The 72,089-nt window shown below is 38.1% G+C and overlaps 1 long non-coding RNA gene across 1 annotated transcript; it reads left to right on the top strand.

The window, feature by feature from the left end:
• The first annotated feature begins 15,653 nt into the window (after positions 1-15,653).
• Positions 15,654-69,693, top strand: LOC127021086 (uncharacterized). Its single transcript, XR_007767159.1, has 4 exons — positions 15,654-15,872; positions 65,651-65,843; positions 67,615-67,722; positions 68,982-69,693. It is a non-coding gene; the product is annotated as an uncharacterized LOC127021086 (long non-coding RNA).
• Positions 69,694-72,089: the final 2,396 nt, after the last annotated feature.

The raw sequence follows: 72,089 nt of genomic DNA, 5'->3' as shown, positions 1-72,089 counted from the left end.
CCAAATTACCAAAGCTGGGGATAGAAGTGGTTCAGAGAAGAATGTGAGGAAAATGTCTTCCTCGTTGCCTAAGCAGAGATCATCTTAGTACCATTTTCTTTTTCCATCCTGTGAGAAGTTGTCAACAGGCCTAATCCTCTGCTGTGTACATACTTCATCTGGTTGACCAAAAGGATGCTAATTCCTGCAAATCTCTAAAAGCCTTCACTACTGCAGAACTTTGGGAAATACAAGACTGTGGCTCTCTTTCTTTTGTTTTCTCATTCTCTGTTAAAATAGGCATCTCCTCAGGAGACATGTCATGGAGTCCTGCTTCTTATGTAGCTTCTGGCACACATCAAGGCAGGATGGAGACAGGATATTGGACTCCATTTGAACTAGAACTATTAAAAAATGGTCTGTATTCTTCAGATCTGTGTAAGATCACTGTACGTGACCATCAAACACGGCATTTTAGAAACTCTAGTAAACCAGGAAATTATTCGGAGATCATAGTCTGTACTTAGCTAGAGTTTGGCAATCTGTAGATATTTAATTTTATTCAGATAACTTGATCACAATTAAAATGACAGATTTTTAGGGAATGGTGCTTGGTTTAACTGTGAATTGTCGCAATACTCAGTGTGTGGGAAGTCAATATAAATCAGCTGCCATCTCCACACATTGAACTCAGGTCACATCAGAACACACTAAGAATCCCTGACCTGTCTCTGTTTTCCTTTAAGACATATTGGTGGGTCTCGATGATTACCAATGAAAGCATCTTAAGTCTACAATACGACAACTAGAAATCCATGTGGGCCTTGTATCCAAAGACTGCAAAATATTGATCAGCAAAGATAATTGCTAAGGAATAGCAGTCATGTAGAAAGGCATGATATTTTTGCATTTTATGCATGCAATTTATATTGTCATGAGAAAATTCATGATCACGCTTGCCCCAACACTGCCCAACTCAAAACTGAGCACTAAGAATACTGCAAAGCCCCAAGCATGTGAAGTATAAGAGGGCAGGTATTTGAAAAAGAACAGATTTTCCTTGCCACCGCTCTGTTTTATTCTTTGCAAACTAATAAAAGAGAAAATCAGACAAGCTGTGTAAAAATAATGCTCCCTATTGTAACCATGGCTCTTACAGCATAGGAGGAAGAAAAGGTACGTAACTTAGAAATACTGAATAGCTTTGTAAAGACAGGTTAGTCAAGGGCTACTGTGGGAAGGAGTAAGGTAAAACTCTTTCTTTCCGTGACCATCTCATGCCAAGAGCTATGCAGAGAGAAAACTGTGGTGCAGATTTTTTAGGATAAGAGCAGTGGTTATTTGTCAGTATGGGACTGGTCCAGCTCTCAAAATGTAGGTTAAATCCACAATAGGTCCAACAATGGCTGTGTCTTCATGTACAGATGAGAGAAAAAAGGCATTATTTCTACCTTTGTTAGCATAAAAATGATGACTTTCTTCTGTCCTTTTTCTAGAAAAAGCTGGACACTTTGAAGTCTGAACCCTGCCTTTTCATTTTCTAACTGAAGACAGAATTTCAGTTTGGTTTCTTTGGAAATGGACACTATAAAAGAACTCCCATCATGTTGGTGTCTACCATTTTCTTCTCATCACCTTACTAGTGGAGCAAATTGGAGTGAATTACTCATGTTAGGTGGATATATTTAAGTGAAGTCCAAGGCCTACTGGTTTTCTTTCACCAAATTTGCTTTAAGTTAGTCTAACCAATCCATTATTTACAAACTTCTGAGTATTATATATGTACTGACATACTGCATTTATGGGCGATTTTGTAAGCAAGCTGCTTTATCAGAGGTTGACTGTATGGTGTGGTAGTTGCTTTTGCTTCTAGCTCAATACAATAAATTCCTTCTCTCCAAAGCTTTTGCAAAGTAGAAACCCAAGGTGATCTTTTTTTATTTTGAGATAGACTTTTTCTTCAAATTAATTTTACTGTAGGGAAAACAGATTTCTTTTAAAAGCTGGTATTTATGAACATGCCTGACCTAGACCCCTTCTGCCAGCTGGGGCAGGCAAAAGCCCGGGTTAAGTTCTTAAGGATTTCCTAAACAGTCTGCTCTTTTTGTTTGGTTTCTTTTTGTTTAGATGTTCTGCTACTAACGGATGTATGTAATTTCTGATGAATTACTGACCGGAACCATCTCCAAAGGCAATGTAGTATTTGTGTGTTACATGTATGAAAGAGAAATTTGCCAACTCACTGCTTTCAAACTAATGTAGGGCGCTGGTACTCGGCGGTGGAATGACTCGGTGGAAAATCCAACAAAAGAAATATTCATTATTTCTTTAAGTTTCTTTAAGTTCTTAATTCTTTAAGAATTTAAGTAGGTTAAGGCCTGATTTTCAAAAGCGCTGAAATCTCACGTAAAGCTGCCGTATCTGTCAGAAGTGAACTCCTGATACCGAGTGCTTGAAAATCTAGCCCTGAGCTTTTGAGTACTTAGAGTTCAGTGCAAATAATAAGGTAAAATGTGTCTAGAAAAACCAAGTATTTTCTCAATTAAACAATTTTTTATTCTTTCAACTAAGACAATACAGGAACATGACCAAGTTTGCAAAAAGCAAGCTACTGAGCTAGCAACTCCAAGCTCTTCTATTATTCTTGGTTTACATTACATTAATTACTGAAATATCCTAGTATCTTACACATATGATCATGCAATTATACCAAATAATAAAAGCTAGAAAATTATATGCAAAGTCTACGTAAAGAAAAACTTTATACTTGTGCCTAATGTAATTTTATATTTCTTTTTTTCCCGGTTTTTATCCCTAGAAATATTTATTTAAAATAATGTGAAAAATATACCACTTCTACTTGATTCTTTTCTTAGGACCATGCATTATTAATGTCTTATGGAATTTCCACTGTATTTTCTCAATACAAGAGCTAATGTAGCCTATCTCATGACAGTATATTCTGTCAATGGATGTCTGTTTATCTGTGAATCTTCTAGCAAGACAGATTTGCTCAATCGCTATATCTGATAAACAGATGAATAAATTAATGGTTGTGACTGTGGTGATACTTGTTCACATGTATGTATTAAATGTTAAACTGATTTAATTTTTAATATTTTTCTGATGATCTATAAGAAAGCAAATAATGATTTTCAATGTCCTTAGAGACATCTGTTAAAAAGTACCCTCATCTTCAGAAGGGATCTGGAGCATTACTAGTCCTCCTGCCTTGAGAACTATTGATTATTACATGGTAGTAAAATATATACTAAGATTTAGAGTCCCAAAGGCACTTAGGCCCATAAATCCCATTGATTTCAATTGGAATTAAATCTCCATGAGTTCAGAGAACTAGGTTTTATTGGATTTTTTTTTAATATAATTTCACTTGTCAAAGTATCTTTCATTAGAAGACAATGAACAAGTAACAGCAACAGCCTCTGAGTCTCCTTCAGATGGAGTTAATTCTGTAGCCAGGCTTAGTGCTGTTGAAGAATAGTGGGAGAGGCATGTTTTTGGTCTTAATCTTTTGTTTGGGGATGGTGAGAGCCTCAGAAGTTTCACCATTATTACAACTATTTTTGGAATATGCTGCTGCATTTTCCACGAGAACACTCTTCCTCTGGCCTTCCTCAAGAGCTTTCCAAGCAGTCCCTGGAGATTAATACAATAAAAAGGTACCACTGTGGATCTGCTCCTTCTTTAGGTAGGAAAACAGGTGTCGTGTTTGGCTGGGGTTGACCTTCTGCAGTTTATGTACTTAAACAACAGAGAGCTTTGATGCTGGTAATTAGAATCAGTTTAAACTTTTTGATTGAGTGATACTTGATTTGACTAACTTTCTTCTCCTTGGCAATGCATTAGTTATTTCAGACTGCAAAAGTGTCAGTTCACCTAGAGATCAGAGTTCGAGAACTTTCATAAATCATTGGCTTGTTAAGATTAATACGGAAGGGATGTAGTTCCTTGAATATAATTTGTTTTTTATTAACATGCTAGAATGTGAAATAGATTACAGCATGCAGTGAGAACACCTAACTACACTATTCCCTGAAAAATCTGTTTATTGAAAGCAAATTTACTCGTCTGGTTAGTCTGATACTTGTAATCTCTATTTAGCCATAACTGGCAACACAGAACAAAATGTCCTGGGCATAGGCCTTGTATGTGTTTTCCGTGTGATGTGAACTTCTTCTCTTGTGAATATTATGCATGCCTCTGCAGACTGACCACCGTAACAACACTCTTTTGCACCTTTTGAACAAGCGTTTCACAGAATGGAAGAGCAGGGGAGAGAGGGATACGTGAGGACAAATGGTGAGAGGGAAAAGTTTTTGTAAGAAAGGGGAGAGAGCGCTGCACACCAACAAGGCAAAGCGTCTTGTAGAATACAATACTTCCCATAGGAAAAAATATTGTGAGAAAATTTAAAGCTCTTAATGCATATTACCAAATGCAAATGCTTTAAATTATTTCACTCATTTAGTTGTGAATTTTGAATATGTTCCCTAATGTGATAGATGAAAGCCAAAAAGATATGAAATCTTCTTGACCTCAATTCCCCTACTGTTTTTATCTACTTTTTGGGAAAGGATCAGTGGTCCTGGGATATGACTGTTAGGTTAAAGGAAGCCCTGCCTAGCAGCATCTGTTTTACTCCAAACATTTCTAATCCCTGGTGGAGAAAGCAATAAAGTTCTGTGCTTCAGGTCACGTACCTGAGTACTGGCAGTTCTTTTCAATATCTTAGATTAAATGAACTGTGAAATATTTGTTTTATTAGAAGAGCTTTAGTTTACTTGTGAGTTGTTTTCTAAATCATTTCTGTCCAGAGTAGCTTTGGAAATCAAGTAGTGTGTATTGAACACAGTGTTTAGAAACATTTTTAACAGTCTGGTGCACAATGCCTCATTGTTCTGATTGTTAAAACATTCATAGAGGGCTATTCTCCTCTTTGGATGCATGCATAAATCTCAGGAAGGCTAATGGGAAATTGTGCACGTGTAAGGAGAGCACAGCTCCTCTAGCATTGTTCGTAAAGGTGTACATATGACACAGAATTTCCTGATGAAAAGTAGGCAACAGGAATAAAGGTTTCTGCTCAAGGGGGTGGATTAAGATTCACAGGGCCCACGTAAACTTTTGGTTCTGCTACATGTTTGCGTATGTCCCCAACACACAAATCACACAGGACATTTATGGTAGGGATGCAGGTACCAACACGAACTCTGTTCACGCTAACCTCAGCAGGGACCTCCTGCTCTGGGTGAGAGCGGGACACAGGGAATCTAGGAAGGTGCTCAGCTTTGGACCTGAGATAGTAAATCCCCCACAGGAGGCATCAGTTTGGATGGTGGCTGTCTCAAGAAGCTTCACATCACGTTTCAACCCTACTGCAGACATCCACAAAGACATTTATGTGTAGGAACTGTATGAAAACATTGCTACCAGAATGCTTTTGCTGCAGTAGAGTTTTGCACGTATGCATTCACATCTGGAACCACACAGTTTTATCTCTGTGCATCTGGAAAGGCACTCAGCTATTTCTGCTCTGTAGTGAGTTTCTCGGATGTTTTTCACATAAGATCACTCTGAGCAGTATTCTTGTAGAGGAGTTGTACCTGGAGGGTATGAATGCCCAGGCTTTGCCACAATTTCAGCCAGTGCTGAGAAATTCTGTAGCTGATGAGCTGTGAACTTGGGGTATGAGCTTCTTATCTGGTGATGGCCAGCCTGGGTGCGTGATGCTCTCACTGGCAAAGTGCAAGCCAGCTCCTTAGCACAGACAGCAGCTAGAGCTTCCCTCTAAAAAACATCAATTTTGGAGTAGTGCCGAGTACTTTTTTTCCGGTTATTGATCTCTAGGCTTGCATATGGGATCCTAAGAGAAGGAAGGATTTTAGTGAGGTGCTCAGTTAGAGACATGTTATACCTAGCCTTCTACCTTCACCTTATCTGACGTGCCGGTAGAGTTGAGAAACTTATCTAATATTTAATGGGTGTTAGGTCTAAAATGGAATGTAGATTTGAGAAAAGGCTGAAATAACATTTATAGTGCAGCTAAAGCAATTAGAGAAGCCAGCAGAGACTTTATCTGTCCTCTTAATCAAGAAGGATTACCTGTCTGTCCTTTGTCTATCCCTTTCTAAGAACTGTCAGAAGAAGAATACACTAAAATTGTCACCTCTCTTCACCTCCCAGTAAAACTGCAGTAGGCAAAGAAACTGAAACGGGTGGGGATTGGCCAAATAATTGTTACTGTCACAATTCTACTGCGTGCTTGAAATAAATGGGTTTAAAGAATATGGTCTGTGAAAGAATTAGGATGGAGTGAATAATGGAAAAATATTCAGAAATATGTTATTCAGAACACTTCATGTATTCATAAATTATTCAGCCCCCCAGAACTGCAGGTGCCTCAGGATTTTTCTATGTAATGTCAGATCCTCAGCTGGCACAAGCTGGCACTGCTGCATTTGTTTCCACGGAGTGATGCCAGTTTCCAAGGATCTGGCCCATGTTATTCTTTTTTTTTATTTGTTTCCTTATTCTTTTTCTGTTCTCAAACATTCAAATACATGTAACTCTACACAGGAAGCTATGCTGAGTCTGGAGATGGACCTTGGGGCACTATGATAGTGCAATCTCTTTAAGCTTTACTTTCACAGTTTCCATGATAACATCAGTTCTTTTTAATATGTGTTGATAGTGTTGCTGCTTACAGTTACCGGCATGTGCTTTCTCTCTCTCCTGCACCTGTTTGGTGTGTGTATGTTAAATGGTCAAGTTCCATTATCCATCTATCTTCAGTTGTTATCAAGTTAATTCATGGATGAATGTAGTTAGCTTCGTACGTATTTTCAAAACTGAGAGTAAACAAAATTGTTTTCCCTTATTTAAAATCCCATTATAGCAGCTGCACTATAAAGTGTATTTTTCTGCTGTTAAATATTTTATCTTGACCACAGCTTGCATATCAGCACACTTGTAGCAGTATGTTGACTGTTATCTTTTGTGTACCAAAGCACAAGATAGTTTGGAATAATTAAATAACATCGCTTCTCCATTATCCTTGGAGGGCTGATACTCTTCTTCTAAGAAGATAAAAGGTAAACATAAATTATAGCAAATCAAACTGTAGGATGATAAATACTGTTGTAAGCCAGCATAATAATACAACAAAAAATAAGATGAAATCCACCCTTTCCCACTTGTATCCATCTTCTATATTTATTTTTGCTGATACAGCTATTGAAAAGGAAGACAATGTCTGTGGCAGTGCTTTTGCAAGGCCATTACACATTCCTGAACGACAGAGTCGTCATTACTCTGAGCCTTATTTGCTCAAGGTTTTATAAATATAGATTGGTGTATGCGTTTAGGTGGGAAAAGGAACAAATCTAAGACAGACACATTTCAAACCTTTTTTGAGATTCAGATGCTTTTTCTTTATAGGATTTCCAGGATGGTTTCTGCAGCAAAGAGTTGTGATCATGTGTTATCTGTGTATTCCCCACGTTTTCATTAGCATGACTGACAGTTACAGTGTCTAATTCTTCAAGTGAAATGAAGGCATTCCCAGGTACTACTGAAATTAAGATTTCATAGGATCAGAGCAGAAAATATTTTTCATGATAGATTTGTATCTAGTATTTTTTTCATGCCATAGATGTTTATCCCAAGAACACGATTTCATTGACTTCTGGTCATTACTCAAGTGAACTACTCAGATGAAACCCATTTTTAATTTGAGAAAAGCTTGAACATTTATTTAATAGAATAACGGGGAGAGATACAGATATGAAATAGTTTTAGGTGTAAAGGGTGAAGTAGTAGTAACAGATGGGAAGTCTTGAGGGAGTTAGGACTAGGATGGAAAAGTCCTTATGGCACAGATTCAGGGGAAAAAAATAATAAATTGAGCATAACAAAAGGGTGTGATGAGGATCAGGAGGTATCAGAGGATGAAATTATAATTCAATCTGCTAATCTTTGCTGCAGAACTTCACGACAATAATAATTAATAAGACATATTGCTACAGCTTAATTAAAAAAAAAAAAAGACAAAAGCACAGAAAATCCCCAAATTTTTTTCAAAAAAAATTCTTGAAAATTCCTGTTGGTCAGCTGTCACGCTATTCAAGAAAATAGGCTTTTAAATGTTATATATACTCTTTTTTCCACTTTATGTTGATTATTTGAAGAGTCTGAATTAAAAGGAGTCTTCAGTTACCAAAAGTTCCTTTTCCCTTTATTGTCCATTGGTGAAACTGTCACTAGCACAAAACCTTCTACCCCACTGCTATGATTGGCTAAACTCCACTTAAAATGGACAGATAATTTCATAATTTTCAGTAAAAAATGGTGACTTACATCACCTACAGATGAGCTCAAATATTTGTAAATACTCAGTTTTCTACAGAGCACAAAGTCCTCTAAAAATGAAGTTGCCATTAATTACTTTTATTGTGTTTTGTCATTATTCTGCTGTTCTCTAAAGGTGCCTTTACCCATTTTTGTTTACATATAGCTATTATTAGAGTTTGTGCTAGGAAGTATATAATTTACATAATCATAAAATAAAGAATGCACATAAAGATGTGAAGTAAACCAGTAAACGTTTTTATCCATGAAATGTTATTGCCTGACCTGATGTAAATTAAGACCAACTGCCATTTGAATAGTAATTTTTTGTTATTTTGAAATGCTGACACTGAAAATAAATGAGGAATTTTTTGGACATACTATGTGTTGAAATAGTAATCTTTTGTTCAGTTTAGTTTAAGTCTTTGGATTTTATAGAACTATATCTGACACTTAATTGTAGCAGAGATGAACAATAGATACTTGTATTCATTTTGGCAGATATAAACAAGTAAATAGAGTGGCCAGCACATATTTTCAAGTGCTACAGTCATAGGGAAAACTTTATGAAACATTTAGTTGTTCAACAGAGTAGCAATGCTTAGAGGTTGACCTTGAAGTTTTTGAAATGTGAATTGATCCACTGGAACAAGTACAAAGCCAGCTTTGGTGCTAAATGTAAATTGTTAAAAATGGTGCTGCATAACATCTGCCTTGTAGTACGCCTTAATCAGCACTGTGAAAAATGAAAGTTTAATGATCTACTATAGTGGCTTCTAAGTGAAGGATAAACAAAGGATGAAAGAGTTTCCTTGCATGGTTTGTAACTGATGGCATGAAAAATGTCAAGAACCATCTGCCTCAAACTTATCCAAACTGTCATCAAGTATTCTAATCCAGTCAAAGGAGATACAACTAGAACAACCTATGTAACTTGCTGAAGGCTTATCAAAAGAGTTGTAAATAAGGAAAAAAAAGAAAAAGGAAAAAAAAAACCCTATCAACTGCATAACCACAGATTTCTGCCAGCTTGCCTGTGGCTTTGAAATTCAATCCCATTTCTCTAGTCTGACAAACTGTACTAAATGGTAAAATGGATTTTTATTGCTTTCAGCCATTTTCATTCCAGCTGCTATCACTAGGTAAGTACTCAGTTTTCTAATATGAGAATTATATTTTTTTATTTCGCTTTTCTCTTTTGTGTGTGTATATTGACTGCAATATGCACGAAAACCTATTTTTGCAGAGCTAGGGTGTACATGGGGACATTCACACATCTCAGCTTAAAAAGCTGCTACTCCTTCTAACCTAGCACACAAAAGAATCCCAAATATAAATATGTCACTGCAGAAAGCTACATTCGAGCGAACAGACATCTTTTTTGCATTGGCTTTCACAACAGATAAGAAAACACGATTTTCCCAAGGAAAGAAACAAACACATTTAAAGCTGATCTTCCTTAATTACGCTAAGAAATAATCAAATGACCATACATTTGCTAGTTTGATTTTCAGTAAGTTATGCAATTTTCAGTAAGTTAGGCCATTCTGTATTTTAGGCATAGATTTACCTTTTTGAAATGTCCCTTGACAACTAAAGAGTACAAGTCTCATTGAAAGTCAATGAAAAGTCTGTTGCTAAGTTAATGAATTACTTGAAGCGCCATGTCTCATCTACTGGCATATGATACTGCACTTTACCAGAGTACATTGTTTTTTTACTGCGAGTAGTCTTGCTCCTTGTGCCTAAGTGATTTCAAGGGCTGGGAGATAAAACCCAAGGCTTACTCTTGCACTTTGTATTCCTATGGAGTCCCCTTGGTTTTGACTGGTTTCCAAAATGGGTGAGTTGGGGGCTTTTTGTTTGTACTAGTGTTGTGAAATCGGGCTTAATCTGGGCTGAAGCATGTACGATCCCTTTGTTAAAACTTCCTCCAAAAGCATTTGTTGAGAATTGAAACTTTGGGGATGTTGGATAATGACTTAGATGAGCAACAGAAAACATAAAAACAAAAGCAACGGACACAGAAGGAAAAGTGAAAGGATAATGAATTCCAAATGTACTTAGTATTTTCACTTGTATTTAAGTACCACTGTTTTTGGAATATGTAGCATAACGCAAACTATCTTAGAGCTGGAAACTGAATTTTGGGCACGGAATGGGAAACATGCAATTTCATAAGGTTCCGGTTAAGGTTCCACATTGGCAGTCTATATTGATGTATTTAATTTTCACTCAAAATTCAGAAGTCTTAGAATGCATACAAACATCCACATATTGTGTTGTTTGAAGTTGTAATTTTTTATTTGCTACCAAGCTATGATATCTTCTAATAGCTGTGTAGCGTTTAAGGGAAAAAGAAATCTTTCTATTAAATGTATCCATACTTTTCATTGGCTCTTGAGTGAATTTATACAATTGATGTTGATACATTTGTCATGGAATATTCTAGTGTACAGGTGGAAACAGATGATACAGTATTACTTTTTTTGGTGACAAAATGGTATGCAATGCATTGGAAGATTAGTTATCCATAGCAGTTATATGAAATGCAAATGTCATAACACAGATTACATTTCCATAAAACCAAAATAACACTTCAATGTATGTGATTTAGTTTTACTGTGCACATTTTTATTTAGCAGAACTGACACATTGCTTCATATTGCATCATTTTTTTGCCTTTCACATTGAGCAAAAAGGTGAAGAACTATTTCAATGTACAGTAACCATTTCAGTGCTGGCAAAGTCTCTCAAAAGGCATTCCCAGCTTAATAAAATAACCTCCAACTTTTTTATCTCTAGTGCTAAAAGCAAAACGGGGTACATAGGCCAAATATTGAATCTTCTCCCTGCAGTTTCACTGTGGAAATCTTGTCCATCTGAAACCCCACTTTGAGGCAGCTTTTACAGACAAAGAACTAGGGAGAGGGAACAGGGAAGGATGTGGTAAAGGGACAATCTTTTTTGGCATTGTCTATTCTTTATTATTCATCTGAATCAACTAATTAGGCTTACTAGGTATCTATAAAGACAAACGGTTTCTTGTCCAATTCTTGGGACTGGCCTACTTCAGCTAGAGCAATTCCCAGCCCATCTAAGTTTCAAGCATACAGGAAAGAACTGGGAAGAGCAGGTTTCGTAGGTACTTAAGCATCCATCAGAGTCTGAACTTCTCTCTTTCTTTGTATTGTTTAGTCAGCTGGCTGCTTACTAAAAAAATAGATGTTAAATGGGACCACTCATCCTCCAGAGAGCTCTGGTAGTCTACTTATTTGATTTTGCATTTTTTTGTTCATTAATTATTATCATGTGCTTACATATGTGGATAATGAACTCATTTAGCTAGGATGTCAACCGGGTACAAAAAGCACTTTTAACAAAGTTAAAACAAGCTAAGCGGAAGATGAGAGGTAGCACTTAGACAGAAGAAGCTGTTCCAGGAATGAGAAAATTCCCAGTTTGGTAGGCAGAGATCTCATCATGCTGCAGACTTCATCATACTGGTTGTAGGATGTCGCAGCCTGTAAAGCACCATGTGTAGTTGTGGGGATTACTAATATGCCATTGCTATGTTCTTGTCCATCTGTAAGATAAGCAACTACCATAAATTATTATTTAATTTCTCTCTATAATCAATGCAGAGGTATAAATACCTCTGGGTTGTTAGCATCTATCTTCAGACATCCCTAGAAGGGGATGCATTTCCACTGATGAGTGGGGGGAATAACTAACTTTATACAGCTAAAATGTGAAGAGACAAGTCCCATCCTCTGCGTGCTCTCTCAAAGAGCTAGCAGTCATTTCCTGTGTGGGTTGTGGTGGTGTGGGGTTTTTTCCTTTTTTTTAAAAAATTTCTACACCTGCGTAACTTCATCCTGTTAGTATTCATATCCAGAACACTTGGCATGCACTGGCATTTAAAACTAAATTACTGTTAATAGTCTGTAACACATCAGTAGTACCATGAAGTGCTACTTTGTGAGATAACAATGGATGCTGTAAATGGAACTTGATTTTTCACAATATCTGACTGTGGCATGAGAAAAGTGGAATCTAAATGGTCATGATACAATAAAGCATCTGTGGACTAGCTGAGACACTAAATTAGCATTTTTTGATAAAGAATAGTGTGGTGCATAGCCTGTAAACCATGCTAATAGCTGTATCTTTGTAATTCATAAGGCATATACAGCACATGCAGGTGGTTTCTTATTTTTGTATGGGCAGAATTGTTTGAGTCTTGTATCCAGGTATGTATCCCATGAATTCCTGGCTTTCTCATGAACCAGATTACTCGTTTACTGTTACTCTTTAATTGCTTTCACTGTTTGATCATATCTGTGTTTCGCTATAAACAGCATGTGATTTAAAGAAAAAAGCCCTGAGTTCATTGCGTATTACTGTTGCTGTTATTTTGTACAGATGTTAAACAAAAATTGCATGTTATTACTATTCACCTTTTTATGGCAATTTCACTTCCAGTAGTCAAAGATATGTCAGTGATGGTAAAACATGTGATTGTGCTAAAGTAAACTACTAGATGTGTATTTGTATTTTTGTTGTGGGTTAAGCAGTCTGGAGCAACTACAAAAACTAAGGCTTTCCAAACAGTGATGTTCAGGTGGGTAGCATCTAAACAGAAGCTTACTGCAACAAGTTATAAATGGCAAGAGAAAAAAACCCTTCTCCGTGCTCTGTGGTTTGCTGTAGGAGATCCTCAGAGGTGTGCTGGTTGTGCAGTCATTTCCATTGAGATACATGTGAATTTTAATAAAAACAGACAGGCCTCTCCAGCTGGGGTTTGCAGGCAAACTATATAAAAACATTGGATGGAAATCAGCAAAAGAGCTGGACACTTGTGCTCAGCATGTCTGGAAATATGTTAATACACTCTTATGTAAATGGACTTAATGGAGAGAATGGAAAGTGTCCAGCTACAATAGCTAACTTGATAAACCTCAGCACGCTGAGCACGCTGTTCAGCCTGGCTGACTGAAAAGAAGATAAATCCAGTCAGTAACTAGGAATAACACTACCTGGTTTTCCAAAGTAAGGCCCAGCATTTGGGCTGTGCCTGCCACGCTGTGCACACCCCACGCTGAGAGAAAAAGGTGGTTGTTTTTTTTTTTTTTTTTTTAAAAGCTATGGGGCTGCTCCGATTTTGTGTTCTTCTCTGGTATTTTGTAGCGGGGCAAAATACCCTCAGAGGCTGCTGGACTCAGGTTGACAGCGGACGAGCGTGAGGCCGCAGGCAGCACCACAAAATGAAGCACCCACCAGCTGGTGGACGCTGTCTACCTCAGCGTGGGCAGGCCCTGGCCGACGCGGGAGGGACCCACGGCAGCAGGGCGAGCCCCGCTGCAGGGCCTGTGTCCTGTCAGCTGGTGCTGGGGAAGTACAGCGGGTCAGCCCCACCACAGGGCCGGCGCCCTGTGCTGGGGAGGGCGCTGAGCGGGAGCGTGCCAGGCCCTGGCACCCGCCAGGGGTCTGTCAGGGCCCAGCCGTCACCGGGCTGCGGTGTCCGTGGGGAGGACGCGGCGCCCTCCCACACCCTCCGGCGGCTCGGTGCGCGCACGGGCGGAGCGGTGTCCCGCCTCGCCGCCGGGGCGGGCGGGCGGCGAGGGGCGTGTTTCGGGTGAGCGGCAGAGGGAGCCCGCGGGAGCGGCCGCCCTGCCACCTGCTGCCGATCGCCCGCCCACAGCCGTGTGCCCCCAGCCCCGGCTCGCCCCGCGTGGAGGTTTCGGGCGGGATTTGTCCCCGAATCCCGAGCTGGAGTGCGAGCGCTCCTCACAGAGACGGGGCGGCGGCACCGGGCTCTAACCAAACGCACCGACACCCCCCCCCCCGCCATCTTCAGCTGGCCACGGTTCACAAGTGATCCTTCTTTGCTCGTTTGTTCTGCATCAGTGCAAAGTGGTTGCCAGGGATGTAAACGGGAGAATCAAAGAGCTGGCATTTGTGCCATGTGCGAAGGTGTTTCGTGTGCTCCCCTCTCCGCACAGAGCCGAACTGTTAATTTGAGGATGGGGCAGGAGAGCGAACCCTGAAGCCTGAGGGTGACAGGAGCGCGTGGAGCTGCCCGTGACCGGCACGTGTTCCCCCTTTTGCCTCAGAAAAGACTGGACATGTTTACCTTGACTTAGATAAGCAGTTGAGGTAGCGCGGGGGGAAGAGTTACTATGGTGGCGAGGGAGAAATGAAGTGCGTGAATTAGGGATTTCTAAGTAAATATCTGTTTCTTCAGTTTTATATAAAATGGGTTTCTGTCAGTAGTTGCAGAGGGCAGGGAAGAAAAACATGAATATTGATTACTTTCTTAGGAGAAAAGGGTCATTTGTTAGATGTAACCTAACATTTCATTGCAGGGGAATAGGTTAATTTCAAAGAGTGTTTTTCCACATTTTGTATATTGAACATATTCAAAGAAAGAAGAAAGTAATTGACCGTGTTTCATTAAATCTTTCTTCCAGCCCTCAATACTGGTGCTTAATTGACAAGGACTTGGACAAAAACAAGCAATAAAAGGTTAAAAAGCTTTTAATTGTGTCTTAGACACCGTTGCCTTACTGCAGCTCGAAAGGTTCAGCTTAGCATGGGTTTGGAAACTGGGCTTATTTTGCAGGGGGTAGAGAAGAAGTTGTTACTACTGTGAGGAGCATCTACCGTAGTGTAACTTTTGTTTCCCAACTAAATTAGGGTTTGATGGCAACATTTAGTTATATCACAGAAGGAAATTAGGAATATGGTTCCATATTCATTGTTAGTGACTTTGCTGTTGACTCATTTTGCAGTGCACATTTCATCTATAAGCTCAGGCTCTTGCTTGTTTGAAGCCCCCACAGTGAGCAGTGAGGTGTTCATGGCAGCTTTTGGGCTTTATGCTGCAGACTGGATCTGATTCAGCATGTTAGAGCCATTTGATCAGCTGATCCTGGAATAAAGATCTATTGGAATAAAGGTCTATTGGAATAAGGCCTTGGAAAAAAATTTGGCTGTGTGATCTTAGCCAATTTCAGGAATTTGAATCATGTGAGACTGATGATCAGACACTAAACCAGAGGTGACTACTGCATGGAACCACCAGCTGAAGAGTTGACCACAGCTGCATCAGATCTACTCTGCTCCCTGCTCTCCTTTCCCCTTGCAGGTGTATGTTATTAAGGGCAGAATCTGTAATGATGACTGAGCCAGTCAGGCTGTTAGTGCTGAGTACTGCAGTCTTCCAGGTGATGTGGGACACATGCAGTTTGGTGGTGGGGTTTTTTTGCCAGCTGATCAAAGAAGTAGTGATTTCCCACCGTGCTGCAATTTCCTGTAGAAGCTGTAGTGTGGTCTTCCCGGCAGAGTCCTTGTGAGAGACTTCGCAAGCCTAGCATCAATGGATTTATACTTGTTGAAGAGTTGGCCTGTGTGCAAGTGTCTGCTGTACAAGTTATTGCAGTATTGGAGTACCTCATCAGGACTGAGTTTCCTATTCTTCCAGCCTTTTAGTGCATCAACAGAGGTGTGGAGGAAAGATACAGGTAACTTTTAGAAACTCTTGAATTTCTATAATATATAAGCCTATATATGAAATATTAGAAACAAATGTTAATTGGTAGCTGGTTTAAGTGTGGTTATAACTTAATTTTTTTTTTCTTTTTAGTTTCTGTTTTCTCAATTATGTACAATGAGTTCTGCATTCTGATGTTGTGTGGTATGTTATCTAAAAATAACTATGGCTTGATCTGCAATAGAGTTTGTGGACTTTTACATGTTTTGCCTGAGATGATGCACATCTAGAGATGGGTATTTTTTGAATCGCTCTTTGAAGGAAAAAAAAGTGTAGTATTTTAATGATTGTTAAGTGTAATAAAACTAATTGAAGTCTGAAATGTTTAATATCAGGAAAGTTTTTGGGGGTGGTTTTTTTTGTTGGCTTTTTTTCCTTTGAGAATTTGGAGGTTTTTAAAATGCACTTGGAGCCTTGATTGTCTTTTTTTCTCAAGTGTTTGTGGATACCTTTATCATTTCCCAGGAAATCTCTAGCAACTATGCTGTTTGCTATGATGATGTAAGTTGCATCTAGGGATGAATTATCACCTACGGTGACTTTGTTATCCACATGACTGTAATAACATCATCTTTGGTTTCAAGTTCACTTTTCGTTTTCTCTTCAGAGGTGTAGAGATAAGGAAGGATGATGTTCTTTCTTGCCTGTGTTTCCACCAGTGGTGTGCCAAGTGGTTAGTTTCTATGGTCTTGAAGTTACCAATAAGATTCCTAACAGTTAAGGTGAGGATAATATCCAGTCATCTTCTGAAGTCTTTGATGCAGGAAACTGGCAAATGTCTGAAGTTTGTTCTAAATGGTGATGCAGACATTCAATAGCTCTGTGGATTTTTGTTTCAGAAATTAGTAACAAGTTACCAACTTGACATTCATACCCTCTGGCTTTACTTGCCTGACATTTAATATAGACTGTTAAGATTCCCAAAATTCAAGACTGTAAAAAATGCATGGAGGGGACACGACCACATGGAACACACCTCCCAAATCCAAAACCCAACAAACTCCACCCAAAAAAACCCAACAACTCTGCCTTCAGATTTTTTGTGAAACTTGAGATTTACTATCTGGCAATAATTCTTGCTGTGTGGGACATTACACCTGGCCTGAAATAATTTGTGAGAGAATGTTGCTGATGAGCTCATTGGTGCTGTGATGTACGACTTCCTTATTTTGATAGTTCACTTCATGGTTTCCATACGGAGGTCTTCCTTTAGCATAGCCACTTCCCCATTAAAAACTTTCAGTCAGCCTTCCTTCTTTTCCAAATGTCATCAACTGCACAAAGAATACTTAATGACCCAAGATTATTCCAAACTTCTTTGTAGCCATAGGAACAGAGCTCTGATCCTATGACAAAAAAAAAACCAATCATGAGCCTGCACTATTTGTGGTGATGGAGACCTTGTAGGAGAGTGTAGATATGCAACAGTTATTGTACACAGCTGAACTCTTCCCCTTCTATTTAGCTGGATTGCTGATGTTTGGGGTTTGGGTTCTTTTAGCCGCTTCTGGGTGTTGTTTTTTTTTTTTTTAATTACCCAAACCTTTAAATGTGTTTTGAGCGGTGATATGCTTAACTTCTAAGCCTCTGTACTATATTCCTAAATTCTCTATCTTTGAATTTAAGGGTTTTTATTTCTTGCTATTACAGTATTATATGTCAACACTGTTGACTGGTGTGACTAATACTATTAATGCTGTTTATCAGTAGAACTGTATTTCTCAAAAGAACTTTCAGGTTTGTCTATTTGTTCATGACTTTAGATAAATAATTGTTCAATGGCATGACAAATTTGGCAGAAGTTCCAGCAGTGAAGTGTTGAATTGAGTGTTTTTAGAATGTGTGACAAAGCTGGTGTGTGATCAACCTGTCCTCTGATATTTCATTATCAAGCTAATATAATGCTGTTTGTAGTTCAGAAGGCATTTTCTTTCTGATGATATGTATTTCTGTGACATGGTATTTTGAACAAAACCTTTCATTGGTTGAGAGTACAGCATTTAGAATTGGGTTTGGTTTTGTTGGTTTTTTTTTGTTTGGGGTTTGGGGTTTTGTGGGTTGTTTTTTTTTTTTTTTTGTAAAATTTAAGGATACTTCAGCAGATCAGTTGCTGAAAACCTGATTCAACATAGGGAAAAGAAATCCTTCCATTAACTCAGATTATGGGATTTGGACAATAGCAGGGGAGGCTGACAGACAGGCTCCAAAGTGGCAGAAGCTTTTGTACATCACATCAAAATATGTCAAATATTAATTGCTATGTTGGGAATACTATAATGCTAAGCAGGTTCCAGGTGTATGCTAACGAGATTGTGAAGTGAACAAGATGCCAGGAAAACCTGTGGTGTATATTAGACATGCAATAGAAGACATACTTAACTCCTAATCTATCAAAGTATTTCACCTGGAGGTAAAAACAGGTGACTTAGAGTTTAGTTTTATCTTGTAGCTTAGTTAATGAAGTAGAGCAAGTAATTTCTTCAACACTTCTTCACTTCTGTTGTTTTAATGGAAGTTAATGAGTGGAGTTCTTGCACCTGCTGATGGCTGACACAGAAAAGACTCTTCTCTTCCTGGTGCAATATTTGAAGTTGTTCTAGTGCTCTGCTAATTTTCTATAACTTATTGAGCTCACACTGGTCAGAAAAATCAATCATAATGTATTATGATTCATAAAACTCAAACCAGATCAGTCTAGAGTAGTATGCAATCTTTTGTCACATAGTATTTCTCATCTTGGTACTTCAGGAAATCTGCTAAAGAGAGGATTGGATTCTCCCTCTCAGATGAGCTTATCCATTCAGCCTGCTGAAGAACCACTCAGTAAGGAGTGATGGAGAACATAATTTGCCTTTACAGTGATGGAGGTCTGCATCTCTGAAGAAGAAAGCCTAGAGGAGTTAAAGCCTTAGTTTTACATTTAGTGATTTCTTTTTATGTTGTTATGTTAAAAGATGCATGAAAGAAATTATCTTTTTTTTTTTTTTTTTTTATCTGGGATGGATATGAATAGCAGTCTTCCATCTAAGAGTCCTGCTGTCCTGGAGGAAGAAAAATCCTGACCACTTCTAAGGAAATCAGAATTTGGTCCACTTGAGACAAAATAAATTACTTGTTTGTAAGCACAAGCTTCAGGTTTTCTCTGAGTGACTATGAGAAGGTCACAAGGATGAATCACTATTTTTCTGAATCACATTAGTTCTTACACTAGTGCAAACTAGATATCAATTACTATGAAGTTAGAAAGATAGCACTTTGCATACACCCATTTTACATTGTTGAGACTGATTACAAAAGGCACTTGAAAAAGTAAGATAAATTAAAGTCTCTAAGCTCTTTAACTGGCACTAGTGAGTTCTAGGAAGAGAGTAAAAAGGAAGAGCCTGAGATGATCCCTAAGCACGTTTTGGGGATAGGTGGCATTTGATCTAAAAATGTCACGTTTCACTGTGAACACAAGTCTTTCGCTATAAATTTATATTGGTCCCCATGCTTTTATTTCTAGGCTGTGTTATACTGACTTTCAATTCAATAAGCATATGAAAAAACTTAGCAGATTTTCTGTCTGCTTTTGGGAAGCTTTGTATGCTTACTACTTAATCTATTGGATACTGGTTTCTTGTTTTGCACTTGCTTTTCTTTCTCTTTCTGATTTAGAAAGAAATGGTCTTAACCAGTTTACGAGCCTTACTTTCTCCTAAGTCTATAACCATGATGATTTCCCCCGCAGAATAAAGTCTTTGAGTTTTCTGAACTACGCTATATGGCTTGCAAAATTGCATGTAGTATTCTTATGAGTACATGGTAAATTTTTTCTCTCAGTCATTGTTCCTTTCTTATTTTTCTATGTGTTTGTCTAAGTCTTTGTTCTTATCCAAGCTGTAGCTGTGGCTTACTCCTTTTCTTTTTTTTTTCCTTGTGTGAAAGTCTTACAGACAGTGTCAGTTCTAAGAGTCTGTGCTTGGTTTTACTTGTCAGTCCAGGCTGATGAAGGAACATGGTGTATCTCAAAATTTAAAGTAGGCCTCGGTGAGCTGGTTCAAATAGATGGAAGCCCAATGGAGTGGCCTTCTCTTTTTTTTGTAACGAGGATAAGATCATATTCTGCCGAGCACATTTTTTTTTTTTCTTGTAATTTATAAAACCCTAGTTCAATCTCTCTTTTTCTAATTTTGGGTAAAAAGCATCATCCACTTCTCAACTTAGCACGAAAGCATAAAATACTTAAAATGCTGACAGAAAGGCTATGTATCACAGTACTTCTAGCCAACTAGAAATTCTCTAGGAGTTGAGAATTGCTGACTAGAAATTTCAAATTTTAATGCTTATCTGAACAGAGCTGTAGCTACAGATCTTTTGTGGTTCACCCTTCATTGCTTTTAGAGGTACTGTAATTACTAAGGTTCAAGAAGGCCATGACGTAGAGAAACTGAATTTGATTTTCAAACGTTGTCTGAAATGCACGAAAGGGAGATTAGAATTTGACTTGGTGCACTCCTTGATCTATTTAACATATCACTCATTTTACCAAGAAGCGACTTGTCTATTTTGTCACAGAGACTTTTTCCTTTGTCAAAAGAATGTGACTGTAGAAATAACGATGCTCGAATTGTACATGCTTTGTAGAATCGTCCAAAGGAAGGCAGAGGAGAGGGTGCTCAGGAGATCTTAAAATAGTTTTATATCAAAAGTATGAATTAAAAAAAAAAATTACATCAGTTTATACTTTTCATTGCTCTTCAAATGAGTGAGTGATAGTAGGCTCTATTGTCCTTCCATGAGCAAAGCACACAGGATTCCAGAGTTGTTTGTGTGCTTTGTAGTGTCAATATATCTATACAGTATTTATGACAATAGAGTCTTACGTTCTTTTATTGCTGGAAAAATGAGGACAAATGAATAGATGATACAAGGTCTCATTCCCATATTGTATGGGTTTTGAAGTCAAAATACTTTTTTATGAAAGTTAGTGAATGTTTGAAAAGCTGTCTTTATAATACCATTTTTTAAGATTGTGTCTTACAAATAAGTTTGTGCAATATTGGTTTTTTTTGTTTCTTTCTGGCAGTTTTTTCTTGCTGGCATTTAACATTGACTAAAATAGAACTCTGATGTTCTGAATATTCGGTATTTTCAGGGGATTCATAATAGGCAGGATAATGTGTATGTATAGACACATTAGTAGGACTTGCAAAATGTATTTTAACTTGGGGAGAATTTAAAAAACAGGGAAGTTTAGTTCAGAAACTCTTGGGTTTTCTACTTATTTGTGCAGTCCTTGGAACATTCATCATGTTAGCTTATCAGATAGTGGGTTTTCTTTCAGCTGAAACAGAAAAGTCTGGATGATACGCACTTGGCACAGTACTATAAACTAGCTTACACAATGTCTGTTGGCAAAGGTGAAATGTGCTGTTGTGGTTTTGTGAAGTCAGTTTTGACTCAGAGCTTCTGAAGTTCCTATCAGCTGGAGTGCAATAGGTATCCTGGAATCTCAGTATCCGTTTAGATAACTGCCATGTCAATCTCAGTCTGTATTAACTGCTCTGCATTACATATATATCTGGAGTATGTGTCTTGGGGTAAGGAAGGTTGAAAGAGAGAAAGAAAAATTGGAATGCATCTTGATCTGCTCAAGTGTTGTTCCCTGAGTCGTCTTAACACTTTGGGCTGCATGTTGATCTCTTCTATGAAGGCATGCGTTTCTGCGTAACATGAAAAATGCATATGCTGCTTGGGTACACCGGTGACAGCAGTTTTCTAAGAGCTATGGTGATGTTTGAGCAGATCTTGTGCTGATTCTAGGAATATTCTATGAATACAATGGGGAACCAAACTCTTGTGACAGAACAGAGGTCCAGACTGTTTGTGGTTATTAAAAAAAATAAATAAAAATTTGTGGTATAAATGTATTTAGCTATAACAGCTGAACTAAACTGAACTATGTTGCTTTAGATTTTGATTTCCATCTAACTCAGTAGAATAAGACTGTATTCCTTTTCTCCAGTGAATATTTGCTGAATGAACAGCTTTATTTCTTCCAGAACAAAACAATTAGTTGACAGCAAACACTGGTACTAAGTGAATTTAGTGGGGCTACCCTTGCTTTGTCCCAACATAAGTGAGTGGAAAATGAGGCTGATGGATTCTTTAGTGGTGACCCCATTAACCTCAAAAGCTACACTGTGGTCTCTAAAGGTGTGTAGATTTCGGCAAGCCTTCCTCCCAGCCTTCGTGCCCAAGTGGTGCAGAGATCATGGGAAGAATTGTAGAAGTCCACCAGAGAGGACTGCAAAAAGTGAAAATGACTTATATAGTTTGGTCTAGTTTGTTTTTAAAAAACGAAAGATTTAGAACCGAATACTGGAAAAGAGCCAAATAGGAAGGCATTATTCAAACTGAGGTATATAATGCTCCAGGTGAAAATCCCAAGGGATCTCTGAGGAAATGGGTGCTCTTCCAGGCTACCTTTGAATGTGCCCAGACCCTGTTATAAGGGAGTCTTCAACTGCACAACATCAAGTGTCTCAGCAAATCAAGAAAAAACAGCTGACTATAGAATGCATAATTGTCTCACCAGGACAGGCTTCATAAGTACCTGAAGCAGGAGCAGCTAGAGAGCAGGATGAGTAAAATGTAAAATAATCAGAGCAAGATGGGGCACTGAGAGGAAGAATGCTCTCTGGTTGAGAACCAGCCACTTCAGGCAACACAGTTCTCGGTTTTCAGTTCTATCATATAATTATTTTTCTGTGGTCCAGAGTGCAGATCCTGCACACTGATGTGCTCGTAAGGGATATTTTTAGAATTTAATACTGATATTTCTTGATTATGAGGTAAATGTAGTTGTCATTGTGAGGTGCTCACAGTGTTAAAGGGTATACGTGTATGGGAACCAGTCCTTGCTTTGAATTCCTGGGGAGTTAAGAGGGCTTTAATCTTCATTCCTAGGAGTCTAGTAGTTCATCCTGTAAACTGAAAGTCAAAAAGGTAGAGGAATAAATAACTTGCACCAATGATGACTAGAACAATTTTTTCTGAAGGATATAAACAAGAGTCCTGCAGAAATGACAAACTACATTTGTCTACTGAACCATGTTGGTCTAGTGAGTAAGCAAAATGCCTTGTGGAATTATCTGAAGAAAACTTAATGCGCCCTGAAAAGTGGGGTGGAAATAGAAGGGGGCTTCTTCATCAGTGTCTTTGTACTGATGTCCTGTAGAGCTTACATCATCCTAAGAACTACACTGCTCCTTTTACTTAGGAGCTACAGCAATAGCTGCTTGGTGGTTTTTTTGGTCATCTTTTTCAGTAAGAGGAGGACTTGAAGGTGTTGAGAAATCGTAGAACCTTGTAACACTTTAACATCTACCGTTCACAGATCTTGGAGTCTTTAATGAATATCAAATAAGCCACTCCTGTTACACAGCTAAATGTCACTGGCCCCACTTCATGGATAGGTAAATTGAGACTGAGAAAGGTTAAGGGACTCGTCAAACATTGTTCAGAAAGTCTGTGTCAAAGCCATACTTTCCTGACTCTGCTTCCTAGCCAGCAATTTCATTTCTCTGATGTTTAATTAAAAATCATAATGGAAATATATGCTTAACAGATAACAAAGATCTGCTGCTATTATGTTTTTCTACGTGTGTTTTTATAATGCTTCCAGATGACAAAACACTTTTCAAATATTCTCGGATGCCTAAAGATGAAAAAGTCCTCTTAACCTGTCCCAACCCACCTTTTTTCCTGATGCCACGGAGAGGTGAATGGAGAGGTCAGGTTTTGTTTCTGAATCATTGTGGCTTATTCGGAGTGTGTTGCTGCTTCTCTCTGCCCACTGCCCCCCCTTCGGTTGCCACAGTTGTGTGTTTGTGTGTGCTGTTTTTTAACACCTAAGTGGAGATATAAAATGACTCAATCTACAATGACACATTTAATTTCAGATGTTATACTGGCCGATATGTTCATAGTTAAGCTGTCTTTGTAAAGTGTACTTTTTTTATTACTGGTGAAAGTGGTTTCACACTTGCTGTGAGGAGCTGTGGTAAAATCCAGTTAGATTTATCATAGGTATATTCCCTATAGACATTGAAAAAGATACAGTATCTCAGAACTTATTTTATGTTTTGAAATGATTCTTAATATTTGTTGTAGGGCACACAGAATGAAAATATCACAGTTTAACCTATCACACCTCTAACTTCACATCACTGTGATTTTTTTTTTTGCAAGGAAGTGTGGTCAGCTTACTTTTCAGAATAATGTTCTAAATGATTTCTAAGGGGGCTACTTGTAAACAGGCCAGACTATATCAGAATGGTCATTTCTGATGCCATTAGGTATTTCTGTCACTATCAGGCTCAGGTGATCCTCTATCACAATGAAATGTAAAATCATTAAATATCAGTAATACAAATGATCAATAAAAATAACTGAAGATTTTTCTTGAGGATGTGTTTGTGCACAAAACTTGCAGAAAGGCACGTAATAACGTAAGCAACTGAGTTCAGAGCATGTTGTTAAGGTCTCAAGGTTAAGAACTTATGAAGAGAGCTGCCCCCCCCCCCCCAAATTTCTGTACTTTAGCTTCCCATTTGTGGACTGTAGGAAACTAAGCTTTCTTTCCTTATATGCTTTTTACCATGAACTCTTTTGGGGTACTGATTCCTTTGTTCTACTGTGTATAGCCCAGTAGATCTGTCGTGGTTTAACCCCAGCCGGCAGCTAAGCACCACGCAGCCGCTCGCTCACTGCCCCCCCACCCCTGGGATGGGGGAGAGAATCAGGAAAAAAAACAACCTTGTGAGTTGAGATAAAGACAGTTTAATAGGACAGAAAGGAATGAAAAACAATGATAATGATAATAATAATATGACAATAGTAATACTAAAAGAATTAAACTATACAAAGCAAGTGGTGCACAATGCAATTGCTCACCACTCATTGACCGATGCCCAGTTACTTCCCGAGCTGTGATCTGCCCCTCCCAGCCAGCTGCCCCAGTTTATATACTGGGCATGATGTCATATGGTATGAAATAGCTCTTTGGCCAGTCTGGGTCAGCTGTCCTGGCGGTGTCCCCTCCCAGCTTCTTGTGCCCCTCCAGCCTTCTTGCTGGCTGGGCATGAGAAGCTGAAAAATCCTTGACTTAGTATAAACACTACTTAGCAACAACTAAAACCATCAGTGTGTTATCAACATTCTTTTCCTACTAAATCCAAAACACAGCACTATACCAGCTACTAGGAAGAAAATTAACTCTGTCCTAGCCGAAACCAGGACAAGATCTTTGGTCTTATTTGTGGTGTTCCTTTTGACAAAAGTACCAATATATTTATTCGGGTATTACCTGATCCTATCAGTTGAGAGACATTGCTCTCTTGAGAAACCGAAAGTCTTATTTTCCTCTGGTGCAGAAGAGGGTGACTCAATCCAAAGCCCACTCAAATCGGGGAATTGACTCTAACCTGTATCAGCTGAAATCAGATCTCCTTTCCTCAAAAGCCAAATCTGTATCAGACTTGAAAACCTGAAGTCTTCTGAATAATGTACTTATCCCTTAATCATGCCTCTTTAATAAAGAGAAAGGGTTTGTGAAATCTAGTGTGATAACGTGTTCTGAACTTCCATGAAAACTTTATTTAGGTTGAGGCTATGTGTCAGAAGTTAAGGTAGCCAAATAGCATGTAATTTTATTTTGTGGAAAATGTCATTAACACTTGTAACATGTGACTGTTGTACTTTTATTTGCTTCATATTTTCTGTTTGATATCTAATTGCTCTGGTAACAAGGCATTAAATCATAAAAGCGTAAAGAGGCATTACATGCAACTGTAGGTTTTTGGTGGGGGGGAAAAACAGGAAAAAAACAAGGATGAGTAAATAATATGTTAATCTGAGTAAATGGATCTTTCCCTGGAGATCTTCAGTTTTAGTGTTTTGCTGGGGTGCTGAACAGAGAGCACTGCTTTGCTAGAAATGACTGCCAGATGTAGCTTTGCACCATAAACAGGACAATGCTTGTACTTCTGAGGCAGCAGCAAGCAAATGTTTCAGTGTGGATCTCAGCTTGTTACAAAGACTTAGATCTCTCAGATATCTGGTTCCTGGGTTGCTATGACACGTGAAAAGTGTTTTCATTCATTTGTCCGCAGGAAAAAAATAGGAAGAGAGCAGATGCTTTAGAAGGCAGGTTAGTACTGCCTTGATCCACTCCCAAGCTGTGTACATGTGCCCTGGGGCTAGCTCCAGGTGCAGGCCTATGGAGAAAGTCCCCAGGTGACATATGTTGGTTTTGTTGTGGGTTTTTTTATTTGTTTCTTTTTTTTTTTTTTTTTTAAAGTCATTATGGGGTTTATTTGTTAGGGAAACCTGGCTGGAGTCTCTGATCCAGGTACAGGCAGAAAGAAACATCACAGTATGCTTCAGGAGCTGCAGTGGATTGTAGAAGACCTTGTTAAGAGATGGTGAAAGGGCTGTTCTTGCCTTTGCATGCTTTACATGCTTCATCTGGCAAATGGCTGCTATCTTATCCTGAATGAGTGAGCGAGAGTTAATATTCATTCAGGTTTATCTGTCAGACAACATGAAAGCAATCAGATGGTAGAAACCAGGCTTAATATAGAGGAGATGGAGTATCATCAGCAAAACATTTTGCAGTCTCCTCTGCTGACTTAAACATGCTGAAAGGCAGTGGATAGGCAAACCTGTGTAGTTATCAACGTGGAAGCGTCCTTAGGTAAGAAAATGAAGCCTAGTGTTACTTTTTGGGATAATGCTGAGGGTAGGAGAAAGTTGCCATTTCTGCTTTTTCCTGTCAGATCTCAGGGCAGCAAATTTAGCACCATTAGTGGTGTAAAAGTCTCTTGGAAGGTGAATCATTTTAGTAACATTAGCAACTGACTCAAGGTTTCAGCATTTTTTTTTTCCAGAAGTGGTGAAAAACTAATTAAATCAGAGTGGATGTTTTATCACTTCATCTTCATGTTTTTCATACCTATCAATATACACTCAGTTTGGTATTGGATTCCAGAGAGAGATACAGGAAATCTGTGAAACCAAGTCTGTTTACAGTTTGATATTGGCATTTTTCCATTAAAAAAGCAATTTGAGGTTTAAAAAGAAAAACATGCTGCTTGGGGAGCAAGTCAAGTCTTCAGAAATGCAGATATGATTCCTTGTTTTTGCCATGAGCTGCTTCTGCCCTTGCAGAAGTTGGTCAGTCTCTGTCTCTCAGTTATGCAAAGTGGGAATCACAGCACATCCCTATTTCCTAGTGACTGTGGTAGAACATATCTGCCAAAGAGTGTGAGGCAACGTTTTGGCAACGGAAGCTGTGCTGGGATCCCTTTTGATGGGATGGCAGTTACTGCATCCATCTTGAGAAAGGGCTAAAACCCATTTATTTAGGTGGGGCTGACAGGTTACCACTGGAATGGACCTTCCATAGCTTTAGCAAACTTGTCCTAGGCTTTACACGTTGTGCTGTTTTGTTACTGTCTGGGGCCACTTCTTGGGGTTGGGATAAGAACGATTTAATAACTAAAGTAAAATATAATACTAACAGTAAGAATAATGAAATATAATAATAGTAATGAAAAGGCATATAACAAAAAAAAGAGAGAAATAACACCCAAGAAAAGACAAGTGATGCACAATGCAATTGCTCACCACCCGCAGACCGATGCCCCAGCAGCGATCTGCCCCTCCTGGCCAACTCCCCCCCATTTATCTACTGGGCATGATGTTCTGTGGTATGGAATACCCTTTGGCTAGTTCGGGTCAGCTGCCCTGGCTCTGCTCCCTCCCAGCTTCTTGTGCACCTGCTTGCTGGCAGAGCATGGGAAACTGAAAAGGATAAGCGCTACTTAGCAACAACTAAAACATCAGCGTGTTATCAACATTATTCTCACACTAAATCCAAGACACAGCACTGTACCAGCTACTAGGAAGAAAATTAACTCTATCCCAGCCAAAACTAGGACAAATGAAATTCGTCCAAACTACAGTGTTTGCCCCCTTTTGTGCTAAAGTAGACCTATGACTACTATTACACGCTATAATGAGAATAACTTTTTACTCAGACTGAAGAATTTGTAACCCTTTTTTGTGTAGCTTTTTTTTGCTGCCAAAAAATTTCCTAATTTTAAAAAATTCTTTGTTGCGTCTTTCTCTTCTAATGAGGATAGAGAAGGAAAATATCCTACTGATTTGTTTTCCCTTCATTCTGTGACTAGTACATTTCTTGAAAAAGAATGGCAAGGTCTCTTGTCTCTTCTGTGCTGTCTCACTGCCTTCTAGTGCCCAAGTAAAGCACTTATAAGAAACAAGACCTGGCCAATGCAGTTGATGGGTCTAAAACATTCAGCCTCTTCCTGTCCTGCAGGACTGCTTTTGTAAAGTAACGCTGCGTTCCTAATTTAGGGATACTTGACTTCCTGCAAGAAGGATACAAACTGATGGTTCCAGGCTTGTAGCTGTCACTAAAAGTTAAGGACCCTCTTCTGGTCTCAGATTTGTGATGTGATAAATATTTTACTACCAGCCAGGCTGCTTCTTAGTGGTCCTATGACAAAGAAAGTGGTAGCTTTTTTTGGGGCTGTAGTATTAGAAACACAGTCTGGCTGATTTTGGGGAGTGTTCTTGCAAGATCTGGCAAGAACTAGGACACATACTTTCCTTTCCATTGGGATGGGGTTTTTTAAATGAGTTTATTATCCCGATGCCAGTATTATCCCATTGGACATGAGAGCTCTAGCCATGAGCCTTCTCTGAAAATCCTTGTTTGGTGAATTCTGATTAAAGTGTTCTGCACAGTCAATTTTTTTATAATTAACAATTATTTCGTGTTAGGAGGCCTATGTATTTAGACCTGGATGAAAGAAAATGTGGAAGTACTTAAATATTTAAATCACAATCCCCTGTTCAGTAGTACACCCCCCCCCCCCCCCCCCCCGTTTCTTTTCCAGTTCCCATGGGAAGTCCTGCATATTTCTTAGATAGTCATCTACCTCATATGGAGTTATAGCATATTGAAGATCTGGTTCTGTGGGGTCTGGAGTGTTTCCATGTGGTTTAAATAAGGAATACATTTGAGAAAAACAATCTGCTTGTGGACATGCTGGAAGCAGAAAAAAAGGCAAATTTTGTTTTGTTAATTATTCGCTGATAATTATTTACTCAGCTCTACAAATTGATGGAAACTTGTAATCATGTTGCTATGGCACCTGATGTCATTTATAAATGCTGAGTGAAGCAGCTCTAATTGTGAAACTGGACACAACTACTGAACAAGTGAAATCTGTCAAACTGAATTTTGTGAGGGAAATCTTACCAGCAGAGTTTGCAAGTTAAGCAACTAGCTGTAAATAAATTCTTCCCTGTGAACCTGGAGAACAGTTGCTCAGTTTTCTGACTCAAGCCTGCATATTATTACCTTGTTAGAGTAAGCAACATCTGAATAACAAATTCTGTTATCTGAAACTGCTGAAGGCCTTTCTGAACTCTTCCTTCACTGTGAAACTATAGCTATTTTCTGTAATGGTCTTAGTCTTGCAAAACAGCCTTCCAGAGAAGACCGCTATACAAGGCTTTGATGCAAAGACTTTCTAAATCTAATTTCCCAAGCAGTTCAGAAAGCAGCTGATAATACTCACATTTTAATGCTTGGAGGATCATCAGGCCTACAACATTTAAATGTTTAATCCGCAAGCTGCAAATAAAGCTTTAATTTCCTAAATGTAAGTGGACCTTCATTATTAATTCATTTGCTATATGTTTAATTGAGATAAACGAATATAGTACTAAATTCAGCTATATATTTCCATATCCTTTTCTTTGTAATCTGGCCATGTATAATGCATCGTTATTTTAACAGCCCTACCAGCAAATTATTCTGCATGTACTTCTTTTCTAAGTTCTTTAAACATTTTTCTATATTGTGTGATTTCAATTGTTTCTGCTCCTTTCTTGGTAAATAGTTGAGGAGTAAGCACATTTTCAAGAGCTGTAGGGAGGCTAAGATGCCAGTTGCATTTTAACGATATGGTGCATTATCATTCTTACTGTAGCCAATTCTCTTTTAAATCATTGCAGTTTCTGCTTTAGCCTCCAGCTATAGAATTCTTTTCAAACCGACAGTGAACTTGGCAGATCGCCAAGAGAAAAATAAAGGTGTTTTGGTCCACCAAAGTATTTTGAGTGGTTCTTAGTGATACAGTTTTCTTCTCTACATCTGCAAAACATTTTTTTCTGAAGTGAATTTTCATGTGAAAAGCCTCCTTAATAATCACCAGTATTGTTTGTTTCAATGCAGTTATTTAACTGCACCCCTGGGTGCTTACAAAATAATCAAGAGAGTCTTCTGAAGAGTTTTAAAAGTGGCAGGTGCTTAGTCTGTGCCCTATTCACTTAGTTTGCAATGACATTTTTGTGCTAATCTACAGACAAACAAGAGACAGGTGACACACAGCATCAAGTACAATGTGCTAAGTCGACAAACTTTGGTCTAGATAAGATGTTTGTGCTGCACATGTCCACAGTGGCAACACGGATTTATACTGTTTATATTTAAGTTGTGCTCCTCAGCACTGGTAATATCACAAGCTTAAATGCTTATAAATTGACAGAGCATGAAGTATTTGGGGAGTTAGAGATTTCAAAGAATCTCCCACAAAAAAAAAAATTGCTAATTCCTGTAAGCAAAGCGTAGTTCTCATTTTTAGCATTGTTGAAATATGAATATTAACTAAACCAGATTGTTAAATGTAGCTGAAATAGAAAAATTGTATCTCTGAGACTCTGGCTATGAATACAGTTCATTCATTATAAAATACCATGTCCATGGCACTCTTAGGCTAACAGTATTGTACACTCTAAAGTGGTATAGATATTACTAAATGTTATATTGTAAAATATGGCCAACAGAGAGTAGTACTAACTGAATTTAGCAGCAAATGGAAGCAGGGATATTCATCATCCCTCCCCTGTTTTACAGTCTAATCCATCGAGATACCAGATGAGCAACTGGCTCAAAGCTTTTTAATGATCTTGTTTGTAAGGAGGAACTCTATTTAGAGAGGATGAGATTGGAGGACCAAGGGAAGATGAGACAGGAGGACAGAAGATTGACCGCTTTTTTTACTAAAGCAGTTATTAATCATCTCTCCAAGGGGAGAGGTTAGGAAAAGCAGTATATGTATGTGTAGAGACACTGGAGTGGCTACGTGAACCTACCACGCTATTTAAAAATACCATTAATCCAGGCAGATCTCTTACTTTAAGGCCTGTATTCCCTGCAACTGGTAGTTGTAGGAGACTTCCTATTCCTATATTCACATTCCTATATTCACTTCCATTTATATACTACTTGTCCCTCACATCAGAAGAAACAGAATAACCTATTACATTATCAGTGTCACTGCTTTTGCATGTGAGGCCATGTATCGAATTGCTTTCCCTTACAAAATAAGAGGGGAGCTGCAGTGTGTGCACACAGCTGTGTAGCTTTTGTAGTGCCTCACATTCCTCCTTATCATTCTCAGTGGGAGGTGTAGTTGATGATAGAAAGGAATGGGCAGGGGGCTTGTTGCTGCAATAGAAGAGAATGGCAGAGCTTTTTCCTACTGATTCATCCAAGCACAACAAATGGGGCCGGTTTTGGGAACCAGAAGCTGGTTCTATGTAAATAGTTTGTGCAACTTGGCGCACAGCATGAGTGAAAAGTATCATCAGTTCACATCAGAATATTGTCCTTGGGCAAGGACAGTTGTCCTTGGGAGATTTATGCATGTGTTCTCAACTATCCTTTGCACGTTTGTCTATTAAAAATCCTTCCATCTCAGAAGTTCAGAGAGTCATCAAAAAGGAAAATAACATTGGAAAAGAATCAATTTTATTAATAATTGAATTGGTGGTTGTGGCATATGCTTTTTTTCTTCCCCAGACTGAAATTTGGCCTGGACTTTGGGAAATGTTTGAGTGAGTAAAATTCTATTATATTTAACCAAAACCCAGCCCAGGCTTTGATGTGGCTATTGATGCAATTCTTGATCAGCAGGTACATAATTATCACCAGTATTCCTTGAAGTACGTTGTTTTTCATTATGGATAACGTAGATGTAAAACCCTGCTTTCTTTATGAGCACTGATAAAATCACATTCCCTAAATGGAATGAGAGAGGGGCTGCTCTTGAAGATAAATGATAATCTAGACAATAGAGAGGCAGTAGATCTAATTTTCTGGACTTCAGTAAAGCATTTGATAAGCTACCACTTGGGAAATGGTTAGTTAACCTGTAGAAGATTTGGATTAGTAGAAGAAATAGATGGTGAGTAAGGAAGGGACAAAAGCATGGAATTTTTGTGTAAGGGAGTCACTAGTGGAGTATGCCAAGGTGTTGGATGTTTAAAAACTAATCTATTTAGTATTTTTGTTAGTGATTTTTGGGTGTGGGGGGGGAAAGACGGTGTGATAATGAGATTTGTAGATGAGGCATAGCTGAGAAAGCATCATTAGCACCAAAAGGGATCATAATTTTAAGCAGGTAGAATAAAATGACTATGAACTGCAGCAGAAAGACTGAGAACCAAATAGCGCAAATGCCTTTCAAGCTGTTAGGTATAAGGGGCTCCTGTTCTGCAAATGACAGCAGTGGAGAAAGACGGTGTATATTAGCTGACCACAAGGTGATTCCAAAATACAGAACTGAGGCAATGAAATATGAGGCTGGACTGAGCAAGACGTTAATATTGTACAAGGTATTATATTGGTTATTGCATTTACATATGGGTCAGCCATTTGAGCAGGAGGGTAGAAGTAGCAGTGCAATCAAGAAAAGAGGTATCAATTTTATGAATGAAGACTTAAAGCATACCTACATAGTAGAGCAGCACTGTATGGGCAGAGATACCCATACTGGCTTTGAACTTAACCATATTGACAAGGCAATTGGCTTTAGTGTGCCCAGTATGAGTGTGGAGGTAAGAACATTATTAAGTTCTTAGCTAAGAACCAAGTAGAAGCAAAGCAGACTAATGACAGAACCTGAGAGCTAGAGTATAAATCTCTTGCAAATCTAAGTCAGCTGGTTTAGTTCTGTTTTTTTCCTCCAAGTTGTGTGTCTACTTCTGTTTATGACAGGCAGGCTACTGCTGCCACTTATGTGCAAAAGCAATTAAAATAATTTCTGCTGTTCTGACAATTGATGTTAGTTCCTGTTTGCTTTGGTTTACAAACAAATGAGCTGCACTATTATCTATAGCACTGACCATCCTTCCAAGTATCCTATCACATAAGTAGTTTGTATAAATAATTAAAAGCTGGGGTTCTCAGTGGTATCTGCAACAATGGGCTTGTTTTCTGCAACTTGATAGGAAAGATTTGATTTACATCTGCTCTGGGTATTTTATTCCCTATCTTATTAAAGCTTACAACTTAGATATACCATAGTTTTTTATGGGGAACCTTGCCAAACATTTTCAGATGAAGAGAAATTTTCTCCAATTAAGAGATAGTATCAGTGGAATAGAGCGTTGTCACAGGATAATGGTCTCCTGCTGCTTTGTTAAATGCCAAGGTAAACCTGAGGCATTTATCAGAAATTAATGTCAAAGCAAAGTCGAGAGGTTTATCTTGAAAGCTGGAAACACTGAGCCTGTGAAAATGTTCTTTTAGAAAATAGTCCATGTTTCCTTGTGCATCCCTCCTTCCCCCAATTACACTTGGAAGGAAGCAAATTTTCTTTCTGGCACCAAATGCTGCCCCCAGAACCAGATACCAATTTTCTTAGATGCATAAAGAGGCTGCTGAGTCTCTAACTTTAAGCTGAAGATGTCTGTCGATTGTTTTGCAAGTATGTATGAGCTTTACCATTGCATCCCATTACACTGAGCTGATCTAGGGCTTTAATTTTGTCAGGCTTCACACAGCCCTGATCTAAAGTATGTTGGAGTCAACTGAAGGAAAAGGGAAGTTTGAGCTTGAAAAACATAAGTATCCCTCAAAGCAAATACATAAATCTGCTGGGCTTGCTCTGTTGTCAGGATAGGGCCTGAAGGAAGGGGCGGGGTGGAGGAAAAAGGGGATGGAAGATAAAAATATAGCTCCATGACTTGGAAAGATGCAACACAACGTCTTATGGCACAGAAATAGGCTTTTGTTCTGTACAGACACTGAGTAAAGTTTGTCAACTTCCTTACAGAAGAACCTGTTCGTCTGTTAGATCTAAGGCGAATCTTGTTAGGGGAGTAAATTCCTTTAAGTATTCTTGCTCTTCCGTTGCAACACAACGCTTTTGCTAGTGTCACAAGGTGTCCGCTGCCTTTTAAACCCTAAATTAACCATGTCAAATCAACCTTAATAGCTACTTAGTCATGTATTTAATTAGTCCAGAAATATGCATGAATTTTGATAATTGTCCTCAAATTTTCCCCTTCAATAAAATCTAAAATATTAATATTTGGAGATCTTAATTTCTTTCCTTCCTCTTTTCTTTTTCTCTTCTTTTTTGTAGCAGTGATTGCTCTTTTGTCACCTCCCTTACCTTCCCCTGGTGTATGAAAAAAGGCAATGATGAGTTGTTTTTTCTTTGTCATTTAATGTTAACTCAATCATACTGTAAACAAAACAGAAAACCTCCTGAAATGAATGGTTCAAATTTACATATAATCTAGAGATTATAAGACAATAATGTTCATCTCATGATCAACAGAATTATTTCCTTGATATTTAAAAATACATTCTTATGGAAACTATTTTTAGCAAGGATTAGATTACTTTGTATTATTTGCAGACCATATATTGCTTTACTGAATATCTAAAGGTGAAAACCACTGTACATAGAAGTGAAGCTGAGTTGATTGCTTTCTATTGTCCTAGTCTTGGAGATTGGAAAAATATACACATGCTGACAAGTCTAGGAAGAAATCAGTTCAACCTTTAAAACTGCTTTTTCTTTGCCTGACTTATTCAGGGTAAATATTTTTCATTTGGGAATGTTCTGCATCTCTTTAAAAATTAAAATGACCCTGGGCTTCACTCAAAATCTGAATGCTCCCAAAACATTAGGCTTGGTCTATGTACTGCAGATTTGTCCCAACTACAAACAAAACAAACAACGACAAAACAACCCAAAAAACCGCCAAACCCACAACAACAAAACCTAAACCCAACAAAAACCCGCCACAAACCCCACTCCCCCACCCCCCCCCCAAAAAACCACAAAGATCCAACACGTTTCTTGCCCATATTGGCAGCATATTCTGCTTCATCTTCATTTTAGATAACAGTTCACTATTTTTGGGCCTTGGTAGTTATTAATCCAATTTACTAAGAAGCCAAAAAGAGACAAGTAAGGAGAAACAAGTGTTTTTTGTTATTTATTTTTCTCTCTCTTTCAGACTAGAGAGATTCATTTCAGGGCTGTTTTCAGAAGACTAGATATTGGGTTGTACTGCAGCATACAGTGTTTCATCAGTCATGCTGCATTATGTCACATTAGGTGTTTCTACAAATTCATTTTAGTTTCTGAGACTTACTGAGGTATGCGAGAGAAAGCCATTCCGTGAATATCTACAAAGTGCCAGCGGTGGGCAATCCTGTGCCACCAAATAGGGAGGAACTTTTACATTTAAGACTGAGAGGGTTTGGAAGGAAATGCAGAGATAAAATAATGACGCAGTCCTAACAAATTAGCACATAATATTAAAACTTTGTTCAGAAAAGATGTACGTGATCCTGCAATGTTCCTGGATGCAGCAGGTTTCCCAGCCTAGCAGTCAGTTCAGCTCCCCAGTGTCTTCCCCAACATCACTGATCTAACGTGTGTGTGGTGAGGCAGGGACGGGAGTTGTGTGGTTTAGCTATGCCATGTGGTGCAGGAGCATGTGTAATACCAGATGGTAGGCTAACATGAACTAAAGACCATATAGCAGCCCTCCCTGGAAGGAGGAGGGGAGTATGTACCTGTGTGGCTATGTCTGTAAATAACCACTTCTTCATCAGTTTTCTCAAAAGTGATCTGCAGAAACAGAAACGTGTTAGTAGAACATGCATTAGTATTCACTGAAACAAATAAATTCTTCTTTGTTTTTAAATGTCCCTTGACTTGTGTCAAGCAATGAGGTGTCTTCAGAACCTCAGAATATCATGTGAAAGGGAAATTGTTAAATAGTTTGGCCTGGTGGAATCAGATTTTTATGAAAATGCTGAACAGCATTCTGAGGTGCTTTTTTTTTGTGAAAACACTGTAGATTTCCATTATGTTTCACAAATGTGAAGTGTTGCTATTTGATAAGTCTCACTGGGTATTGATAAATAAAAAAGAAAAGTTGTACTTAAGGAATCGGTGAAGTTAAAAATGTTTCAGAATGGGATACAGGGAAATGAAAAAATGACTTGCCTCTTTGCCTGCTTTTAGTCCTAGGAATAGGGTGGAGTAAGTGGTGGAAATTTAAATATCTCTGGGTAGTTATGAAACAGAAATATTGAGATGAGAAACCGCCCTATTGTCACTTTATTCCCTAGTTGGTGCATTCTGAAATTATATATTCAGATGGCAGCCTAACTAACTTCTGAACTGAACCAAGGAAGTACTTTGCTGGGCTAAAATCAGAAATATTAGCTGTTGCCAAATCAACCTCAACAAAGAATGAACTGGATCTGAGCTGATTCTGTTTCTCAATAGGTGATGCTTTTCAATAACAAAATTCATTCTAGTATCGAGAGAGAGGATTTTCTAGGCAATGTGAAACCATAATCCTGTAAGCACAAGTAGATGAAAGCTATGCTGTTTTTGGTAATTGGTCTGCAATACTTTACACTTCAAAAATAAAATATTCTTACGACTATTTCTTCTAATTGAGAACATATAGTAATATACAACTTAAAAACCTGGATCTCTCTTTTGCAGGTCATTAGTATGATTGATACAACCTATGTTGCTTTTCTTTGTTCTAAACAAAGTAAGCTCTTTTAAGAAATGATCTTTGTCTCTGCTCTCCCTCTTTCAGTATATCTTTTGATGCATCCATAGCTACAACAGCAAAAATTGGGGTCTTGACAGAAAATGGGATGTGTGTTTTGTGAAAATGTCTCAATATTAACTTCTGGAAAAAGCAGGAGGAGACCAAGATCCGCTGCGAATGTTTTCTGGAGAAAAGACAAACCTGTAACCTTTGTGGAACAAGAGAATAGCATTAAAAGGGCTATGCACTTATATCATACGTGCTGATTTTTCAGGAACATTTGGAAGCTTTGTAGGGATGTTCCAAGGCTTACCTGCAATGTCCAGTCAAAACAACAGGCAGAGCAGTGCCTCGCTGTAGGATAGCCGTGATTTGGCCTTAGGTCACTGGCAGACCCAGCTTCAAATCCCAGAGAAATACGTGAGAAAAAGCAGGAATTTAAAACTAAGTCTTCTATACCTCAGTGAAGGCTCCTTCAGATTATAAAAACGAATCTATAATTTAGACTTCTTAGGGCAAATTGGAGCTGTTAGGATGAACAGAAAATTGTGTGGATGGAAAGACCATTTCATAGCTCCAGGACCTTTTTGCTAGTCTATCACAGCAACAGTGCACTTAAATAGATGCAATTCTGGAAATAAATCCCTGGAGCTGTATCAAGGCTCTAGGGAGTAGTCCTTTATCTCTGATAATCAGCTCTAGTTGCAATATTGTCTATCTCCTGTAATTGTAAAGGCATTAGCAGTTGTCACATTAGGATGTTAATTGAAGAACATCCTCATGTTTCCATTTGTGGTTTTGCAGAGTAAATCGGATGCTACTTTCCATTGCATGGAAGCAATGTGATTGTTATGTAGGTGAAGGGCTGCAGGGCAGACCTGAATCCTAACGAACCGTTCACTGAGCAGTATTAAGTATACACTTTATGTACAACAGTGGTGCTAGATACCATGCACCTGAACCTGTCTGGCTGAAATTGGTGAGAGTTTCCCTACTGATTTCTACTAGGCCATGATCTGTGCTGTTGGGTCTGGTTGGTTTGAGTTGGAACATGTAATCCAACAGGTTTCAAGATGGAATTTAGAAAAATGTATTTTGGATTAAAATTTAATCACTTTCTAGATTATTTGTCCAAACCAGAAATAACTGTGTAACCAGTGTCTATGAGCTCAAGTTAGTATGGACGTAATAGCGTAAACAGTACGTCATTCATAAATTGCTAGAAGTAAGAATAGTATGGCACTAAAAATGTACTATGAAATAGTTACACTGTCAAATCTCCAATTATAAAGACATATCAGAGGGAAGAGAGTTGTAACCCGTTACACTACTGCACATCCCCAAGGGTGATATCACAGTAGGGCTGAATACTGACTACTTACAGTAATTTCTAGTGGCTTCAATGGTTCATGGCAGAGAGATGAATATCAGAAGCCCCAATAATAGACTTTCTTGCCTAGGTTTCTATTTATAATGAAATTCTGTTCAGATTAGTGGAAAAAAGTACATACAAAGAAGAAAAGGAGTGAAAACTAAATAGAATTGCTACAGGATTTATTTTTGCTTTAACTTGTAGATGATGATTAAAAATGTGTATTGATTTGTAATTTGCCCTGATACTTGAAACTGATAAAAGTGTAAACTACTTCTTTGATTTAATAGCTTTATTGGAGCTGAGGATGGGTAGAGTTATGTGAGGTCACTTCTTGCCTGGGGTTGCCTATTGGTTTTCAGTAGAAGAAAAGAATAGGCATGAAGCACTGACAGATCCCATCTGGGCTCCCTGAGACAGCTGGTTTCAATACAGTCTGTCTAATGCTAGAATTGTGCCTTCAGTTGCTTTGTTGGCATATCACAATAGTTTAATGTTTTGAGATAGCGCCTACAGAATGGACTGAGTCCATAGTGTGTTAGTAGCAACATTTCTCGTGAAACAGAAATATTGGATATCTGTATACTGATTCAGCTGTACAGAATTAGGGTGTGTGTATATATATAAAATAGCCCTAATAAGTGCTGTGAATACACAAATTACACAAAATGAAACTACGACTAATTTTAAGTTTTCATTTGGATTCATCTGTGTCTTTGACTAGCAGTAGGAGATGAAATGGACACTATATATGTTTTAATTTTAGCATTGAAGTATTGTATATTGATGCTTAGTTTGGCTTGGCTTATAAACATGCTGTGTGGGTCACACTTTTATTTAAATACCAGATTTTGAAAACCTTGAGTATCGAAAGGGCAACAGAAACACCTGGACAAAGATACTGGAATCTGGTGAGACATTTTTGCTGTGACTGTTTTCCTACAGTCACATCTTTGCATTTAATTTGGCTTTTGGTCTTGTGTGAAGTGGCATTGATCATATCTAATATTATCTTTATTATTTTACTAATTGTTATAGCTATTTTTTAAAAATTTCAAACTTCCCCTGCCTGAAAGCTGCAGGCAGAATAGTGCCCAATCTATAGGGCACAGAACATGAATAAAACACCACAGCAAGCAACAGCAACTGCACAGGGGTTAGGACTCATTTTGGGAGAACTGAAATTGGAGCCTAATTCAGGGAGAAAATAGCAGACTGGGAAAATGGCCATATTCCCTCAGGAACTTCAATGCAGCAATTCAGAAAAAAATACTATGAGATTTCTAATGTACATGCAAATGCACACATCAGTATTGGTCCCTGAATCCTCTTCAGCTGAAACCTTATTTTGCAAAAATTAAGTTGCCTTCTGCCAGGAAAAATTACTGTTTGTCATTTATTCCAAGAGACTGCCTTGTCTTGTGTGATCAGTTCACTACATTTGCAATATGGAAACAACATATTTCCATTAATGCAGACATTCACTTCCATCTCCATAAGACTCCTGAAGCACACTACTCTAAATTTAGAAGTGCTTGCTGTTCCCTCCTGCCCCCCCTTCTTCAATTTCTTTTTTAAATGATGTAGTTAGATAGCTAAGATTGATTCTATAATCAAACCCAGCCAGTAAGATGACACTCACTTTGTGAATAGATAGCTTATCCACCTCCTATCCTAATGTTCAGATGTACAGCAGAGAACAGTAATTCCTTGCTCCCCCATTTTTTTGAAAAGGTGGTTACCCTCAATGTTATACAGTGAGCCCAAATTATTCACAGGAATGTATATGTCTCTTATTGCCTGTTTCTGCTTAAAGTGAGCTATTTTGTCCTGCAAACCAGAAATAAAGTTACAGCTGCATTTTAAGGGTCACTAACGGGAAGACCCCTGTTTAACGCTTGCAACAAATGCAAGATACTCCACACATTTGTTTTCCAGTATATTGGATGATGCCAGTAAAATCTGTTTGTTTTTTCTTATCTGGTTCATCAGAAGATTTTTTTTTTCTTTTGTTCCTGACATGCTCATAAACCACGAACTTGCACCTTGGTTCTTTAATTGCAATGCAGTTTGGGGAAATGGAGGTTGAAAGATGGTAATCTGTGTATAGTGAACACACAGGAATGCCAGCATGCTTTAACAAGAGCTCTGGAAACAATAAGAGAAGTCTAAAATCAGGACTAAAAGGAAGGTTAAGAACAGGAAAGGTTAGGACATTTTTTGTATTTGGAGAGAGATTTCACTGAAGAGTTAATAGAACTTTGATTTGAAGGACTTCTGTAATTGTGCCTCTGTACTTTTTAAAATTATTATTCAAATGGTGTTAAAATGAACTGCTTGAGCTGAAAGTAGGCAGGCTAAAAAGGAGGGGGGGGTTTCAGATAAAATATGTGCAACATACATTCTTTTACATTTGTGACATAATGTTTTGTTCTGGGCATTTTATGGTATGTTCCAGAGCCTGTTGGAGTGGAAAACGACGCCCCTTGTAACTAACACCCATGTCTTTGTGTTAAATCACCCTTCCTTTCCTAGGTCTCCAAGCAACAGTATCTTAAAGATGAAATATTCATTTCTGAAACCTAATTTAATTTCAGAGTTGCCTGAGCTGCAGAGCTTATCAGTTCATGGAATCCACAAAATTTGATGAATTAACAACTCTTTTCCATAGATGGAAGGTTATTTTAAATTTTTTTCAGGATCTTGTTAAAATGCATCTTCTGATTTTTAACCTTGGTTTGGCTGACTATGATTTACTCATTTGTGATACAGGGGATAAGAAGAAAAACTAGAAGTAATAATCTTCCCATCAATAAATGCAAGGCATTGTTGCTTTGTAATAGCTATTAGCAAGCCCGAACAGTGCAGAGCCGTAAATAAATGAAGGTTAATGCATTTCAAAGCTGTTTTCTATTTCCCTTGTTTTAGTTCAGATTTTTAAAAACATATTTTGTCCAGAACCTTAAGATTAACAGATCACTAGTGGCATAGTTTAACCAGTTAAGTCAGTAACAAATTAAACTGGGCATAAAACATTACGGAAATAATGAATGAGTGCAAGAGCTCAGAAAGGCTGAGCTTTGTAAATGCTACTATAAAATGAGCTAAAGTGAGCTCACCAAGAGCATCTGAGGATGCTTCCTTTATTTCTGTGAACTTTCAGTGACTGGCAGCTGGATGTCTGTGCTTCTGATGTTTACACAATTTTGCAAATTAGATACTTTTGACAATTCTTATAATTAATGTGTAGACACTATTGTCTACTTTTCCTCCTCTTATACTAAATAAGAAGTAATGGTTGGAGATTGGAATACTTGGATACGTTTTGGAGGTTCTTATCTGAAGCTAGGATTAATCATTAGTGCATGCAAGTCATAAATATTAAGCATTTATCCATTCTTAAAGACTGCCATTGTTCATTGTAACTGTTGGGTCTTCCTGAAAACACAGAACAGCAGTGCTGGCAGTGCAAGACCCAAGCAGCCCCCTCCTTTCTACCTGAGCTTGTGCCTTGTGCTACTTCTGGTCTGGCCTCATGCTCCCTGGGCAAGCAGGTGTAGAGGTGCCAGGATCTCTCCTGGAGTGACTCCCCTGGAGCCACTGTGGGTGGAACAGGGGTTCCCCTCCTTGGATATCTGCTGCTAATAGGTCTCAGGAAGGAGATCCAGTAAAATCTGTTACTGGTAGTCTCCTTGAGAAAAGCTGAAAATGAGATGGTGGACAAGGTGAAATGAGTAGTGTAATCTTTCTGTTGCTCTACTCTACAGTATAGCTTCCACTAAGGCTATCTGCATTTACAGTAACCATAAGGCTAGAAATATTTTCTCTAAGGAAAGAATACCCTGGAGAGTTGCATTATTGCATCATAGGTGTATTATGGAGCAGATGTACGCAGACAGGACTTGTGCATCACTAACTTCAGCCCAAATATAAATAACATCTGCTGCTGCATGTGATATGATAAAGATCAGAATTAGTGGCTAAAACCTGAATTTTTTACCTGATGAAAAAGATTTACCTAGCTGCAATTGGGCACACTCATGTTCCAAGGAACTTGAATGATTACTTAATCATTTCTATCCTTTTGTATAAAGAAAAGTGGTTTTTCTTGTTGGGTTTTTATTTTGGTTTTTCCTAGCTAGAATAAAAAAGTTGCAAAGGTGAGAATTTGTAGATATTTCAAAATATTTTCCCAGGAATGGTATTGGGGGTTCTTAGAATGAATTTGCATTTCAGGGCAATTTTCAGTGTTTACTATGGTTCATAAATGTCAATAACACAATCACGTTTTTCAGCAGGAGAAATTACAAGCCTTAATTCAGGCATGCCTCATCACTTACTAGCTATGCTTCTTTTGCAAACAACTAGGCAGAACAAACTGGCATGTGCAAGAAAGGACTAAGCAGAAAGTGCTATAAAGACAGGTATTTTCTGCATGATGTATATAAAACTCCTATGGTATCTACATTTTTTTTTTCTATTTATAATATAAAGATGCTTTGGTCGCTTATGCATTTTTTTTTAAAAATATCAGAAAATGAATACATTTTCCAAGACTGTGGTGATTTACAACTAAATCAACCTAAATATAAATCATATAGCAAAATAACAACCCATTTTTGCAAGCTAAACTATTTCTCTTGACTGACATGCTCAAGAAAAGACAGAGAAAATAGATGAGTGTTGCAGTGCTCTGTGAAGGGTAGTAATCAGGGCTTCTGCCTGGGGAAATGGAGAGCTTTGGCACCTTTGGCAAGGCAGGACTAAATTATCACCTCTTTGGTTTTTAGAATTGTGGTTAGTTCTAGTATTTCATGCCATTACTTGTGATGTGGTTTTACAAAGTTGTAGCCCTAAAACTTTAACCTTAAACAGCTCTAAAAAAAGTACAATTAAAACGTAATGAGAATCTATCTGGAATAAAGGCTTCCTCACTGCAATGTAGGACACCTCCTAGAGAGACACAGTGGTCTTCCTTAAAAAGAAACAAATCTGTGAGAAAGTGTGATCCCAAAAGAAAAGGTCATTCCTGGAGGGCATGAGCGGTTTTGGATTATTTAAGATACTGTTGTGGAAGAAGAATCCAGAGGCAGGACATTAGGCTGCTTCTCAGCCTTTTGGCTAAGATCAAGTGTAGTGTCTCAGATATGTGTGATTTTTCTTTAACTCACATGGTGGGGAGACTGGAGAGACTGCCTGGATTAAGGCAGACTTCAAGTCCAGAGAGCAACCATGAACCTGTTGTGGAGAGAGGCAATTGCTGTTCTTTGGGGAATGATGAAATCAATCTTGGTGTGATTGCTGATCAGCACGTAGGTCTTGATAGTGCTCAAGACAGAGCTAAAGAGGAGAAAATGCAACATAGTAAAATTAACCAAATTGAGTCCACAAGAAGCACAAATAAGGAAATAGTGGAATCAGTTTTTTATTTTTGGTGCAGTTATACGTGCATACGTTATTCTGGTGTGATGCAATATATTTTAATATGCTGTAAAAGAGACCTCTGGATCACAAAAGCACTCAACTGTTGGATAACTTATATTTCAGAAGATAGGTTGGCTAGTGGGTGTTCCCTCTTCCTTTAAATGTTATGATTAGTGGGAGAAAATGGTTTGGAACAACTGTTGTTTCTATTAGTATACTCCTGATTATCAGTGGTATGTGCTAGTTGAGTGCAGAAAGCATAATTCTAGATTTCTCCTCCCTGCTGCAGGCATGTCTCATAGCTAAGAGCCAGCTCCAGAAGCAGCACAATCTAGATCCTGGTAACAGGTAGTGAAGACTATGAGAAAGACTAGATGGTGCATACTGTGCTTTTTGACTAAAATACCCAGCACGGAAAAAGTATATGGCCTGCAGAATAAATTTTTGCTGGTATGTAGGACCTGAATAAAGCAGGAATCTAAGAACAAATCATAGAGAAACCAAAAGTAATTAGCTTTATAGCCACTCTCCTTACTGGCTTACCTTCAACTTATCATTGTGTTTGCTGATCATATGTAAACAGACCGTTGCTAGGACGGAGAAATATTTGGAAACATTTTCTCATTCACAGTAATAATGAAAAGTAACATTTGATTCCCTGGGCACTTTTTCAGCTCAGGCTCTGAAACTGAACCTAATTACCAATGTTGCATTACAAAGTAGAGCCTTTTCTGCTTAGGGAACAGAACAGACATTAATGAGAGCTTCTATTTTTTTTTTTTTTAAGATTTTCTGCACATTAAGTTTAGTTTATTCAACCTGCCACTCCTTGTCTTAAAGTAGCAGACAAAAAAAAAACCCAAACCCTAACACCCTGTCTTTGCCTTTTAGTTTATGTGCTTGATTTATTTTTTTCCAGGGAGAAAATAAAACATTTTAATTTGAATTCACTGTCATATGGTTAGTTACCAACCTGAGATTTCAGTGAAGTGTCCTTTGTTGAAAATGTAGAAAAACAATCAGTGTGCAGCAAATATTGATATGACTTTTAATGGCAATTTAGCTGATTAATATCCTTTCATGCTGCAAAGCAGCATGAAACACAGTGTTTTAATGAATGCCAACAACAAAGAGCGTACCAGGTGTGTTACTAAGAAACAATCTCTAGTGTGATTTAATTAATCAAAGCATTGCATGGAGCAATTATGAGCAACCTTGTGTAAGTGGCAGTGGTACATGATCCTTGAATTAAAATTGGTTTTAAAGAAAGACATCATGGCTTAATAACTACGCTTTACCAGTCACAGAACAAACCTTTGTTTAATCAGGCATTTGTTTTTTTGGTGGTGGTTTGTTTTGGTTTGTTTTTTTTTTTTTTTTTTTGAAAGTGGAGGGAGAAAGAAAACACTAATGATTTTGAGTGTTGGTAACTGGATGGATGAAAAATCAATAGTCTATTGAATATGTTACTGAATCATATTCTTTCAGTGCTTTTTCACCATGCACTTTTCCTTGACTCTGCTGACTTCATTTGTTAATAACTTTGAGGGGCTAAAGCTGCTCCTGCTGAGGAGGCGACATTCCTGACCAGCCTCAGGTGACAGCTAAGCATGTGTATGTCATACTGAAGCCAAATGGCCTGAGTTGTGCTCTGCCAGGTTAGCAGAGCTGCTTTGTGGGAGCATTTTGGTGGAGAGGAAGAGGGTTCAGCTCGCAGTCACATGATGTAGAAGCAGGAATGAAATGTTTCCAGAACGAGTGCCTGCCTGTTCCATTCAAAGCCAACCCAAAATCAGAATAGTCCACAGAGCTTAGCTGGAAACCTGAGGATTTTTCATTAAACATATGACTGGAACACAAACCTATTTGGAGAATTTGGAAGGTTTCCCCTTTTTGTTGGAGGAAAAATTATTGTGACTGATTTACCCTCTCAATAGAAACTGGAAAGGTTTATCCCCTATCCACTTGCTCTCTCAGTGAGATTGCAGTTGAAATATGTTAGCATAGTGTTGCTAATTCCTCTGCTATAAATAGTTTTCTTCAAACATCAAAGTAGCAAAAACATTGTGTTTGTTTGGATTTTAGCATAAAGTATTGATGTGTGGATTTTCCCCTGTCCAAATCCCAGCTCTGAGAGAACCTTGTGCTTTGACAAGCACACTTGCACTACTGATGTAAGGTCTTTCATGGAATTTAATATAATAAAATCTAGCTACAGACTCATTCCTTCTTGCAGAAGTTGTGGGACAAAAGCGTGGGCTCTAGCTGTTACACAGATGCGCAATTATTTCCCTCTTAAAATTCTTTGGGCATTTATAGATGAATTTTATTCCCTCTATAAGCTGGAGACAAAAGGAGGTCAAATGAAACTTCAGACAGTAGCCCTGCAAGATAAGCACGTGCAAAAACCACAGAGAATTAAAAACAATAGCTGGACTAAACACTAATGGATGGAGAAAACTTTATGTAAGATGAAAAATTCTGCTACTGAAATCTAATTCAGCAGTTAGATTTCTGTTCAGGGCACTTTTCAGAGCTTGTTAAATTAACACTTCTGTGTCATTGTGGTTTAAAATTTCACAGTGGAGAAAACAGACAAGTGAATACAGAAGCTCTGGCACAACTCCCACTGATGTTATAGTGGGGAAATAGACAAAGACTGAAACTTTCATTCTTTAATATCTGCAGAAACTTGGTATGTAAAAAAAACGGTACCTGAAAACCTTCCTGTTTGTATCAGGGCCGTGTCTCAGGAGTTAAGAGGTACTGTCTGCAACCGTGTGCATGCATAGGAGAGAATGCATGTGCGTTTTTGAACATAGTCTAAAAATTAAGCTTAATTTTTCTTTAAATGGAGACCCCTCCTGGGCCTTCAACTGTCCCTACTCAGCAGAGCTGAAACTCTTACCTGAACTGCTTAATGCTGTTTTTCTGAAAGCAGTGGGTTAAGGACATACAGCAAATTATTTTAAAAATTACTCTTGGTCCTTATTCAGCTTCCTTCTAAGTTGCATGGACAGTTTTGTACAGTACACCCTGATATTTTTCTGGAATAATAAGAAGGAAGTTTTTCAGTTTCCTAGCAAAACCTGGAAAGAGAAGTTGAGCTCAAGATGGTGGACTTTGTTCATATATTTAGGAGTCTAGCTTTCCTCTATTGTAAAGAAAGCTGGCAAAAATTTCTTTCTACTTGATGTGCCTTTTAGCTTGCGGTGCCACACAAAGAGTAAAAACAAACAAAGGCCCACTCCCTTGGGTTCTTCACTGGAACATAGTATGGTATCCTCCAGATGAGGGGAGTGTGATGGTTATGGAAATATATACGTAAGTTATAGATGCCATGAATATCATGAAGTCATAAAGTAGCCTTGCCATTAAATGCGTCCACATGGAAGTGGAAAGCACCATTTCTTTACAGGAGCTGTATTTCACTTCTGCCAGGCCAGGGGCAGTGGAGAATCTTTTTTTACCTTGATAGTTTTGGTCTGCCTGACCAACGAGTATGCAGAGATGGTTGTGTGAGCAGGGAAATGCAGGGGCTGGGCAACAGAGCAGAGAACCACCTTCACCAGAACAGAACAAAGCAGCAGGTGGTGGTGTGTGGCAATGGAGCTCTAACACCATGCTGGAAGCACTGGGGAAGAAGGAAAGAACCTTGTCTGGTGCTGTACTTGGCAAAGGCTGAGCAAAGCTGAGCTGAAGTGACATAGGCAGAAAGATTGCAGGACTAACAGCATAAACAATGAGTTGCAGAGGTTCAACTCTGGACAATATAGGTATAGTTGGACTACGTCCCACCATGCTCTAGGTTAACTTAAGGAAATTATTTTTATATTTTTATGCATTTTCATAAAATGACTTATTATCTTAAAATTGACTGATAAAGTAATTCTCTTGGGTTTTTTGGTCAAAGAAGTTTCTTTAGCTGTAAAGCTGCACTTATCACTAACGTTATTTTTTTTTAATGTTATGTTGCTGCCTGCATTTTGTTTTAAAGAGCTATGGCATTTAAAGGATATGCATAAAAGTTAAGATGTCCAGAACATACAGTCAAACTTTGGTTTACGCATTGTCTTTGAACATCATGTCTCTTTATATACTACATGTGCTGAGGAAAAATAACAGCAGAGAATGTTCTGGGTTACATTTTATGTGGTTCTGTCTTAAGCTCCCCTAAAAGAAACAGAGCTTGAAGTTTAGCCTGAAAGTCAACCTATTATGCCCTTTAACACATAACACTTCTGGGTTTTAAGATCAATCATGCAGAGGCCCAGAGGAATAGAGTAGCAATAAAATATCTCCCTTGGCTGTTAATTTTCTTGTTAAGGCAGGCCTTTAACTACGTACATTGCAAATCAGACCACTGTAATACCTCTAAAGTAAGTGGAACTTCATCACATGTTGAAATTTAATATTAAACACGGGCTTAAATCCTTCTTTTTCTAGTAGTGTCCTTAAGGAAGTTCTGAAATGTTGGATGAGATTCACTTGACTCCAAGAGCTGGAACTTTAAAACAAGCAGATCGAAGAGCTTGTGAATATGATAAAAATCCTCTAAGATCCTCAATGAGGAGAAAGAGCTCAAAGATTGCTTCATTTCCCCTCCCACCTCCACAATTCACAGCCTTTAGGGAGGAGAGTTTGTACTTCTTTCTATAGATGTTCTTTAAACCTACTGCCGTCAGAGGCAGCAGTCACTGCTTTTGACTTTTCTCTGCTGACTGCTTTTGCTTCCTCTTTACCCTGTTTCTTTTGCTTAGCTGGAAGCCCATATGGGCTAAAACTAGCGCTGTCAGCAAAATATGTCAGTCTAAACTCTCGTGATTTCATACTCTAAGGAAAAAGAAGGTGAGCCCACAGAGCTGAGGAGATCCTAGAGAGAACATTTCCTCCTAACAGGCATGTGTAGAACTCTATATGCAAGGTTAACTGATTTCTGTCTCTTGGATTCTGAGACAGAGGCATTAGGTATGCTTGGAAAAAAGGTACATCTGAAAGATGAACATAAACCACATTGTGCCCCACAGAGGAAGGAATGATTCTTCATTTTTCTCATTGTTTTACAATGTTGATGGTATTTTGACTACATCTGAATGTGGTGAACATGAAATAGGTGTTTTAGACCCTTGTTTCTTTTTTCCATTACAAAGTTGTCTCCTCAGAGCCCTGAACTGTCTGATAAGCCTACTTTAAAAAACCCAAACAAAATCAACACAAAAAAACCCATCAAGAAAACAGACAAAAAACCCACCCCACCTTAATATTAAAACCCTCAGTAAATTCTCTACTTTGGTGTTTTGGAACTATGAATTGCCTATAGGCTGGATGATTATAGGCAACACACAGTGCAACTTCTCCAAGATCACGCCACTGCCAAACTGTGACTCATTCCCTAGTCCCACAGTCCTGTGGGGAACTAAGCTGTGCCAGACCTTTTCACAGCTTATCTCTGTCTCCTTGCTGGATCAGCTGTGCTGGCTGACAAGCTTTGTCATTATCAAATCTAGGAATTCATGAGTCATGACTCAAAAGTTATGAAATTAACTTTCAGCTCACAAGAGCTTATATGTATATATGCAGATACATACACGCCCTCTCGCATGGACACAAATTATACAATACATAATTCCATATATAAGGATTATTGTATTTCTTTTTATTTGGCATCTTATTTCAACCTTTCAAGTTTACATTTCACAGTGTTTTCTTTACATACTTGAAAGTTAGAGGCCTTTGTTTTATCTTAAAAAACCCCACTCATTTTCTTATTTCACTGAAGAGCTCTGGAAACTAGTTTTTTAAAAGAAGAAAAGAGAAAAAAATTGAGCAAGTGAGCAATGTTGTTTTGGTGGATCCGAGTCAAGGCTGAAATACAAACACATTTTCTGTCTGTGTTGGAAGCAGTTTTCTTCCTCCTCCAGTCTATGATATGACTAGCCTACTCAGAGCAGTAGACCCTGCCTAAGGATTTATATCAAGATATGTAAGGCTATACCTTTTCCTTTTATAAGACCCTAAATTTCCATGCCGTACTTATAAGGTAGGAACAGACATATGCATACAACTTGGGGTTGGAATGGGCTATAATGCGGCAGTATGACAGACTGGCATTTAAAGTGTATAAAGGCATATTTCTGACTTAAATTGCAGGAGCATAGATTATAGATTAAGGCTTCCAGATCGTCAGTGCCTTCTGAATTTCTACGCAGAAGTAGTCAATACATAATGCATGACTTGCACATATTACGTTGTTCTTATCCAGTCTTTCTCCCATCCCTCTGTTTTGTGCTTTGACAACATACGTGGTAGAGATAGTGTCTGTGCTCTGCAAAGCTTTTAAGACTGCAGGTGTCCGCTATTGCTCTTCAGGGACTGCAAATGAGTTCTGTCACACCTTTCTCTTGTTTTATCTATGGGCCCTGAATTTAAAAAAACCAAAAACAAACTGTCAGAAATGTAAAACAGTGAGTGGAAACTGTAGGCTTTTTTTATTTATTGGTTCAGATAGCTGGTTTTTTTTTTTCTGGAACAGATTTTGCAACTGAGAATGGTACATCAAACTCTGAGTCATGAGAGAATTTGCCCAGTGGAGGGTGCTCTCCTGATAGCAACCATAGTTTGGGTAAGAAACTGGATTTATTCATGGTGCTGTGTAACCAGGGAGACTTCCACTGATCTCCACTTCCACTGGGAGAAATAGTAATGAGTTTAAACTGGAGCTAGGAAGATTTAGGTTAGACATTAGGAAGATCTTTCTAACAGCAAAAATGGGGAAGTACATAGATTGCCCAGAGATATTATGGAATACCTATTGGTGAAGATTAAGTCAATACCAGGGTCTAACATTGGAGGAACGTGTCACTACATGCCAGAGTTAACTCAGTGCATCACATCTCACTTTTGAAGCATTATTGCTGGATAAAATAGCTGTATATTAACATGTGGTCCAGTAAAAGTATATGAAAAGCAAGGAACGTTTCCATACCCCTATATCAGGGGGTATGGAAACTGTCTGTCTTTCAGGAAATGATGGTTACTTCAGCTGGGTCACTATAGTTCACTGTGTCTTTAAAACCAGCCTCTTTAGAAACCCAGGACCACTATTTGCTCATGTCATGAGCTACTTTCTCTTCCCCTGGCTCCCAAGCTTTGTTTCTGTACTGGTTTTTTTGGAGGAGGAACAAGACATCCCCCTGTGTATAAGTAGAATCTTAAAATGGAATAAAACCTACTCTATTTAAAAAATTTTAAAAAAATCGTATTGCAAACTATTGCTAAGACTAGAAGATGATGTCGGGGACTGTCTGTGGTTTAACCGCACACTTTATCATGACTATTTGAGGGAGTGTGCTGCTACTTTTGTGAGCTATAGGACATGTTTCTCCTGGGCTAAAGTCAGAATTCTTGTTCACCTCAGCGAGAAGTGGCTCAAGTATGGACTATGTGAAGATTTTGAATTAGGTACTTGGAAAGTAAAACAGAACTGGAGAGGTTTTCTTCCTATAAAAACACATGATTTCTGTACAAGGTGCAGGGCTAGGCCCCTCCTGGAATTCGGGGCAGGCCAAAACACCCAAGCAGAGATCAAACACTGTCAGACCACGGAAGCCAATCCAGCTCTCGTTTAGGGATCTGCTCCCATGTTACACCCCCACAGCTTGGCAAGAGGCAAGCAGCACAGGGTTGCTTCTGGTTTCCTTTTACAAAAGGAGAGTAGACAAAGAACGTATTGAGAAAGAGATATGCACAATGATTTGAAAAAGATTCAGGTATTCAAAAAATGCGTAAGTTAATGTAGCTCTTGCCCTATTTGAGTGATTATGATTACCGTAGCTGAGAGTGCCACTTACCGTAGTTGGAATATGTACTTTCTTCAAGAAGTAATAAAGTATTCTGCTTGTTTAAAAACTTACTAGGAAGAAGTTATCAATGCCCATTTTTCTTTCTATTTGTGAAAGAGGCCAGTGCTACATCACCAGCACGCTAGCATTTTGTTCACTATGATGATCAAAGGGCCCTAATGTTCTCTAAAAAGCAGAATGTAAAAAATAAAAACCAGTGGGAGAAACTTTTGTCTCCTTTTCTCTTGTTTGGTCTATTGCAGAGGATCAAGTCTTTTGAGTAGGGAGGTTGGTTTGCTGGTGTATTGTAAGAATTAGTTTCATCAAATGTTCCTAAATAATCTCTGAAGAAGAGGGGATGGAAAATCAATACTACTCAGAGGGCTAAGAAATTCTCTTTAAAGCAATACTCATTCAAAATATTCACTCAGGTTGAGCATGTTTCAGAAAACGTGGTGCCAAACAGCCCAAGGGCAAAAATCAGCATGGTGCTGTTGAAATAACTTCAATGCACGTGTGCCTTACTGACCCCTATTGAATCATCTGAAAATTGGACTACTAAAGCTGACTTTGTGTCTTGCCTGATGTCTTGAAGCCTCTGGGACACCTGTCATTTAATTGTTTCCTAAAAGGCCAGGCCTTGCTTCAGATATCTGAGTGAGAACACACTGAAGTTCACAGGCTCTTGGAGGCTTAAGGCAGAGCCAGGAACAGGATCCAGGTCTCCTTTTGTTCATGTTGGGGCGGTGGGGGGAAGCACATTCCTCCCTGATGTGGTTCAAGAGGGGAGCATGAAAAGTGAGAGAGTGGCCAAAGGCTGAACTTTGGGCGTATGGGCAAGAAGAGTCTACAATGAGCGAATGATTTTTTTTTTTTTTTTTTTTTTTTAAGGTGCTGCTTGATGCACATGGGTATTGGGTCTTCCGTTGCATTAACCTGCTGCCTTTTCACTTGAGTTCATCTGTGAAAATCAAAGCCTACATAAGAGGTGTTGCTTACATAATTAATGGATTTGTCCCTAAGTTTTAAAGGCAAATGTGTAAGTTAAATCCTTCTGTACTGACCCTCTCTTCAAAGGCGTATAGCATCTGAGTGGTTCTACACTGAGTGTGCTGCAGTACTGTACATAAAACTTTTGTACTACATAGAAAAGCTGAAGTATTGCAGATACTTAGGATACAGCTGTGTGCATTGCAGCACATTTCTCTGGGGTTCTGAAGTCTTATGTTTGATAATTTGATAAGCATATGAAATTTAATAAAGTCTAATTAACATTGTGTAATAAAATGTACGGTAAATGCTGTTTATATATCTCACTGATAAACAGGACGTTTTATGTCATAATGTCTGAACAGCTAGCTGCATGTGTGCTAAATGTTGCTTTTAATTAAACAATAAAGAATATAACAACCTTTATTGTATTGTTGTAAATTTTGATGTGGTACAACAATTTGATTCCTTAAAAATTAATTGCCTAGGAGTGTGTTTAAGTAATATTGATTATGCTGGTGCCTCGTGTTGATCTGTGATACTTAACCCAGCATTTAAAATATCTTTTTTCCATTATACATTTGTGATGCAAGAATAAAAGCAAAGTACAAAACAAATAGGCACTTGAATTCTAATAGCAATAAGCAATAAATGTCAGACATCTGGAAATTATGGTTGCAATTTCATCAGAGTACACTTTGTTCTTCTATTATGCCTGCATGAATTTTGCTACAGGCAAAATCTATTACAGATAACAGTTAAGAACCTTTCTAATCTACACAGATAGTCATGGAAAAATGCTAGAAAACGAAATGTTGGAAAATGTAATATTGCCAAGTAAAACTGACACTCGTAGAAAATAATGTGATCATATTTAGAACTGCAGAGATAATTTCTTTAAGATCACGTTGAAACAGAAATTTCTGGGATGTTTGGCCCTGCTGAAGGGCATATAACTAATAATATGCAGTGTATCATTAAATGTGTTTGTGTACTGTATATAGATAGATATTTATCTCGATACTATGGGCTAGTTATTTTGCTTGTTTAATGATTGTTACCTGAAATAGCAGTTACCAAGTCGGAATATACATTAGAGGCCAGTACTTTTCCATTGCCAATGGTTATATTTGAGTAGTGGCTATTTCTGCTCCAGGTCATCTCTATTGCTCTATGAAGGCAATCTCTATTGCCTGTGAAAGTATTCATTTTATGCTTTTTATCATGCATTATGATGCTTTACAACTCTTTAATTGACTCTGTGAAGATTTATGGCCTGTTGATCAATTATAATTCTGTCAAGTTCTATACGTAGATTGTTTATTTTACATAGCATTTTGGTGCCAAAGTGCTGTGTTCTAGACGGCTTAAATTCATCCTAGGGTTACACCGGAATAACACAAAGCTTAGACTTGAGTAAGGATGACACTGGTGTTAGAGATGTTTTGTACTTATACTTTTGCTCTGGGATATAAAATAGAGTTGAAAGGATAACTTGATTTGTGCTCTTTAAACAATCTCTTTACCAAATTGAAAGTGGGTGTATTGGCTTGCGTTCATCTCTACCTTTTTAGTAAGAAAGTCTAATTTTTTCTTTCAGTGTAAACATCAGTCCTAGAATTTTTTTCCATACTTGCTAAGGAAGATCTCTTTTGCAATAATAAAATGTACAAATATATGATTTGCATCTGCAGTTTCCTTTCCTCACTAACTAGGTGTTCTTCTCAATAACCACTAAAAAGTAGATAAGCATAAAACTTGGTTCATGTTCATGCAGTAAACAGCACGATAATGGAAGTGTTAAAACTTGTAATTGTACAGTGGTTGTGTTTGGTTTTTTTATGAATAGCTATCTTGTTACAATGTCATGAAATATGACTAAAATAAGTTTATCAGATTAATTATATCCTGCTTAAAAAGTGTAGCTTCTGTCCTGATGCATCAAATAGTCTTAAAGTAAAGTCTTTGTTACTAAAATGTTTGGTGGAAGTAAGGGTGCAAGAGTTTTGAGGAATACATTTGGAATAAGAAACTGTTTTTACCTTTTGATGTATGACTCAACATCAGTGAAACTGGAGAACTGTGAATCTCTAAAATTCTTGTCCTAGTCCTTTTATTTAGGAAAAAAAGAGCTTTAAAAGAGTAGATGCAAGATCACCTCTTTACTAGTAGAAGGAAAAAGTTTATTTTATTTCGCAATGAAAATTAAGATGCTTCTTTCACTCAGTGGTGTGGTATCTGGACATCCTTTGGGTTTTTGGTGAAATGTAAAAAGGAATTTTTGATCAATATGAAATAGTTCATGACTTTAAACGGAATCTGTTTCTAGTTTTGCATGTTTCAGAGATGGGAAAATCTTTATAATGCTTTCTTCACGTAATTTTTTGGGGGGGAAAAAGGATAGTTCTCTTTGGCTGCAAGAATGTTTCCTAGTGCTCTTTATAAAAGAGTAGAACATCTTCTGTATTTATTTTTTATTTCTTTGTCTTTAACTGATAGGTTTGGAGTCACTTAAGTACTTGAGTGGCAAATGCTAACTTGGGCTATTTGTATTGAAAAATGTTTTCTTTGAACAGAGGGATAGAATTTGGCTTCAGAAAGGGGAAACAAATCAGTCAAAAATGCTGCAAGCGACTTGGTTGGTTGGTTGGGGAGAAATGTAAGTTCTTGTGTTGATTCCAGCAAAGATATGTAGAATTTATTGAGTCATGAAGAAGAGTCCATGCCAATTGTCCATGTAACTTGGCTGAAGAGGAGGCTGTCTTCTCCCTCAAGCAGCTGGATTATGTACAGAAGTTAATGAATCTGTCTAAAACTCAGGAATTAAGCTGGCCATGGCAAACTAAGAATCTTTTCAGTTTCTTTCCTACTCCCTTGCCCCATTCTTGGTGATGAACAGTTCAGTACCATGACCATGTGGTAATGTTGGCAGCTGTGCTTACAAAGGTTTCAACAGCCTGTATCTGTCCTCCCAAATGATATGAGCTAAACAGAAACTAAACAATCCTGAAGGTGAAAATGAACCTTTATATTAAGTGTAATCTCTTACAATACTTGTGATGTCTTCTCGTGGGTGTTCTTGTTCTGGAATGTATGATCAATCTGACTGAAGAAATTTAAAAACACTTTCATATTTAGTATCAGAATGAGCAAAGCATATTAATGCCTTTGATGCCACTAGGGTTGCAAACCCTAGGGCTAGAATTTGTCATGATTGTGCATATCTATGAATTTTTAAAGGAAAGAGGACAGAATCTGACTTAAATGGGACTACATGTGTGAGGAGGGTTCATATTTCAGTTCTGGTTCTGAGATCACAATCAGACTCTAGTCTTTGGCATTATTTTTACAAGGAGATAAAGAATGCAACCATAGGAACAAACAAAACCCTTTTTAAAGATGTGTGCTGTATTAAGCATTAAGTTAATATTCAGTTTGCAGCTAGGTATACATAGTAACTTCTATATTCAGATCAAATACTTATTTGAATAGAATTTATTCCGAATGGCATACAAAGATCATCTCCCTGCATACTTAGTGGAATGTCATTTTGAATGAAAATGGTTTATCTGAATAAATTTGCTCATAATTTTGCTGATTATGGGCAGAAGTCTTGTATTTTCATATCAATTTTCAGTACTGTAAGCCTTCTATCTTTGTTTGTTGAAGTTTTATATTTGGATAATTTAAAAATTCTAGTTACTGTATTAAAATGTACAAAACATCTAAAAAGACATTTTTCATCAACCTGAGATTTTTAATTCAATTCTATGGTATATGCCAAGAGCATTTTAAACATAGTAGTTTATTCATTTTTAAAGCCCTTTAGTTCTATAGCGTTCACCATAGCCTTAATTCAAGATCACAGAATTCCCTCCAGATCTATTCCTTGTATCATTATGACTCGCTTGCCCTGTTTTGAGCCCAATGACCCTTATTAGTGTCATAAAGTTGCCTTTAGATATTACTAATTCCTTGGTTCTTCCTCAGTTTTGCTCTTTAGCTGAGTTTGAGCAGGTTGCAAATATTTCTCTTCTCTCCCACAGAATTCCTGCCAGCCCAGGGTATATTTCTTGCATTTTGTGAAAGGCAAGAATTATCCGAGAACTCACGACATTCTCCTTGTGGCTTCTCATTGGTTTTCTTTATAAAAAACCTTCCTCTGTTGTCTCCTGAGGTTCAGGTGACTATACACCCATGCAAATCACAATCACAGAGATAATTTTGTCATTGCTTTGTGCCATGCTGCTTTGGGTCTCCATTGATTCATTCTTCTCCATCACAAATTTATAAACCCCTGTCATCTTCCTGAAGGTGCTCTTTGAATCTGTTTCTTCAAAGTTCTTTGCTAAAGCTTTTTTCCCCTACCCATGTATGTCCTGACTCCTCAATTTTGCCAAAAATAGCTAACTTTTGTCTGCTTCTCCCACATTATACATTCTTTCATGCTGTCCCTTTCTACCCTCCCTAAAATGATTCATGAGGCCACTGCTATGTGCTGCTTAAGGCCTCACCTAACAAGTTATGAGGAATTAACATTCTTAACTTGGCACACTAAAGTTATGATACTTTTAAAAGATGGATCAAATGTAAGTTGTGCCTGTTTGAATTACCTTTACCTTGGCTTTCTGTCCTTCATACATTGGTTCTTTTCTGTGGTCCCAGAGAAAACAGGTCCTGCAAGCTGGGCTTGGGACCAGGACCAACTTGGTGAGGACTCTCCCTGGAAGGCTCTGAACAGAAGTTAATTGTAACAAAGACCTAATCCTTTCTTATTGCTAACATAAGTTTCACACACCTTATAATGAAAATCAATGCGCTTCCATGTCCTAATTTAAGTTAGGACAGTAACAGTTTTGGGCACTTCTGGCTCTCAGATACGTTATTTTTGTTCACCCCACTCCCCAATCCTTCCCCCAAAATCCTCCTTAAACATTTCAGTACTTCTAGGTTACTTAGTCCAACCTTTGTGTCTAGGGGCTTAAACTGTGAACTTAAATATTTAGTTATCCTTATGTTACATAAATCTAACCTGCAAAATGTATGTTTTATTCCATGAAAGAAAAGCTGAAAATATAACATGAACTGCAGATATTTATGATTACCATAAAAAACTGATTTGAGCATGAACATAAATCCTTGCCTTTTATTGGGCATAGAGATTCTGGGAGAGGTGCTGTCTGGTAGGTTCACCTGTGCTTTGTGTTTACTGCACCATCAGAAAATGCTGTTAAATTCTGTAATTCGATGTGGTCTTGACATCGGTTGAAAATCTCACAGCCTGTGTGATACAAGTGAGAGAGACTAGATGCATGAAAAGTGCAGCGCAGAGCAGGAATTTGACGAGTGCAGAGAGAACGTGGGGCAACATGGACCTCAGTCAATTTGGAAACTCAGAGTTCTCACACAATTGAGTTCTGGGCTTCCTAATGACCTTTTTTAAAAAAAAAAAAAAAAAAATTGCCTGTCTGCACCTATCTGTAAAGTGAGAATGGTGATATTTCTCTCCTTTGTGAAGCTCTATGTAAGACCAAGGGAATGTTATAAATTATTATGTAAGTGAGCTCTGCTACTCTGACGGCATAGGTGTCAAGTAAGACCAGGAGACCAGGCTTTTTCCATTAAAAGCACAATGTAATACAATCTTATCAACTAAGTCAAGTGTCCTGATTCTGAATCATTTCTTCTGCATTCTTTCTGATCAGTCTTTTTTTTCTTTTTTTTTCCCTCCCCTGTATCGTTCCCGTCCCCTCCAATCTCTTGGAATTAAAAAAAAAAAAATTCATGGACTAACTTGTGGAGTGATGCCACCCTGATTTTCATTTACAGCCATAGAAAAAGGGGACTAACATCTACTATTCATTTACTAGCTATTCTATCCAATTAATTTATTAGGTTTTCTTGTGTAGTGACAGGGATTTGGTATGTTTAGAAATGTTTGCAATCACTCAATAGACCACAGGTAGAAAACCACAGTTTTAGATGGGGAACTTGCAGAGTAATATATTTTTCTCTCTTATTGTATGGATTCCAGATTCTCTGCAGTGGAAGCTGTGACCTACTTAACACAAATGAGATTGCTTAATGACTACTGATTGGTCGTCAGAGTGTTTTCTTTAAATATACATATCCATTATCAGCTGCTTTGTAATAATAAATGTCCCCTGTGTTGTCCCATTTGTCTGTTTATATCACAAAGTAATGTGTCATACTATAAAATGCAAATGTATTCATGGAGATAAGTTTGCTTTATCCTGATGTTGAGTAGTGTAGCTACATTACATGACATACAAGGTGTCAACTAATTAGTTATTAACATATCTCTTATGTAACTGAATTTCAGAAATCATTTCTTTGAAGTGAATAGTCCTCTAAAGTGCTAGGCAAGAGCTACCAAAAAATGCCAGTGTACAAGAAATCATGCAGAGATATTCTGTGGAAAGGATTTGTATTCAGAGACGTGATAAGATGACCAAGGCAGCGCACAGATAACATGAGGGATAGCTAATAACTTGTTATATTTTTGTCATCTTTTTTCTGTTTCTGGTTATGTGCCTTATTCATCAAATGGCAGAGTTTTGCTTTAGTAGAAAGGGAAGCTATTTCTAGTGCTGTTAATCTATAAGTGAACATAATCTGAAACTTCTGGGTTTTTTTCCCCACCAAATCATTATGAAACAGATGGCTCTATTTCTAATATTCAGAATTATTGTTGTATATTGCATACTTACAACTGGAGTTGTTAAGAACATCTATCTGATAGTTTCATAAATGACTTTATTTTGGTTGTGCACTATTAGAGAAAATGGGAAAAAGAACCACCAAATTATGAAGCAATTATATTGGAAACAAATCCTTTAAAGGTGGTGTTTATTTTTTCAAAAGGAGTCATTATTAGAATCCTAAAGGAGTAAAATTAGTCTGCTTTGATTGAATTCAGCAGGAACAAAGCAAGGTCAATGTAAGATGTCTTGATAGTATGACATTAGGTAGTTGATGTCCATGAATACTGGACATTTATACACCACACTTCAAAATCTGCAGTCAGGATATTCCTGCTATTCCGTGAATGCACTGATTGCCTCCCCAAACTGCAAATTTATGGATGGGGAAAAATTAGTTTTCTTGTGCGGACTGTGTTCTTGTATGGCCAACTAATCATTTGTATTTTTTCTGAATCATGCAGATGTATTTGCTGGGGTAGAGATGGAAACAATAAGCACTGTTTTACGCCTGTTGCAAATATACTCCTCTACACCCACATGGGCTGAGCCCAACTGGCTAATCACTTCTGTCTACATTTCACTTCATGGAATGTTTGCATTTTTAGTGTGAATTAATTCTCAAATTCAGTGCACTGAGAAGTCCTCTGTTTGAAAGCTAGCAAATACCAATTACGAAGATATGCCTCCCTAGCCAATTAAAATGTGCAGGTGCAATAACTTTGCTATCAACAGCTTTGGTGTTTATCTAGAAAGTTTTATATCAAGAAATATTTTGAAATAGCATTGGGAAATAAGCCCATTAGAAAAATGTTCTTACTACTTGATGCTAAAAAGGAACTTAGGAGTACTGGATTCAGTACTGACTGGCTGTGTTGATATGAATTAACCCCCACTATTTCAGTGACCAGGGAAAGAGTCACTCTGGATGAAGAGGAAATAGGAGGAAAAAACTGTATTAACCTCTGTTTAATTAACTATAAGGCCTCAGATTACAAAAGAGGACTATCCTCGCAGATAATTAGATTTATGTAGTTATTGTGTAGGGAGGAATTTTGCTTCCTTAGCCTGGCTATCCTTTGCACAGAGCAATAGTTCTTTACCCTGAAGCCAGTGGGAATACAATGAAGCACTGTAATGACAGTGACAATAAAGCAGGCCGTTTTATTTAGAAAACGGAACATAATAAACTGTGCAAAGTATTTGGAGTGAAATACGTAGTGCTCCCCAGATTCTGATAAACCTTTTCCTAGGAACACACAGGGATTGCCTATTAAAAAGAGTAAGGCTAAACCCAGAATCAAGAGGACTCCAGGAATCTGTATTAGCTAAGCTGACAGTATGTGTTATTACTGATAATAACTATTCAGGGTTAGGTTTCAGTTTGCTGCAGTCACACTACACAGCACTCGAAAAGTGCTGCACAGTTTTGCCTCTTTCCAGCAGGAACTCTGAGAGCTTTGCCATCTCTTTTCCTTACCTTGCTCATTACTTTCCCTTAATCAGGTTTCAGTAAGATCTTTAAGTCCTGTTTTACAGGTGCAGTTTCTCCAAAGTAAGCCATGATTCATCCTTGCGCAAAGCTGTGAGATAAGATAAAAGAAGGTCTTGGATTACTCTTCAAACAATGGGAAACACAAAAGCATACTCTCTTGGAAGTAGCTTATAGTTGGATCTTTTCTGTGTGGGTTTTGGGGGGAGTTTGTTTGGTTTTTTCCCTTCCAAAACTCCTGGTTACCCATTCATACAAAAAAACCCCCCTAAGTCAAGTGAGTGACGGAGGCCTGGCTAGGTCAAGTTTGGTGCAAGTGTATTTGGAACAGTTTCATGGGATAAGGGGTCTAAAGGACCTCTACCTCTTCCTCCTGCTAATGGTCTTGCAGATTCCACCGAGTCTGTTGTGGTCTGGTTCAGTGTTTTCCCACAGATTGTGCTTTCCCTCATTCTGTGATCTCACTCTTAAAACTTTGCACTCAAATTTTGGCTTATGCGACATCCAGCTGGAGTCATGCCCTACTTTTTGACAGTGATGTGACTGTTTCTTCTGAGCCAGATGTATTTATTTTCATCTTTCTACTGTTCCTCCCAACAGTAACTTCATAGTCAGGTGAATGGCTGGCATTTTGCTATTGTCACCAGCCACCTTCATATTTCTAAACAAAGGCAGCTCATGAGGAAGAAAATCCACATTCCCTCTTGCTGAAGTACTCACTTGTGCAGGTGTAGGACTTACGTGACAAACCTCTTTCTCCTGAATGACCTTGGAATATGCATGCCAATACCTTATGGGGTGTAAATCTGTGTGGGTGTTTGCTGGTGACCTCAGGCAAGCCAGACTGGGACCTGGCTGCAGAATGCACCTCTGAATGTGGTCACAGCACCTTACAAACTCATATAAGAACAAAAACCACACATGAGTCAGCTTTAGGAAGGTTCATGTAGCTACTTAACCACTAAAAAAAGAGAAACAGGAGCTAGTTTCTCTTCATTCTTCTAGGCACTTCTACTTGGTCAGGTTAAGCTTATAACTCTGGGCTACTCTTCCTTCTGTGTGCAAGGGGGAAGATGTTCAGTCTAGTCAAACTTTATTGCCCACCTCCTACTTGCTAGTTGTAGACCTATGCAGCTGCATAAGGCAGGTACTCCACCCAAAGGTGAGGGACTTCCTCCACTGGGGTGGAAAAGGTGGCTTGACTTGCTCTAGTTAGTCTAATTTACACATTAGTGCTTGCTTAAGCCAGGAGCACCAGCTAACCCCTTTCCTTATTGTCTATGGGTGTCTTTATAGAACTGAAAGCTTAAATGAAAGGCAGCTCTCAAAATTTTCTTCCAAGGAAAAAAGAATGGATATTGTAATAAACACTATGCATAAATGAAAGATAAGGAGGGGAAAAAAACCCTAACCCAAACCCAAGTTGTATCTTTAGCTCAGTTGGCACTTGGTGAGTATTGGACTAGCTACAGCATCATAACTAGTAATTCAACGTGATTAATTGTAGTGGTATTTGTAATACCTCCACTTGCTTCCACAGAGCTGCTACTAGACAAATCTTTCAGTCAACAGCAAAGTGATTGGTTAATGGCAGACCTGTAGAATAATTGACAATTCGGCCAAAACATCTGGGGATGAAATGTATTTTGTCAAACAGCTAAAACCCTTGCATTGAGAAAATGCATTTTTTCCCTCTGATCCATTCTGTCAACAAAATACTTTTCATCAGAAACATCAAAGCCGTTTCATCTGCAAATTTCATTTTTTGAATCCCTTAATCTAGTCTGTTGACAAAAATTTCTGTCAGCTGCCTCGAACCATTGTATTAACAAATTTCTTTTTGTCAATCATGATTTATTCCTTTGGCAAATGCATTCTATGATACTTTGCTTCATTCTGTGGAGAGAATACATAAGTCAGTCTCCATCTTAATTTTTTAGGAAGTGAAAGTTGAAAGTAAAAGTAGTGTGACAGCTGCTAATCTACTGAATCTATCCACTGACTTGGCTTATTTTAAATATATCCAGTTGAATTAAAGTTTCTGCTGAATAATGCAGAAGTGGAAATAAGGAAGTTGTAGGTGCAATAAAGTCACAATTCTCACTTAATGTTTTCTTTGCAGTATCTGTCTGCTAATCATAGCTTTCAGGCTCACAATACAAAGATGATCTCTGACGAGCTGTACTTTAACTGGTTTCTAGATGTTGATGTACTGGAGGCTTATTGTAACCTCACTGCTTATAATGAACTACTGAAATAGAACAAAATATTGCAGCTACCCCTAAGGTATTTCGTGCTAATTTAGCATTAACCAATATAGTATAAAAATGAATTACTAGCAAGTTCATTCCTTAAACAAAGAATATATCTGTTTAAAAGCAGAATCACATAATGATACGAAAAGCATAAGTAAAAGCTTTGAGTGTAAAATGCCAGTAATCTACATTAAAAAAATATTATTAGTCTTATAACTACTCCTTGTACAAATGGAAAAGAAAAAAGTCACTAGAGTTTATGATCCGTGTATAAGACAAGATAATGGATGGACAGTGATTTATTTCCTGTGCATCATTGGTTTGTATTGGATATATCTTTGCCTTGTCTGATTTTGATCATTCTGAGGTATTTATTTTTCAGGCATTTCCTTAATTTCCAGATCAAATATAATAAATGTATTTGGGATTATAAGGGAAGATATAAGCAGCCCAACTACTAGGTAGTTTTTTGTGTACAGTGTATAACTCCATATCTATCACATGGTGAACCGGATTGTAAAATAGAATTGAGCTGTTAGTATCTTACTGAAAGTCTCTGCATATGGTCCTGAAGAAGCCCTTCAGAAGTGGAGTTTCCCCTCAAAAAAAAGGAATAATTGGGTGTTAAAGTACTCTTCAAATATTTGCTGTAATGGTTAACTTTTCTGAGCTATGGGAAGAATTAAACAGTAACCTTGAGTCCTTGGCAGTGCATCGTAATGGGTTTGAGTTGTAGTTTCAACTCAGCCTCTGCTGGCTAGAAAAGAGCAGTATGCTATGTCTTCACACTTCCTTTCATCAAAAATTCTGGACTGTGCCACCATGTGGTTTGGCATGCTAATATATGCCAAGAATTGTTGGGCACTTGGTATGTGTGGCTGAAAAAAGTGTGCCCTGTGAGTAGTGACTATGTGGCTAAGGATATAATTTTTTCACTGTCAATGGTTAGAACAGTGGAAATTAAAACTGTAAGAGAAAGAAATCACTGCAAGAAACACCAGAGTGGTACCAGCCCTTTCTGATTATGTTTGAATTTCCACTCTTATGTGTAGGGAGAAGTCCCATAGCTCTGACTTCTCCAGCACTTTGCGGTCAGTCTGTCAGTCCCCTACCCAAAGAAGGGACAACCACAGAACTACAAAAAATGGCAACAAAAGATTAGTACAAATATTAAGATAGAATAGAGATATTCTAGGCTGGGATAAACTGCTACACTTGCATCCAGGTGCTACTTGAACAAACAGTTCAGTAAGTCTGTAAAGTAATTTGTTGCTGACTGCCCACAACGCCTTTACCTGTGCCCTTTGAAATTTTCAAAGCGAGGCTATTGAGATACTATTGTTTAGCTGTGGATTTTGGTGGGACATAGATCGATCATCTCTGCCAGTCCTGTGTTTAAAAACCATGCACCAAAACCAAGCTGCCTTTTGGACAAACATTAGGTAATTTCTGACTTCCTGCAACATTTCAGGGGTCCTGCAGCAGAGTATTCTGGGGTGGTTCTTGAAAGATGAATGCAGACTGTAGTTTTATAGAAGGACTTGCCACAATATCTGAGGTAGGCTTTTCCTGATCAGCTCAATCACTGGGGGATGCATAGGCCAGCTGACCAGTCCAAAATCAAAAATGTCCCCAAAGTAGGCATTACATTGATATTTCTTATTTAATTTTCATGAACGTAAATTGAAAAATCTTTAAAAATGGATCAATCCCCATTTTCTTTGAAATTAAATATTACTGGGGGGGACTCTTTCCAGTCTCAACTCAGCCCATTCTTTTTGTCAAGGAGTAGTCTGTGTTCAGTGTTATTTCTGCTGACTCAAATTTTTTTTCCACTGTTGTGCAGTTTTGGAGGGACTTTAAGTTTTGCTGTAGGTTAATTTTTTTTTTTTCCCCTTGCTGTGTGCTTCCTGCATTCTGGATCTTCTTTTCATGGACTTAATTTCACACTTTAATGTCAATTTCATCTCTGGAGTTTTTGCCCTTTATCTACAGAGGGGCTACAAAGCAGTCGCTTTGTATAAAGGCTGCAGTATGCAATCGAGTTGACAGGTCATCATTTATTAGCGTCTTTCATTAGAATGTTAGGAATCTGGCATGTCATTCTATTGGAAATAATGTATGATTGATTGATTGACACTGATCAAAATTTGTTTCTTCATCCACTGTCGTACCAAATACTGAGAATAATGAGTTGCATGTAATGTCAGTAATTCCTAGAAAAATATGGACTAGCCAGTCAAGGGAGTATTTTGCTCAACGCTATTTTTGCTACTTTAAGAAGGGATCCTAGATTCTTGAAGAATAATACTTGCTAAGGTTGAATTTTACTTCCAGAAGTGTTAGTCCTTGTCATAATACAAGAGCTAAAAATAAAAAAGATGATTATTTCTCTCCTGTATAACAAGTCAGAGAAACCCAATACAGCAGTGTAATAAAAAATGATTATTTTTTGGATAATAAATATAATGTAGAAGTAAGGGAAATACTCTTGTATAGTCAATTATCTCTTTAGGGCTGCTTGAAACAGAAAGTGGTTCTAATTTAGACTTTGATCCTGAGAACATCTGTACATCTGACAATTATAGCTTCAAGACAAATATTGGTTTTGAGCAATATGTAAACAATGTATATATCCTTGACTCGTTTAGCACTAAAGGAGTTTTCTTCTCTTTTCTTAACATAGAAAACCTGGATTGATCACAGCTGCCCTAATGACAGAGGAAGCTGCTAAGAAGAACAATTGGGCAGTAGGGGAAAAGTGTCGTTCCCCGAGTAGAAAACTCGATTCTGGAAGAACGCCTTTTACTCCAGGGAGCGCAGTTGTCTTCAGTGGAGGCGTACCTTGTTGGAGTTGTTCTAGACAAGCTCAACACCAGGTCTGTGTGCATAAAGGGAAGGAAAGCGGGAGGAATTAGGGCTATTCAGTTGGCTGTATGGGCACCTGCCTAACTTTGAGCGTGCAAGTAACCTCAGAAGTCAAGAGAACTATGGAGGAGCATTTACTTTTTCCCTGATGGAGGCCAAGTTAATAAAGAGGAATGAAAAGAATATATCTGTTCTATGGATTTTTCCAGTGGTTGTTCAGTGGAGGCTAGGTGTACTGAGAGCTGATTACAATTTAATGTGTTACTACAAAGAAAGGACAATGCCGTGTAGAAAAGATTTTTTTTTTTTTTTTTTTTTTTGCATAGAAAGTAAAAGAGCAAAATTTGACATTTTACTGCTTTTTCCAAAGGTCAACAATATTTTACTGTTTTGTTTAACGAAGCAATAATCACCTATGTTCTCTACAGCCTTTAAAGTCTCTCTCCCCCCCCCCTTTTTTTTTTTCCCATTGACATGAAATGAGAGAGGCAAATGTGAAGAGGGTGCACCATGAGTATGTTGCTGAAGGAGAAAGGCCATGCTGTAGCACATCTTATTACTTTACTGAGGTCTAAGCCTCTCATTGAGGTTGGTGGGATTCATTCATTGCTCCTATGGGGGAAAAAAATGACTCAGAGCTAGAATATGCTCCAGGAGCAGTGTTCAGTGAGTCTTTTGGAGAAGTGCGAGTCTTCTCCCTGGAGGTGTAATTTGGAGATTAGTTTTATTAATAGTAAATTACTGGCATCTCCTGTTCTCACACGATAAAACAATAGTGTTGGGGGATGGAACTGGTATTCCTCCATTTCACTTTGCCTGGGTAGGAAGAATGAAATATATATTGCAATTTCTTAATGATATTAAAAAAAAAAAAGTGTGCTGTAGTAAAGATTTGGTGCAGAGCTTGAAATAGCCAAGCAAAAAGCCATACTGTTCCTTAATGCAGCCATATCATCTGGGCTGCAATTATAAAATCTTACTCCTTGTGAAAAGATGCATTTTCAGTGGAAAACACAGTTTCATCATGGCACAATAGGGGGAACACGGTGGAGAGGATTGAGCACTGGAGACCTGAATTCTGCTTCCAGCTTTGTCATTTTCCTTGGGAAAGTAACTCCTTATTTTGTTTCCTTGTCCGTTATACAAAATAAGGATATTTGCCCTCCCTTGTGAAGCACTGGAATACCCATAGTATCACAGAATAATACATTGTTGCAGAAACCACTAGCCGTAAGAGTTAAATCACAATGGAAAGCTTGTTTTAAGTTTATATTTCTTTTAGTTTCTTCTGTAGACAGGGTGAACTACGTTCTGTATCCCCAATATGTTAATTTCCTTTGTCCTTCTGATTCAGTTTGGTCATACTACAGCTGCAGAAGAAGGGTCTGCATCATTTGTTCACACTACACATTGTAAATTATATGTTTGTTTCTGAAGCTTTTAGCTTTTTGCTGCAGCACTAACAGCAGGATGAAGGAGTACCAGAATATACGTTTGTAACACTTGCCATTGGTCCCTGCAATGACCCTGATTTCACTTAAGCACTTAAAAATCCTCTGAGAGAATAACTCTGTCTACAACAATTCTCATGATTCCCTAAAATCAGCCTGCCATTTAGCCAGATAGAAAATACAGCCTGCAATACCTGTGAATACACGCATCGTTTTGTCCTTCATGATGTATTAGTGGTGTCAAGTGCTGATGAGATCATAGTTGATAGTAGCTGATGATACGGGATGAGCGGGTGGTGAGTTAAAGCATTTTTAAATCCATCTGTTCCAGAATTCACTCAACTGGACCTGACTCCCCTCCTGTCTTGTGTCAGCTGATGTAAAATCAGGAACATCTCTACTGAAGGCAAGTCAGTTATGCTGTGTAGAAGAGGTGAAGGTAGGAAAAACGATTGGTTCTTACTGTAGTCTTGTTTGATTAAAGCAAGCTATGTCGCAGAAGACAATGGAGTTACATCTGTCTAAAAATTGTCAGATCAGAAGCAATTATATGGTGACCAATTACTATAAATCATAATGGATTTTTTTAACTTAGGCTATTTTATGCACTTTCCTGAAACCCCTGGTTTTCCTCTTTCTTGATAATATTGCATTCTAATGTGGGTAAAAGCAAGATTTACTTCTGTTCTTGAATTCTGTTGATTTGTTTGTCAGCAATCCAGCAATATGTTGCATTTCGGACAGGTGTACTCTAATGGATGTCTAAACAATTTTAACATGGCTAGTTGACTTAATTATTTATTTCTTCATTATAGCAAATATTAAACTCTGCAAACACCTAGTTAAGCACGGAGTGCTGCCAAAATTTCATTGTTGAATACACCATTTTCTCATCTCTTATGCACATTTATATAGTCTGTCTGGTTCCTGTGGAGCTGATCTGGGGAACCCAGTCTATTTCCTTTCATTGTGATGCCACAATGAAACAATATTAGTGGAAATGAGCTGATTATTTGGAAAGAACTCTATATCTATCCGTATTCATTAGCCTGTCCTAACTTGTATTGGCCCCTTACCTTTTGCACCGTAACTTTTATTCTTGCTTTGGTGTTTAAATCTCCTTGATCAATAGCATGTTACATTGTAGCTTTCTGCTTGTTGTGATGGTTTTCTGTACTCGGTCTGTCTCTCCAACACACAGCATATGTGCACACATACTCCTAAGAAGAAATCATAATTCATCCTTCTCCACGGCATGCATGTTGCCTAATTTTATGTAGACAGAGATGGCATTCTAGGGATTCTCAGCTAAGTTTTGGATGAAAAGTGATAGCTGTGCCATTGGAGCCAATTGCACAAGTAAGGACAGCATTAGAACTTAAACTGTCTCAAAATGTAGATACCTAACCAAACAAAGCAGGACCTGGAGGTTTAAATCAATGTGAAATGTGCTGTAAACTGGTTTATTTAAATACCACTTATGTTTATATTTGTGGTCATATTGGGCGCTCTACTGCTGGGATTAGCAACTTGCTGTCTGCATTCCAGGCAACCGTGGAGGGTTTGTATGAAAAAATAATACAACTGAGCAAATCATGTATTGCATAGTACAATGCTGAAATACTGTGTTTTCTGTTACTTTATTTGCGTATTTATGCAACATATAAACCTTGGTGTTTCAACATTGCTCATTTCCAGCTCAATTAAGACTGTCTTCTTGAGAATGAATAATGGTTTCGCAAGAGCTGTCCTTCATCTACAATGGACTTCATGGCTAAAGCAAGGAACAGTTCTCTTTCAAATCACAGCTGCATCAGAAATTTGTTTTACAGTGTAAGAACTATGAAAGACATAAATTCAGTTCTCTGTCTTGCTGATACTGCCAGGCTGTCCCAGATTGCTCAAGACATATAAAATGAATAAAAGGCATTTGGGGGGTTATGAAGCTATATTAGTCATTGCGTCATAGGAACCTCTTCATTGTGTGCAGTACAAGGCTTGGGTGCAGGTTCTTTTGATGTGCTAAATACCTTCTGCCTTTGTCCTTATACACCTTTCCAAATTCTGCTGCTTTACTTCCTTTCTCCCCAACTATCTGGTTTTTTTGTGCTGGCTTTGTATTGCATGTGCTTGGAGCAGATTTGAGCATTCCAGTGAAGCTGATTGTTTCACTTCTGTGAACTTATTTCTGTTCTATTATATTAGTATCCTGTTTTTGCTGAGCAAAGCAGCACAGCAGGTCCAGCAGCTGCCAGTGGTACAGAACATGCCAGACCAAACCAAGAGCAGCTGTTTCTCTTTTTCCTAGGTTTGATGTGGGTTCAGTGTCAATTTTTTATGTCTTTCCTGATATTTTTTTCTTCCTAACCAAGAAAATCTTTGAGAGATAATAAATGAGACTTGAAAGTGACACCTGTCAGTGGACAATCGGGTTTTCTCTGACCTGTAGAGAGGATGAAGCCAATTATATTGAGTCGGGCCAAGTTCCCTACTGAATTACGCCATGAAACATTTTGTTCAGCTGATGTAATACTGTACCTAAACTAAACCAAGGAGGCAACCAGATTTAAACTAACATGGTCAAAGCATGCATCTTCCCTCTTTATTCCCCTTATCACTTTGGACATTGTGAAATCCTGTGTTTCTGCATGTTGACAACTACAAGTGTGTGAGGTCCTGTCTGGTTTAGGCCTTTGTGATATATATGCTCAAAGCAGAGAGGAAAGTTACCTCAAACTTCCCAGATTTTCTGACTTTCAGCATTAGTCTCTCCTTTGGTATGTTTAAAGAGACTGATGACCTTTCTACTCACTGGAGTATTCTAATTCGTTTAAATGAGCTCCATAATTATTTTAAGTGTCTGATTTTACTATTCAGTGTCTTAAGATGCCTGTCATAAAAACTGCTATAAAAATACATATTGACTTTCAACAAATACTGACTTTCCTATGCTAACTCATCAACCATTTAAGTGTCTCCTAATATTGGGCAGGGAATATGTCTGTTGATGTAGAGGCTTAATGTGTAGACAGTTGAAGTCAGTGAGAGTCTTTCCATTGACTGAGAAGAACTAGATCAGGATCCCAAGAATTTGGGGGTGGGGAGTGTCCTGCAGAATGGAATCAAGAAAATGAGATTTATGTTGCTCCCTTTAAGTTAATGCAAAATCTAGTCCTGTCTTTCATTTTTAGATGAATGTGGGCTAGTACTGCCGAACAGTTGCCTCTCTACATTCCACTGTGTACCTGTGCAGAACTAACTGATACATGAAGCAATATGGCAGAGATACCAAGACAATGCAGGGCTTGGCTGGTGCCTATAGGGATGGGCCATCTCTTCTCGTGAACCTTGAAAGGGTCTGTTTGGTTTCCATGACTCTGTAGGCTAAGTGGGGATGGATTTACTTCTGCTTCTCTGGAGATAGCAAGACTTGCTCTCTGTGTGGAAAAGAGGACTTTGTACATGAGCTTTCTCTGACTTCATCCTTGCAGCAATTCTCCTATTTTGAATGTTTTTTTAATTGCCATCTGTTTTTTGTTTGTTTATTTTAAATCTCTCACTTTTTCCCCCCACATTCCCTTCTTGGTAAGTGTGCTTAAATGGAGAGTTTGTGTGCTGCTGTCTCTTCTCTTCATGTCTAATACCTAATTGCCACTAGTGAAAAACAAAGACAATGTGTGAGAGTGAGGAATTCTACAGAAATATTGTAGAGCTGCTGTTAAGTACAAGCCAGTAAAGCCTTGGTGTCGGAAAGTACTTTTTCAAAAACTGACTCTGGTGTACTCTCCACAGAGCTAGCTGCTACTGTCTAGCAAATACACCACAGTCAGGTGCATTTCTTATGTCCAATGGTGCTGCAGGCTTGTTTAGTGGGTTTTTTAAATTATTTTTTTTTCTATTGTACTCATATAATAATACTGGCATTGCTAATTAGCTGTATTATTACAGTATATCTCCCTTGTGGATGTTTATTTTTAAGCTTAAATCACCTCTGATCCATTACTAGCTAAGTGAAAATGAGGCCCTTTTGTATTGAACAGGGATGCTCACAAATGAAGAGATGGTTTCATTTCTTTACAGAATATTTTTATATTGTACGCTTCAACTTTCATACAACTTTCCTATGCAAACAAGCCATTAGCAAAGTCTATTGTATTCCAGTTATATTTCCAAAGTGACATCCATAGGCTATAGCCATAATCCAACTGAAAATACATACTGCTTACTGAAAGAATAGTATATGTACTTTACAATTAAATTTCAGCATTTCATTGGCCTTTGTCTGTCTTTACTTACTGTGTTAACATGAAGCTGAATCTGGAGCTGAAAAACAAAATAAAGCTTTGCTCCGCTGAGGTTTCCCAGAGGTGACATGACTCAGAGATTAGCTTGAGACAGTGTCACATTTTGCTTGATGAAAGTATTCTGCATTACACAGGGATGTTTTCTGCAGGGATATGGGTTACACTAAATTACTATTGCTGTTCATGAACAAAAGAATTTTTTTTTGCATCATCATCCATTCCATCTCCCTGAGTCTTGCACTTTAGCACTAAAATAGTTAATGCTGAATTTCTTAGTATCTGTGAGAATTCATAGATGATGGATCATTCCAGTGACATTGGAATTCGTACAGCATTGATATTTTACTATCTCACTGGCTATGTCCTTCTTGCAATTTCAAACATGCCTTGACAAGTTTGTTCTGTACTTTCTTGCATCAATCCCATTGAGGTTCCAGTGTAGCTGGTGAAGTTGCACATGGGCGTTCGGTTTTAGTTCAGTGTTTAAAAAAAGACTTCAAAA

The sequence above is a fragment of the Gymnogyps californianus genome, chromosome 12, assembly GCF_018139145.2.
Source record: "Gymnogyps californianus isolate 813 chromosome 12, ASM1813914v2, whole genome shotgun sequence".
NCBI classification, from domain to species: domain Eukaryota; kingdom Metazoa; phylum Chordata; class Aves; order Accipitriformes; family Cathartidae; genus Gymnogyps; species Gymnogyps californianus.
The sequence above is the reverse complement of the archived record's forward strand: the minus strand, read 5'-3'. Positions and strand labels throughout refer to the sequence as shown.